This window comes from Sinohyriopsis cumingii, chromosome 5 (assembly GCF_028554795.1).
Source record: "Sinohyriopsis cumingii isolate HCF-2022 chromosome 5, ASM2855479v2, whole genome shotgun sequence".
In the NCBI taxonomy this organism is placed as follows: domain Eukaryota; kingdom Metazoa; phylum Mollusca; class Bivalvia; order Unionida; family Unionidae; genus Sinohyriopsis; species Sinohyriopsis cumingii.
The window spans coordinates 127,552,179-127,624,267 of NC_142965.1; the positions used below are offsets into that span (position 1 = coordinate 127,552,179).

At 36.1% G+C, this 72,089-nt stretch overlaps 1 protein-coding gene across 3 annotated transcripts; it reads right to left on the reverse strand.

The window, feature by feature from the left end:
• Window positions 1-237: 237 nt before the first annotated feature.
• LOC149800163 (uncharacterized) lies at window positions 238-43,289 on the reverse strand. 3 transcript variants are annotated; one of them, XM_089959767.1, is made up of 7 exons: window positions 43,091-43,289; window positions 24,677-24,809; window positions 20,887-21,038; window positions 13,503-13,626; window positions 6,884-7,011; window positions 3,901-3,972; window positions 238-3,670 (listed from the first exon to the last, which is right to left on the reverse strand). In XM_089959767.1, the coding sequence occupies exons 1-7, from the start codon at window positions 43,134-43,136 to the stop codon at window positions 3,585-3,587; spliced, it is 741 nt and encodes a 246-aa protein (XP_089815893.1). In that variant the 5' UTR covers window positions 43,137-43,289; the 3' UTR covers window positions 238-3,584. The 3 variants fall into 3 exon arrangements, with proteins under 3 accessions (XP_089815893.1, XP_089815892.1, XP_089815894.1); XM_089959766.1 differs by lacking the exon at window positions 43,091-43,289 and adding an exon at window positions 27,705-27,825; XM_089959768.1 differs by lacking the exons at window positions 3,901-3,972; window positions 43,091-43,289 and adding an exon at window positions 27,705-27,825.
• Between the last annotated feature and the right edge of the window lie 28,800 nt (window positions 43,290-72,089).

Below are 72,089 nucleotides of genomic sequence, written 5' to 3' on the forward strand. Positions count from 1 at the left end.
GAACATGACCAACATGGGTTTTTCTACGGAAAACCTCTTAAATGAACAGAACCCATAAACATGTTCACATTTATAAAATTATATATCATTATGTTAGAAACTATTAAGTTGTTTTGTGTCACGAGCCCCCAAGGATCTGTTACTAATCCGGCAGAAGGTCGGACAATTAAAAGTTCCGAGCCCCCAGTCAGCAAAGCCAACCGTCAACGTGTATAAAATATATAAAAAAATAAGATGAAAGGTATAACAATTTAATGAAGTATATCTCGATAATCAACAATTACAGGACAATTTTTTCAATGCAATTTCTTCCAAACAATACAAGACCTATTCAAATTTCCAATTATTTCATCACGCGAAATTAAAGGTGAGAGTGTTTTGTTCTCATGTCCCTTCTGTGTTACTCATCTGTGACTTCCGCCTTGTATTCTTTTGTCGTTACTTCCGGTACCCTCGTTTCCGTCTTCCAATCCAGCGCCTTCGCACAACAGCCTAATTCCAGTTGCTCTCCTCGTCTCTCTAATCTTCGGGTGGCGTCCTATCCCACCCGGAATGCTTCCGGTGGATTAGAAGGGACGTACACCTTTGCCTCTTTGTTCAAACACTGGATAATTAACACACTCTCACAGACCTTTCAGTAGATGGACTGCACCTAAACGTGTCCTAACGCTGGCATAAGACCACTACTGCATCATACAAGAACAACACATTATGATGGAGAAGTACATGAAGGAACTCTTGGCCAGATAATAATACCATTAGGCGAATGCCTTCCAGCACAATGTGTGGGTCTTAGTGAGCAAAGTCTACGTAGAAGACGTGTCGCCCATGGTGAACATTTGTACGTATTTGTCGAAATGATAAATATTTAAATATGGATATGAGATCATACTCCATAAGAATATAGCTCTGAAGACCCTTGCTAGATACTTTACCCTTGTATTTATTATGTTTTATGCACTGCAACTTTAATACTGTTACTGCAACAATCACTCAGAGCCAGTTTATGCTCCACTTTTTACACCAGGACAAAAATTGCTGAAACGTATCCAAAACATATCCAGAAAAATTGTTGTTATCTGATAATATAATTGAGCATGACCTTAATTTGGTTTTGAAGCTACCTCAAATGACATTGTTGCACTGCGCATCGTCAACAGCTACAAAAAGACTTATTTTAAAGAAAAAAAAATCCGTCCGTACTAATTTTCAAAAGGTTTCAATTTGACTTTCTTACGATCCAACAGTTGTGATTAATATTTGTTGTAAGGAATTTCATTCTTTAATTGTTACCGTGAAGAAAACCATCATTTGCATCTAATTTTGTGTAGTGTAGCAGGCAGGTATATTCATGTTGGTTTCTACTGGTTCTTTTGGTTCGATCAAATTGAGGTAGATCGTGTTTGAGTTTCTTCTTTAGACTTTTGTAGACAAACATCACTCTTTTTTCCCAGTATATACTGGTTTTATGCAACTTATTCAATACTGAATTCATACATCCTGAGGATAATTATAAATATTCAAAAAAACTGACTGTTCCAAAATATCCTCCAAAAGCTGGGAATGGAGGACCCATATCGAACAAGACAATTCAAAATACGTTATTCTAAGCCCTTGAAAGACAATTCTTTCGCTTCATGTGGATATGATGATTAGGTATGTCTTAATATGCATTACGGTCAATTTGCCTGGCAGTATAAATCTTGATTGTTATAGTTCCATTTCAGATCTCTAGTAATTGTGGCCCCTAAATATTCAGTTTGACTTAATAAGCTTTTCTAAATAAGGAACCATATTATTGTAATGACATTTCTTTCTTGTAATTTGCATTATATTCCTTTTTGGGGTTGAAACCAATGCAACATTTCGTGCCCACCGTTCTTGTTTATTTGCGCCTTTTATTAACGTCTTTGTATACTGATGGGATTTGGCGGATCTGTAACATGCAGTCGTTTGGAAAGAGTCGAAAATCTGAATTAATTTCAACCATGATATCATTGGTGTGACAAGAGCTCTTAACGTTCTCCAGAAACCACTATGGACCAACCCGATTTTAAACCATGTACCACTAAAACTTTTCGAAAACCCAAAAGTATGTCTATCCAGCGTTTGTTGTTACCTGCAATTCCTTGATGAAATAATGTATTCTTGAATAATTCATGGGGTACAGGGTCAAACGTCAAATACAAAAAATTTACTTAGTCACCGTAATCATTAATAATATAGCACTTGTGTGTCACACCTGTGTAATGTCCGTAAGGCAATTTGTATGTTAGATATGACAGAAAAATTATATATGTGTTTCGAGATGCAAGAACAAACAGTATGATCAAACTTGTAGAAGACTGATGAGTGAGAATGTGCAGTAAGATGATGTCTGCATATGAATGGTTAGTTGTTTCAAACGTAATGCGGTGTACTAATCATAACTTATGGGCCACTTCAACTGATACCACAACAGCTGTGACATTAATATTTATTACATACTAATACTGAAATATATCAGTGGGAGAAACTACTTTCTGTTTCATATAGGAAAACTATACGCTCTTATGTATGTTATTTGGACCGGTATTCCCATATTTAGGCCAATATGTTTCATTCTTTGACTTTTCTTTTCTCTCAGGATGAATAGATTTTATACTGTTTCAACATTGTCGACCCTCTAGTATACGTTTATATAAGAATGCATAAAAATGAACACTGAACAAAAAAAAACAAAAAATATCAGCTTTAAGTGCTACCTATTTATAATTAGTTTTTTTTTTTAACATGCAAACTGTCTTTGAGTGAACATTCATGACCTGTTGCTGCCATTTGATATTCTTCGTCACCCATAGGAATCGATTACTTGTTGCATGACTAATAGGTACACATTTTCGAGAAAAGATCTTTTGATTATTCATAGTAATAAGATTACTTAAGTAGCAATTTTAACTGTCATCCCAATCATAATCATGTTTGAAAAAGATGGTGAAATCAGGTGTTATGTCATGTTGATACTGTAGTTCCACTCCAGCAACGTTCACTCTATCAATCCGCAAAAAATGTGTCAGCATAAAAAAATCAAAAAACATTTTCTCATGAAAACAATTAATAATTTGAAAAATACAAAATTTGAAGCAAGCTATGTCTAAATTAAAGTGTAAAAAGTCCTAAAATTATTGCCAAACTGCGAAACTACTTTGTATCGATGTAGTACTGCAGCCGTTAATAGTATTGACACAAAATGTGGAGACAAACCCATGCAAATCGAAGGTTTTGCGTTTAAAATATATAACAAAAGAAAACATGCCTTTTTTGAGAAGATATAAAGAAATATTTTGCTTGTGAGGTTGACATAGATTGTATTGCCATGAGTGGTAAATATTTCCGCTACACTTTTGAAATATTTCCTGTAGTGCCATGTTTCTCAATTCTCGTTGTATTAATCATCACAAAATAGACACATACAAATGACCTCTATACCGCTCAGGCATTGCACAACATTGTCATCTTCTTCGTAATAGTAGTGGAAGTAACAGCAACTATGGTAGTAGTATTACTGCGGAACTTTGTAGTAAAACGACTTTCCGCGGTAGCTCTCATTTGCACAAAAGAAATACCAACAATGCAATTAGGAGACAGTGAAGCGCCATATATGAGGCTGTACCACCTGACACATTATGACCTGCAAAGAAATAGGACAAAACATTAGATAATTATTAATTTATGACAAAGATTTCTCTGATCCTACCATTCATTCAAACAATAATCCGATCATTCAGTTTGCAGTGATTAACTAGAAAAGTGCGTTTAGTTCATTAGTTTTTCCAAAGAATTCAAAGGAACTAAAATTATATCATACTAGAAAGCAGATATGGACTATATTATCAGCACTAGCATTACATCATCATATACCTGTCCCATTTGTCACGGTCGTTTGTATCCCCAGGCTTACGGTCGTATGCAGTAGATCATGGGCATCGTGTCCTATTTTAAAATCATAAATCATATATATATATATATATATATATATATATATATATATATATATATATATATATATATATATATATATATATATATATATATATATATATATATTGTAATTCCTGGTAGGTGATGTTATGTAATTTTTATAATTCTTATTTATGGCTGTAATGTGCTAATAATATGTTTAGTTTAGTCTGGCTTACGTGACTTGAATATAGTACTGAATAGAATTTATAAATATATGTGTATGTATGTGTTGACAATAAGTAGCAATAAACTTAATAATACGACTTAAAACGGTGCTTTTGGCGTATTTTTCTCCGTGACGTATGGGACACCGATGTTTCCAGAATAATTATGTGGCTTCCCATTGGTTGTGCTAGGTTACGTGAATATGATTAATTCGACGTAAAATCAATAAATAGTACATGCTGTCAAGTGGGGTCTACTGCCTAAGTACTGTCGCAATAAACAGTGTACATAAGGGGAAAGTTAAGCAATCAGATTCGTTCCGATTTTTGGAGTCATTCACACTTATTATGTTCCTGATGTAAGTCCGAAGATGTGTTTTATATTGTACTTAGATGTTTTTCGAGAGGAAAATCATTTGTTAAGGACTGTCCAGTGGAAATAGAAAGTGTTCATTATTGGGATTACAATATTAGTCTGGAACTGTTATAAATTATTGGAAGGAATTCTGGACAACGGCAGCTTGAGAACGTCACGGTTCTTGGAGGACCAGTACATTTAAGGTATTGAAATTTATAAGGAACTTTTCATTTATTTAGGACTTTCATATACCTTTGCTGGGACACCTTTGAATTCACTTCATAATACTTTAAGTTCCCCTCATATCTTTCATTTATAACTTTAATAATTAAATTGTTATGTTTTACAAAAATTTTTGGTTTCGCTTCTTTTCTGTTACATAAAAATCGCCGGCCATACTCCAACATTTTTCATTTTACATCAGATTTGCATTACATGATTAAAAGTAGTTATACTCGCACAAAAATAATAGAAAAAAATCATCAAGTGTAAAGAATAAATAATAATTTAATTACTGGAAACAGAAGTATGCAACGCTGTTACTTCCCCTTAGCTACGATTTCCCACCTATAGAGGACGCAAACCGGAAATAAAGTACATTTATTCCCACAAGACGAAGTGCATGCTTCTTGCTGTCGAAAAATAACACACTTTAAGCTATGAGTAGGAAATATTTAGATAAACTATTGAAAACTTATTTAGTGTTCAGTCAATGTATTTTAAAATAATGATTTTTATTTGCCAGATACCGTCGTACAGTTAACCTGGATACAAAACAATCTAAACAATGACAAAAATGCTCAACATTACTCTCTCTCTCTCTCACATGTGTAATTGAGTGTGTATAATATGCAGCAGTGTTACTATCTGAAGCCTAAATAAATATATATATATATATATATATGTGTGTGTGTGTGTGTGTGTGTGTGTGTGTGTGTGTGTGTGTTATATTTCATGTACATTACCCTTAGAAAAATATATCCATATTCTGCATAAAATTATCTGTTAAGTATTATTCTTTAATAAATCAATATTGATAATTTGATCGGAATACTTAAATTGAAAAGTCGTTGTGCAGATGGATAAATTTTTTTACCATATAAAGTAAACGTATTTAAATATTTTAATTGGAAAGAACAAGATGTTAGTCTGTATTTTCTCTCATATATATGTACGTTACGAAATATGATTATTTTTTTTTAAAGAATATCAAGATAGTTTAATGTGTTTAAATGATTTTTTTTTCGAAAACCTATTCTATTTTACAACCTATACAATTTGTCATAAACACTATGTCATATATATATATATATATATATATATATATATATATATATATATATATATATATATATATATATATATATTACATAGTATCTACTTATTGACTGAAGAAAAAGAATTGTTTAAAATATTGACAAGTTGGCCCGAAGTGCCTTTCATGTTAGGACGAATTGTCTTCATTTAGGCCCAATTTGGGCCGCAAGGTCTTGGGCTAAATTGTCCTTGGGCCAAATTGACTATTATCCGTTATAAATGGTACGATCTTCCCATCCCTCGCCCTGTTCGATCGCACGGCTTTGATTCACTTTTGTTTCTGGTAAACAGGGTTATTGGGAAAAAGAAAGAACACATTTGTCCCATCATCGCTCTTTTGGTTACATCCATATGCAACACAGTGCACCGTATTTGCTGTGCAAAAGCAAGATCGTAAGGTATATCACATACACAATTATGTGGGGAAATTAAACATTTGAATGGCTAGGTTAAATGGAAGGGATAAATGTATGTCATATCCGTTTTTGTCACGTGGAAACTACTGATTGTTTACGGAGATTGCAGAATAATATTTTCATTTAAAAACATTTTTTTTTAAAAAGTCTAATTGATCATTTTTAAAGTGTGCATACAAAACAAATGCGTTTTGTTTATGACTGTAAAAATATCACACATATTTAAAATATAGTTGGCCAGAGACCTTTAAGTTTGTGACCATAGAGTCGTAACGATAGATAGATAGATAGATGGATAGATAGATAGATAGATTAGATAGATAGATAGATAAATATATATATATATATATATATATATATATATATATATATATATATATATATATATATATATATATATATATATATATATATATATATATATATAGACATACACACATATATATATATATATATATATATATATATATATATATATATATATATATAATTAGATAGATAGATAGATAGATAGATAGATAGATAGATAGATAGATAGATAGATGGATAGATAGATAGAAAGATAGATAGATTACTAGGCTGGAGGAAGAACAAAGTACAGTAATTGCATCACTGTATTATCAAACCATGTTTGTGCTCCACACACGAGCTAAATGTCAGTGATGCATTCATGACCGCAAGAAAACTCTTCTCATACTGGGGCAACTGTTGGCGAATCGTCTTTAAAGCACATTGGTCGTTGAGATTCATGTATCTGAAAAAGGATTAAATAAATTCAGTCAACTACGAAAAAGCCTTAACACAACCAATGCATTATCATACGGCAAATATTAAATTGCATCCAGGAGTGTTCTAGACCAACTTCATCAACTGTCAATTTCATCCATGTATGCAGATGAATGTTTTGAGTGCTCAGGGATCAACCTTTCAGCTGCTGAGAATTCATTCACATTACTATTCATTGGAAGCATACATCGTGTGCAAGACAATTCATGCACATTGGTGTATGCTCATGAGATCAACCAGTCGTGGTGAGAGTGGTGGTTCAGTTAAGAGATGCCCAGTTTTAATAATGTTGTCGCGGGTTTATACCCACTCAAACCAACCTGGGCTGATCTCCAAAATTGTCCTTGCAAAAAGTACTAAAATCCCTTCGGTCTGCATAATACTGTTGCATAAAGTGCTGAAAATGATTTACAGAATGAAATAACCAACCCGCAATCTGCCAGCAACTTTTGGTTTGAATTCATGACTGCTAAAACATGGTGGACCTCTTTTCATCCTTCAGGCAAACATGCCTTTGTGCACTCAAGAAAAAGTTACAATACTCAATGAAAACCAACATTATGAACCTTTAGCATATAAATGTATGTATACATTGTTAAGTGAGAGTACGTGGTTGGGTGGGACCACCGTGAAAAATGCCTTTGGTAAATCACTCATACATATCGGATACAAACGATTTAATGACAGATTTTCAAAGAATATTAAACATGCATTTAAGAATAAAAACAGAACACAACTATTACTGAGTTATACGAGCAGAGGAAACTTTACACCCGATGTTGCAAAGTACAATGTTTAATTAATGCACAGTTACAGCATTACGTTTTGTTATACTGGCTGGTGAGAACCAATTATAGTGTGATTACATGGCAGTAAACACCCGATGTTTGCACAAACTATGCTGAGAGACCTATGTAGGAATATCAATTAGTATGCATAGTGACAAAAAGCTTAGCCAGAGAAAGACGTATATAAAACAAGTACACATTTGTATATGCATGTGCTTCGTCTTGTCTACATGCAATCGATAAACAAATAAATGCATCCGACGTTAATTCTAAATGTCAAAGTGACAATATGCATATCATTAAAATGACTAAGCTAAGAATTCAGACCATGAAGGCAAGTGGTGAACATATTCTATTTTCGTATGTTAAATAATGGCATATAACAACAATGCGTTTACTTTCACAGCTTTACAGAGGTGACGTTAATAAATAATTCACTATACTTTACAAAGTTTGAATGGCATAAAAGTGAAACGTCGCCCTCTTATTAAGAGGGAAGGTTAACTGGATTTGGATGGCGTTCTCTAAGGATGACCTCCCTCGATGTTATAGCCCGGTGTGAGTGAAAAAGGAATAGAAGTTCAATAAAGAACCGAGCAGTGCATTACAAGCCCTCTTAGACAAGAAAAATAACACACTTAATCAAAGCAAATTAAATTTGTCAATTCCGATTCAATCTAAATTATATCAACATAATTTAATAACAGTGTCCGATTTGGATTTATTCCATCATAATAACGAGTGGTGAAAAGAGCTCAATGTCCACGACCGATTCGCATCACCTCCTCCCTTGACCGTGCCGGTATCAACGTCTTCCTATTTACTCTACTTCCTATGTTCTACGCTTGGTTCCTTTCTGTACTTCCTAGTCCTTTATTCTGACCTCGTCCTTCTCATGTTTCTCCGACTTACGTCTTCGTACTGTCTTCGTACTGTCCTGTCTCTCTCCCAAAAAGCTGTTCCTTAAAGGACAAAATTAGCCCCAAATCTCTGTATGTACCACTTTCTACATGGACATAAAATTTCCTAACTTCGTTACTCAGAAGCATACTAGCTATTCACACACTGCATACATTCTGACTTTGTACGGTAGAACATTACCCTCGCTTCACAGCGACAGGTCGTAAATTACCACGTGAGCGTCTATCGAACATTTACGTATTATTTCACCTATGCTACAACATGTTCGATTACTACAGCATGAAATTCACAGATTCTAACTCACAGCCATCTCTAACTTACAAGATTATTTAAAAATTACAAAATGAAATATAAATAGGTAATTATCGTTAACTCACGATAATCAGTATCGTCCTAACAGACAAAGGAAAATATTTCATATAACCCTATGAAGTCCTACACATATGAAATTTTGGATCGCATGCAATCAATTCTACCAATGAACTAATAACTTTAAAATTAAAAGGTAAATTGCATAACAACTCTAGCATCAACACATTTCCATGACTTTTCCATGAAATTGAATAAACGATATATAATATGGAACCTAGTCAAAGCAAACACATTTGCATAAAACAAACAATCAAAAATAAAAAAAGAAAATAGAAAATTACGAGGGAAATTAAAATTGCGTACCTTAATGCTGTTATCTTTCAGAACTTGTGATTCCTAGCACTAAATCCTGTCTTTTCTCACAAGACAGCCAACTGGTCCCATCTTGTTTAACGAGGAAAGCACTATTCTCTTCAGGCTTCCACCGGAGCAAAAACTACTCCTCTCTCACGAAATTAAGACTACAGTATTCCGACTAAAGTCTTCACTTTAAATTCAAATGGCTTCGAAAGTGTAGGTCTTAATTTATTCTGTCCAATCGTTAGCAGCTGTCCCTAAATTTTTCCCAAGATAATAATTTATTCCGTCAGATTTAGACAGCATAAAATCACTGAATTACGAGGTATATCAATTTCCCTTTGAAAATGTTAATTTGACATCGGTTCCTTTCAAGCGGTTATGGTTGTTAGTTCAAATGTTTACATTCTCTGGACAGCGTAGCAATGCCCTTTGTCAAATATCACTCAGTCATAAATGCTAGCCTTTTAAGTTTTAACACTGACAATGGGAGAGAAAAGAAGAAAGGTCGAAGTGACCATTCACAAAGACGTTTTTGGTTTAAATGCGATAACATTTTAATGCTCAATCCCTTCAACCTTAAGGTTCAATATAATGTAAAATTCGACACTTCACAAAAAGTATGATGAAGGATAGTTGTGTTGAAGAATAAGATGAAAGGAAATAAAATTGTTCATTTGCTAAATCATAATTAAATATTAATATTTGTTCTGAAATTATATCTAATCCAATCATGTGGCTAATCAAGCTACCATATAAACTAGACTGACAGAGATAAATACTGTAAATACTGCCGCACAATTTTACATCAAGAAACCGTTACATACCATACCTGTAATGAATACAACTTAAAATTTGGGAACTAATAATCACTGTGAATAGATACCAAGCATAGAGTGCCGTAATAATTTGGTAGAATTATCTAACTGTGCAGTGCAGAAGGCAACAGTTGGAGCTGGAATTTTAAATTGAATTTAAGATAGCGAAGTTTATTAGGATTTTTGTTGTTTTGTACTGTTACACGAATGTAAACCTAAGTCAAATAGCAACTGAATATCCCTGCAATAGCTTAATTTGATCTGCATCAGTGTGTATGAAATATGCATCTTAGGTACAAGAGATGGAAAGGGAAGAAAAACTGTACATTCTATTTCAGAGGTATCAGATACTAACAATAAAACACTGGCGCTGTTAATTTTAGGTTCAGTAAGGTTGCAACTCAAATGAAAACATCACAAACGATTCCAGGACTAAGGACAAATAACTAACAAAACCCATTTAACTGAAACGAATGGATATAGAACCCGCTATATTTGACTTTTGATATAGTTTATGAATGACTTACTGTGACAAGCTTCAGAAAAGTTATATCATGCTATGCAAGTTTATTTGATTTTGTTTATCTGTACCATTTATAAAACATGCAAAAATCAAACATGCTTATGCCAAAATAAGTTATGTAGTGTGTGCAACAAGAATGAATGAACGTATTCTGCTCATTTTCCAAGTCAGCTTATTATGCTTTGAGTAATTCATCAAAATACGTCTGCTGCTTTATGATATCTCAAACAAATAACTTCTAACACACGATAAAGACTACATCATATCGGAAGTGCCACTCAGTTACTTCAATAGGGAAGCCTTATTTAACACACCTTAGCACAAGGCCCTCAAAGCATCCTGCAGATGAAACAAAATCTTAAAATTAGCAGCTGTAGCGGAGATCTTGTCAATTTGAACTTCAGATCGGCATCTTGTTTTTCATTTTGGACCAACTAGACATCATAAGAGGTCGCCCCTGCTGATATGACCATTCATTCAGCAGGAGTTTCGAGAGCAGTGTAAAACAATGAAAAACAGACACATACTGGATGTGCAAGCAGCACTATTTCCATCTAAGACCATCTAGACCATGAGGTAAATGTGTCTGTAAAGTTTCATGGCAATTCTTCAAGTAGCTTAGTAGGAGTAGCGATAACAAAATTGTGATAACTGACGGAGGAAGGACGGACAATGGACCATCCCATAAGCCCTAGTCGAGATAATAATATCCGCGTGGTACAATGTACTATTGACAACATGAAGAAAAAAGAAGTGAATGAAAATAAATTTAAATAATTTGGAACAAATGTGAACATTAGAAACAGATGCAGCGAAAGATGAAGTAAATTTATATATAAAAAAAGCTACTGGGTAATTTGTTGATCTGCATGATACATGATTTGCTTGACCCTGATATCACGAAAACCCTGAAAGCAGAATAGACATTAATAAATGACATCCATCACGTTGCCTATCAACACGTAAATTATTACCTTGCGAAAATACATTATTGGTAGATATGTGAATATATCATGCTTTTTATAGACAACATAACACTGCCACGTTTCTTTAAAAGTCTTCGTTATTGAAGGCAAATAATTAACATATCAATTTCAATGGACGGTAAATGCATCATTCCTCAAAACCGAGAAAAGATGCTGTAAGAGGTTTTATATCTCAATTGAATCACATCATATATAATCAACCTCAAGGAACACCAAACCTGAACAAACTTTACAAACAGCAATTTTAAAGCCTAGCCTAGATATTTTGATTGCATGAAATTGTCCTTCTGTTTGTTTTGTTTCTGTGCCACTTTTTTAGCATACTCTCGGTTAGATTGCGAGGATACTGAAGCCAATTGTCTTTCCAAAGGACACACTGCGGTAGGCGACCGTGGGCCTTGGAGTAGGAGTCTCACAGCCTACCAACTGAGCCGAATCATTTTCTTGTATCATTTGTCATGAAGGTTAAGAAAATGGCTAGAAATACAGCAGGTAACTGACGGTATCTTTATATCAAGTAGAGATGATAATTTCAAGTTCAATGGCAAAACACATGTTCATAATTTCTAAAGATTTATGGTTACTTGATTCGCTAGAAAAATAATATTACACAAGGCAACATGAATGATAAATTAAGAAAGTAACTATCAGGTGCAGATATTGCGCTAAACAAAGGAAATGAAGCGATACTGTTTGTGGTATGACTCCGCAAGTATACTATCAGGATTTCAGATTTAAACTAAGTATAGTCCATTATATCTTTAGGGTCTTTCAAACTATTTTAGATTTAAACAAATTATTGTCCATTGCATCTTTAGGGTGTTTCAAACGATTTAAGATTCAAACTAATTATTGTCCATTGTATCGTTTTGGTCTTTCAAACGATTTCAGATTTAGCATACGAGACAATACCGAATAGTAACAAATGGTCGAACTTTGGACAATGCACGTGAAAACGACTTTTTCACATAAAGGTTTATGTCCTTAGAATCAATTGCATAATCATTTAATGAAAATACAGAAATTGCATTGCTTCCTTTTAGGACAATTCACCAGCAGAAGAGTTATCCACACGGAAAAATAAGTGAGTCCCAGTGACTTGAGAACATGTGACAAATATGATTTATTATCGTGGTTCCCATTAAAGCATTAGTTTACAAAGTTTAAGTGTTTCGTATGAACAACAAAGCACACAATTAAGTTACTGAACGACGTATTAAAAAGTTTTATACTGATATTCGTTGTATTTAACTTGATTTATAGAGAAAACATAATATTTTGTATCAGAAATAACAAGTTATCAAAGTGCAACAAAGTGTCCACCTAAGTATAAACAGTAAACAAAACTGTGATAAACACACACACACACACACACACACACACACATATATATATATATATATATATATATATATATATATATATATATATATATATATATATATATTATGTCTGATGCTCGTGTAAACATTCAAAACAATCAATCATATGTTATAACGAATCATGATTTATCATGATAAAAAATATTGGTTCTACACACGGGCACATGAAGAAAGATTATGTTTCCATCAAATCTCTTCTAGTCTGAATCCAAACTAGTATCGATTCAATCACCAACCTTGTCACATCTTACAATTATTTTCTGGGAAAGGATTTTTATTTTCCAGGTTGCCATTTATTTCGAAAATGAAGGGAAATGCAAGATGCATCGAAGGAAGTGTGGCGAAATAAGAATGAAGCGAATTAATTCTTACCCACAGACGTCACGCGATCCATCCGGTTCCTTGGTAATTTGATTCGACGTCATCATTACACATACTTCCGTCCATTTGGCGGTGTACGCTCTGGTCAGTTTATCTTTAACATCATCAGGTATACCTGGATAGAAAAACAAAGTTTCTGCTAATTTTGTGCAAGAGCGGAACATGATAATGCCGAATCATACTCAATTATGCAAGACGGGAATCAAAGCGTACCGGACTATGATATATAGGCGTATGGCAGTAAAGGAACCAAAGATTTAGTTGAAAGAACAACAGTAATATATTGATGCATCCAAACTTAATTTGGGATCCAAGATAAATACTTTTACCTCTGTTTGGTGTATGTGTGTGAACTGATAATTATAATTTAATTCATATACCTCGAACTTCTCAACAGAAAGCAAGCGGTTTTGAGCATATAGATCAGTGATAATTTCCAATGAGAGAGAGAGAGAGAGAGAGAGAGAGTTCTCGTCACACCTGGTGCTTAACTTCAATATTTTCCATCCTCTTTGGATGATATGTGTATGGCTTGTGCATGAAAATGAGGGAAATACGCCATTACTCGTAGTGTTACGTACTTAGCCTCTTACAAAAGTAACAAGAAAAATGTGAAGACATTATAATTTGTAAAATTTAACAAATAATTTATTTCCCTAGAAAAACAATGCAAAAATGAGAAAAAGAAATTACGGTGTTACGAATCAAATCCAAAAATAATCCAAGAATTAAAAAATAGAAGTCCTGGTAACAAAAGGTTATAAGTAAACTGAGTTCAAATACCGACGAAATCCAAAATGGACTTCTGTGCTCAGCGTCGTACAGATGTGTCAACAGTTCTTTGCTATATCACAGACAATAATATTCCAGTTTTTCAATTCTGTGTAAATTTCGATAAATGTCTTTGTCCAAGCATTAATTTAGAACACTAGTAATTCCAGAAAAAACAATCTTGAAATCCAAATAATTTGAAGAAAATCAAATAATTAGCACAAAACTGGTCAAAACATAAAACACTTTAACTTCTCAAGTGTTGACGCAAGTATGACAATTGTTTCTCAAAACATTAATAAACAAATCTAACAACAACGCATAACAGATTCCCGCATGGAGGTCAAGAGTGCCTCCTTCTGGGAAAACCCAAAGTTTGTAACAATAAGCACATTTCATTTGTCACGCTCTGCAAGTATGGTATCGATTCCACTTTGTGAATCTTACTCTGAGAAAGAATTAAAAAAAGTTGTTTACTACAACTCTTACTGGTTCTGAAACAAGGTCAGCATTAAATACAAAGTTTCTTTTAGTAGTTGTTTACTTCTTTTTAAAACATCAGTCAAAACTGAACTCTAGTCCATTAAATAAAGTTACATTACAATAGCATATAATGGAATATAAAAAAGTAAAACTAACAAACAAACAAGTAAATTAAATAAAATATACATAACACTTCCCCGTAAAATAAAAAAAGATGTATAACATAAAGCTTTATTGTTACCATATATTAAATATATATGAGATTTTTAAAAAATAACATAGGAAGATCTCTTATGAATTATACAAGGTGTACATGAAATAATATTTCTATGCACGGGAAAGTGCGTCTGCCATTAGATTGTCTTTTCCCTCGATGTGCCTGATGTCAGTATCATATTCCTGTAACAACAAACTCTACCTTAGTAATGGGGTTGTGGTTACTAAATACAATACTCGAAGAAGGAGCTGAACTAATGTAAACTTTAAAATGTTGTAATGCCAATATGAAAAGCCAGGCATTCCGTCTCGATTGTCGAATAATTTCTTTGGTACTTATTTAATTTCTTAGCAAAAAGCACACTGAATGATCACCACCATTTTAATCTTCTTGAATCAATACTGATTCGACCCCAAAATCATTTGCATGAACAGGCAGTTTCAATGACTGACTGAAATTTGGAGCTGTAAGAACTCTTAAGTATGGATTTTAACATATCGAAAGCCTCCTGACATTTTTCAGTCCAATGAAACTTAGTTTTCTTTCCGTATAAATGTTCTTTCCATCTGTCGTTGTAAATGATGGCATCATCGATGTAAGCATCACAATTATCAAGACCAGAGGTAATCATATTCATTAGACGTTGAAAAGTGCATTGCGAACCCTTTATCCCAAACGGCATCGCTTTATATTGATAAAGTTCATCTGGAATCACGAATGCCGAAATTTTCTTTGCTCTTTCCGTTAGTGGAATTTGACAAAATCATTTCAGAAGGTCACATTTGGTGACACACTTGGTATTTCCGATTTTATCAATGCAGTCATAGATTCTTGTTAATGGAAATGAATCTGTTTTTTTTTTTCTCACACTGTTCACCTTTCTATAATCAGTGCAAAAACGGAAAGTTTTATCTGGTTTCGGAACAAGTATACATGCTGAACTCCAGTAACTGTTACTGGGCTCTATGGAATCATTTTCCAGCAAATATTGAAATTCTTTTTTCAAGTATTCCTTTCCCTAGGAATATCTGGAAATAAGTGCTCATATTCAAATAATAACTGTTTAAGTTCTGTCTTTTCTTGTTGTAGCAAATGTGAAAGTTTCTGGTCTAGATTATAAATAATTTCTGAATTTCGAAGATTTGTCGCTCCAAAATCAGTAGAGTACGATGATATTCCTTAAATTAGATCTTCACTGAGTGGGACAGGTACCGCTAAATGAATTGCATGATTAACCTAGCTATCTCTCTCAATATACTCTATTAACATTTTTATGTGGCAAAGTTGTTTTTGTTTTCACCTTCCAGGAGTATTTATGATGTAATATAAATCATTTACTTTCTTTTCTACTGAAGAGGACCATAATAATGGGCCTGCAGAGGATTTTGTGGTATGGGCAAGAGAGACATTATCTCTTTCACCAGGCTGAAAACTCATTTCCTTCGAGTTTTTATCATACCTTAATTTTATGTTTGACTGCGTAGAGTGCAGATTCACTCTTGCAACCTTACAAGCCTTTGACAACGTATTCTTAAAATTGGAAACATAATTGAGAAGATTATTTTCAGTATCTTCATTAGAAAGAAGTTTCTCTTTCGACAACTCCAATGGTCCACGCACAGTCCAAAAAAACCAGTTCAAAGGGACTAAATCCTAAAGATCCTTGAAATGATTCCCTAACAGCAAACAATGCCTTCATCTCAATCTTTACCCATATCAAAACAATATGATCGAATCATATTATTCAAATGTTGATGACATCTTACTAAAGCACCTTGGGTCTCAGGGTCATAGGCAGAAAATTTGAATTGTTGGATGCCCAATTCGTACATAGCTTGCTGGAAACTTCCAGAGACGAAAATTGACCCATGATCAGATAAGACAGATTTGGAAAGGCCAAACTGAGAAGAAAAAATCTTTATCAAAGCTTTTTTACTGATGTTTTAGATTTAATATTCCTTAAAGACATTTCCTCTGGGAACCGTGTTGACGCACACATTATGGTCAACAAATATTGGTTACCTGACTAGGTCTTAGGTGAGGGACCAACACAATCTACTATTATTCTGCTAAATGGTTCGTCAATTGCAGGAATAGGTTGCAGATGAGCCTTAGGTATCTTCTGATTGGGCTTTCCTACCATTTAACAAGTATGACAAGATCTGCAGTATTTACAAACATCACCTTTGATTCTTGGCCACTAGAAGTGAGTGAGTCAAGATCTTGTGATAAGTCTTAAAACTCCCTAAATGACCAACCAAATGAGTTTCATGGGGAAGACTAAGAATTTCCTGTCAGTACGATTTTGGAACTACAGTTTGACAGTTCACTGACCACTCGTCACCAGCAGGTATCTCGAGAGGTCTCCCATTTCTCAAAAGAATTCCATTTTTAATGAAATAAAAAACAGGCATTCCAGTGGCTTCAGTTTCACTAATGTCCTTTTGAAAAAACTGGAGATCTCAGGATTATTTTCCTGTTCGACAACAAGTGATTGTCGTTTGTCACCCGGATTAGAATAAAGAGAATGAGTCGTTAAAAGAGGAACACTGTGATCAATACCCTTTGATTGATCCAAATGAGGAGTGAAAGTGACCTCCCTCAAAGCCTGACCGATACATGTATTAGCTAAGGAATACTTTCCTGATCAACATTATTCTCAAGAGCTTTCTTTGCCATATCTCTGCTAACTGCACAAGCTGAGTATAAATCAAAGAATTCTTTTTCAATAGGATCGACTTTCTGATCCAAATAAGGCTTGTCAGTTACAGGTGAATTAGCCACAACCGTATCTAAATCTAGGTCGTTGTCTAGTAATAAATAAATGCCCTCAATGGATAAAGCTTACACTATTCCGACTGTCACAGGTCCTGAGACTAAGTCTGATGGCAAATTTACACAATGGAGAGGAACATTAAAAAATCCACACTCTACTCCCTGAACAGGAACACACTCATTAGAAACAGACTTATCAGAAAAAGGCAAAGTACCTGATATTTAAAGACTCTGAGAAGCTACTGTGTCCCTTACAATTTTAATAGGGATGGGATTGGCCGAGTCACCCAAGTGTGATATAGAACCCTTTGACATGAATGGTTCATAATTATCCATAATAAAATCAGACTGGGGTTTATTAGACCCAACAAATGTATTGCTTTCAATACATGACCGTGACCATGACCTCTTTGAAATAAGAATATTTTAAATAGCTCTGTCTTTATTTTGATGCTTATTTTCAATTTATAGCAATCAGAAATAGTGTGTCCTTTCTTCTTGCAGTAGGTACACGTTAGGAAGAGAGACTGCTGAGTGAAAGTGTTTTCTTTACAAAAGAAACTTTATGAGCTAGGAAATACTCACTAGCAGCACGAGCAGCATTTTCCAAGGTTTCAACCCTATGCTCATCAAGATAAGTCTTAATGTCACCATGGACATAGTTCTTGAACTCTTTAAGTAATACAAGTTGTAAGAGATTTTCGTAATCTTGATCAACTATACAGGCTAAGCACCATCGATCAAATAACTGCACTTTTACTCTTGCAAATTCGACATGACGTTGTCCAGCTTCCTTTTTAACGTTCCTGAATGTTTGCCGATAAGCCTCAGGGACCAACTCATAACCCTTTAAGATGCATTCTATAACCCGATCATAGTGAGCGCCTTGCTGTGGTAAATAAATATTACTAGCTTTACCAGTAAGTAGACATTGCAATAACAGAGACCAGTGCTCCCTTGGCCATTTCACGTTCTCAGCAATGTTTTCAAACTGAGGAAAATATTTGTCTACTTCTTTCTCTCTAAAAGGGGGCACTAACCTAACACTCCTAGTGACATAAAAACTTGAATTTGTATGTGAAGTGGGAACGTGCATTTCACTTGCCAGCTCTATTTCTTGTTTACTACAACTCTTACTGTTTCTGACTGAAGATCCGGAACTAGGTCATCATTAGATAAAAAGTTTCTATTATTAGTTGTTTACTTTGAAAAATAGAAAAAATCAGTCAGAACTGAACTCTATTCCAATAAATAAAGTTACATTATAATAGCATGTAATGGAATAAAAGAACAACTAACAAACAAACAATTAAATTAAATCAAATATACATAATAGTAGCACGGTTTCTAGTTCTACTTAATTGTAATGTCAAAGCTTCATTCATTATGTTATTATTTATGCTAAACAAAACCCGTAAGAGACGTTTAAATGACATAGGATGAACAAATACGAGATAAATAATGTGGAAAAAGAAACAACTGAATAAGTGTAAAACAAAGCAAACTACCCATCTATTTCAGATAATCGGTCCTTTATAAAACACAAGCTAATGCTGGCGTGACAAATGAAATCGTAGGGAGAACATCATTATTGTAACCTACTTCCATTTAACGGTGCGTGGAAAAAGTCCACTTACTCCAGACATTACAATATGATAAGATTGACGTGGGAAGGTTAGATCTTTTCATTTAGGTCAAATATAATTCATTTCATGATACATAAAAGGTCAACTCGTGACTTCGCCACTCGTGTTTGTATAACACGATGAGATATACCCGGTAATAACGAATGTAAATTTTTAAACTATTCTGTCCATATGTGTCTGAGTCTCTTTTCTATTAACAAATTCAATACAAATTCTCACCTTTGTCAGAACCCTCCTCCTAGCAACTAAAACAACGTTTCCCGTATATCTAACTCTGTGGTCAAGAAATCAATAGAAACCATCCAAATATAGATTTATGGAGAGCTAAAGGCATCGCCTGTATAATTACAAATAAATATGTAATTCCTGCACAAAGAATAGATTTTTCTTCAAACAAAGATGTGTTTGTGTGTGTGACTTGGAATTTTAACGAAGCTTTAACAACTTTTCAGCCATATCCCAACGATATATGCAGTGTGGAAGTTTATACTGATGTCTAGCACTTGGGCATTATCCTGACACCAGGCCGACCATTCCTAACACTAACCTCTTGATGATGAGCGTCAAGTGTGGCAGCTACAAGTACCATTTGTATGAGTCTTTGGGTTGACTCGGTGTGGGTTCGAACCCAAGAGCTTGAGCATTCGAGGCGGATGCTCTAACCACTTGAGCCACCGGGACGCTTCACAAACAAAGTTAATCGTCAGATTAATATTTATTAACGAAGTTATTGATTTAGTCATTGAAGTAAAGTTAATTTTCATTGCGGAGAGTATTGTGGACATTATTTGTTTAGTTACTGACGTAAAGTTAATCTTGAAGGTGATGATTGTAGTTGAAATTATGGGTTCTGTCATCAAGATCAATGGACACCATTTATCTCTTACAGGCATTCATCTGAATAAAGGTCATTAACTTGAAAGTCATTTGTATCATGTATGGTTAGCAGCTAATTCAAAAAAATCTGAATGATTCATGGGCACATTCAGGACACGAAATCAAGGATCAAATTAGCATCAAAACAGATAGATAAACTGTGGAACGATCACTCAAGGAAAGATCCATTATTCTTATCTCTTCGACTTTCATATATAGATATTCAAGGATTATACACTCTCAATCAAAGAAGAAAAAGATATAAGAAAGAGCACAAACAAAAGAAGATAATGCATGCGTCTAATTTGTCTAACGCAAAGGAAGAGAGGGAACCAATTTAAAAATTCCATACGGCCTATGAATCAGTTTTCGTCTTAGAGAGAGGTCAATGAGCTCCGGGACTATGTGGTGCAATACTTTTACCATGACCAGCGGAACATTTATCAATTTGGTATAAGGAAAAGTAGAAGAGGAGAAGGAGAAAATACCAAGAAAGATGGGAACGAGCAGGAGAAGGAGGATTATTATGGTGTCCTATTCCATGCGGTATATGTATCAGTTTGGTCTAAGGCAAACAAGAAGAACGGAGGAAGAGCGAAAATGTTACCATTCCATACAGAGCATGCATCAGTTTGGTCTTGGACCGTAATCTCTTCTAAAAAGTGAAGCTGCATATCATGACCGGTTTGTTTAGTCAGATAGTCTGGACAGTTTACCAGCTCACGTATGGCACATCTAGTTGCTTGTTGTCCGCTGTCACTAAAATGAATAAAAAAGGAAGAGAAGATGAATATTCTTCTAGGGCATGGGGAAGTAGCGAGATTTGCTGCTCAGCCATATGGAAATTTGTAGGCGCTTCTTCCTTTTCAATTCCCATGTTTCCAATTAATATTTGCAGACTATAGAGTCTCAAAGTTTTCAATTGTTTATTGCGTACAATAGAGTTCACAAGTATTCAATTAGTAACTGCGTTCTACAGAGTCCACAAGCATTCAATTAGTAATTGCGGTCTATATAGTCACAACCATTCAATTAGTAATTGGGGTCTGTAGAGTCCACAAGCATTAAAGTAGTATTTGCGGTCTACATAGTACACACGCATTCAATTAGTAATGCGGTCTATAGAGTACTCAAATATTCAATTAGTAATTGCAGTATGTGGATTACACAAGCATTCAGTTAGTAATCGCGGTCTATAGAGTCCACAAACATTCAATTAGTAATTGCGATGTATAGAGTCCACACGCATTTAATAAGTAATAGCGGTCTATAGATTCCACAAATATTTAATTAGTAATTGCGGTCTATCTATCTATCTATCTATCTATCTATCTATCTATCTATCCTCTCTCTCTAGTGAATAAAGGGAAACGCGGAGTCTGTGGAGAGAGAGAGAGAGAGAGAGAGAGAGAGAGAGAGAGAACAAAGCTGAACCTGCATTTAGTAACGTACAATAACCTGGGATTTAGTAATGCTTAGGTGCACACATTCCATATGATTTTAATAGTGTTCACAATACCAGTTATACAAAACTGAAATAGCCTGTCAAGATTGTACGGTGTATTTATTTATTGGTTAAGAGGAAGAAACATATTGTAATCGATTTCATACTTTGTTTGTCTTTCTTTTTCTTTTCTTCCTATTTTATAAAACCCAGGGTCTAAAAATAGAATATATAATATTAAAATGTTCTCTCCCAACCCCCAACCCCACCTCCAAGCCTTACTGTTTCATTGTTGTTGGTTGCAAAGCTGCGATTTGATCATTAAACAAACATGGATAGGCAATGAATAAATATCTTTATCGTAAATCTCCTCAATCACACCCCAGCAGTCTCTCTCTCTCTCTCTCTCTCTCTCTCTCTCTCTCTCTCTCTCTCTCTCCTGGACCATGGTAGAAAGATACCAGCAAAATTCCGCGCAAAAACAAGCGTGTCAAATTTTCTCTCCGTAGCTATGTTAAGTTAATTATAATAATGACTTAGATCTAACTGTAAATATATAACAAAAAATAAAAGAAGCAACTTATTAATTTGAAAGATTGCGATTACATGCAAAAGGTAAAGCGGACACACTGGAATGGGAGTTGCACGCTGTTTATTGAATTCGTCAATACCCAATTGTTTGTAGTCAATGTTAAGTTCGTTGGAAATTCAAGTATGTGTATTTTTATGTGATATAAATACAATACAGGTGTAGCATGTACGCTGTATCTTTGATATACCACTTCTGTATAATGTTTTTATAAAAGAAAACTAGGCAAGCCTCGTTTCTTTTTAATGATAACTATGTACAGCTCGTGTGTATATCAACATATTAATGATACAGCGCACAATATATATATATATATATATATATATATATATATATATATATATATATATATATATATATATATATATATATATATATATATATATATATGTGTGTGTGTGTGTGTGTGTAGAGAGAGAGAGAGAGAGAGAGAGTAAATGATTATATGACATTCAGCAAAATTGTTTTAATAGTAATATAGACAAAGGAATTAAAGTCACTTTTCTTTGGAACGGGCCTTACATACCTTTCAAAAGTTCAATAGTTTCACATAAAGTAAGAAATTAAAAGAAACGATGATGTAGTGTCCAAATGGTGTCAAGTGTTGTACATATACATTTTTCGGAAGAAAAATGTTTGTCAAAAGTAAAAAAGTGCTTTTAATATATGCCAAAGGTATAGGAGTGTCTACCACGTGTAAAGACTAATGTAATGTAAACTTAAAGGATCGATTTTGTTTGTTTTGGGAAGTTCTATCAAAAGTTTCATTTACTCTCAGGCAATTATTACCCAGCATCAGGCCACCTCAATAAATGTAACGTGAATCTTAAGGTATTTCGTGTCACGTGAGCAAAAGAGTCGAACTAACGCACCACATGTCCGTATGATATCGTTTGTTCCCATAAGAATATTAGTAATGTGAACCTGTGTTTTCTCAAATCATTTTCAAGTGTTACGTATATCTGATTTAATATATATATATATATATATATATATATATATATATATATATATATATATATATATATATATATATATATATATATATATATATTAATTGAATTGTTTGTTAGTAAGTTTTAAATTTTTATTTTTCTTACGTGCTATTGTAATGTAAATTTATTCACTAGAGATGACACTTTTTCAGAAAATTGTTTGACCTTGACTGTTAGTTTATAAACAACAGGTGTTGATCTAAATTCTGACCTGGATTCACAATTAGTAAACAAAGTTCTATTTTATTTTAAGATGATTAGTTGTTGTCGAAGTCATGATGGGACTACGTGGGTAAAGAAGTAAACACTTTTTAAAATATTTTTATTCTGGGAATAAAATCATTGGTCTAATCAAGGCCATATTCTGTGTATGTGAGATAAACATGATCATGTGACCCCCTCCCCCGCTCTAATTTCCGAATTTTGGGGAATTTCAAAACTGCGTCTTATGATCCAATATAATCTTTGTTTTGAGAGAGATTTCTCAGTTTTGGGCATTTCATACTGATGTCAAGTTAATTTGTTGTAGCCAGATTTGAGCTATAATAATTCTTCAGATCAGTTGGATTTCAAAAGGATTAATTCTTTATTCTCTGGAAATATTTTGAAGAGTGCTCACACAGAGATTTTGGAAAGACACTGCTTACAAATTTAATCTGGATTTCCGATACCGGAGTGCCATTATTTGTATTTCTACAAGGAACTGTATATAAGCACAGTAGTGACTACAGCATACGTCATCGTCATCCATCTTGGGTCTTACATCAGGATTGGAATTTGAAATTATTAGAACATTTATTACTAAGATTTTTGCAATTTAATTCGTGGATTATTCTTAGATTATATTTTTGGATTTGATTCTTGAAACCGGAAGTTCTTCTCCCTTTTTAATTTTTACAGAATTTTCCAGGAAAATAAATTATTTGTTAACTTTAGAAAGCTTAGTATTTTCACTCTTTCTGTGTTACTGTTTATTCAAGCCTAAACACCTAACACAAGCAAAACCCAAACGTATGTTTAACTGTAATAAAACAGGCGTTAAACTTTGATTTCCAAAATTCAAACTGTAAATGCAAGGAAAGGAGCTTATGCAGGTGATAAATACATGATAAATACCTGATCACGAAGTCAGAAAATGTTTTGAGTGAAAAAACTGTCGGCTAAAACTCTGTACTTGTAAATCATAATTCCGCTTGAGAGAAATCTTTCATAAATGAGCAAGAATCTATTATTTTGAAATCAAATGACAGACCTGAAAATTTAATGTAATCATGGTAGTATCGAATTCCATGTTATCTGTTGGAAATTGAATTGCATAGTCTTCTGTTCCCTTCATCTTTCGGAAAGACGGAAGTAACTTTTTACATACCTGCACATATCCTTGATCCGGTAAATCATATTATCGTTGTCCTCAATAAGGGATGAAATTGTCTGCAAGCAACCATCGAGAGTTCTTTTGTCGCATACTGTCAATGTTGCCTTTGAAGTAGTCGGGTACCATCCTAAAACAGTATTTATTAATTGACACGACACCAGTTCTGTCCAAATCTTCAACATGATAAAAATTACAACTTTTTACAGTTCGATAAGGTGGTTGATTGCCTTTTGTTTAGATGCTAGTTACGGCTTTGCCTCCTTTCCAAACTGTTCATACGTCATCATGCATTTTTTAACCTAAACCAATAAAAGTCATATTTTGTACACTTCTTGATAGATGGGCTGCAATGCATGGATCACACACTGATTTGGATATTAGTACACAACAGAGCTTCGTGTCCTTGTCTTGCTATACAGGTCTAATTCTAAAACTTTACAAGTATTCATTTCAATCTACATCCCAAACTTTGGAAATGTCACGGAGATAGCTATTATTGTTCCAAAATGCAAGCAATGCTGGCACAATTTATAACTACTGATTCTCAGAAAGAGTGTAACTCGGATGATACATAGAAAGGTAAATTGCATACTGTCCACAAGTTTCTCGACCCATATGACATAGAAGTAACTAGAATCAAGTCGAAACGAAAGAAAGCAATGAAGATGGCTTTAAATTTTTCTAACATATTCAAACTTCTTCCCTGACTGAAAACCAACAAGAAATCATTGTTCTTGATTTCGCTTTAAGTGTTGTCATAATGACTTTGAGTCGTTTGTTTACTTAAAGGTGAGAGTTGTCTCACTCGAGTTAGTACGGTATCGACTGGGAGCTTTTCGGGAGTGCTCGATATTGGGGTAGTACACTAAAGGGTATAATTTATTGTACAAATCAAACGTATCAATACCCCTACGCTCGTGATAGGTATGGAAATCTGTGAAACGACCGTTTGTGAGAGTGTTGAATTTCAGCCATATATGACTTCCAATAACATTCCCCGCCTGAATATATATCGATCACTCACTAAATAACATTTTGCAGCTGCAACATTTCAAAGCTGAAGATATTCAAATACTTAGTCCAGGGATCTGATGTTTACCAGCCGTCTCACGACCTCCAAATAATGGCTAGCAAGCAAGTCTGGTTTCTTTCATGTGCACATCGATTGATGTCCACGCAACTCATTTTCTGTCAAATAGAGTTATGCGGAATAGGACGAATATTAGTGACTGTGAAGCCTCTGACTTTCCTGTCAGAAAAAAAACTGAACTGATGTGGATGGAAAAATCATATTTGGTTAAAGTCCTGTTGCAGATGAACCGTACAGAGAACCGTACAGAGTACTAATAAAGCATTTCATCTGATTAAAGTGACATGGAACTTGACATATCATATGCTAAGTTTACTAAGATGTTCGCTACGTGCTCTCAAAAATTTTTACTCAATCACCGGGTTGCTGGTTCGAATCCTACCCAGATCAGACAGAATCGGCTTCCATAATACCAACATTACCCCTATACGAAATGGTTTTGCATATGCTGATGTCCATCAACCAATCGACCAACAAGTTTATCATTCAACATGATCAATTAGTCAATCCAGATCTTCCATAGAATATTCAAATCATTGCCGAAAATATCCACATCGCCTCTACAGTAAGTCGTTTGGCATGTGCTGATGTGAATCAACAAATCAACCGACAAGATTATCAATAAAAAAATATTCCACAAGGAATATGGCGCTTGTACTTTTCACCTCTGTAAAACGTCACACGCAGCGATATAATTTTCTAAAAACAGTCATTCGGACAAGGCGAACCGGTGTAATGGCGTTCAGTGTTCTTTTCCGTGATATTGTTCGTATTATTGTTCTTAGTGAAAACCATACACCAGACGTTAAATTTGTTCATCTGAATATAGATGTGCATTGCAATATTTTGTTACAGTGATGCTTAAGCCTGCAGACTTAAACACACAAAATTACACTCTGCTTAGTTGATGCGATATTATGCATATACAATCTAGAAATGTTTCATATGTACTCGATAAGCTTAAAAACAATGTATCGATGTTTTCTTTTCTTTTTTTGGGGGGGTCGTTTTTTTTTTGTATTGTGCATTGGTGATTTTATTAACCTTTTCTGATTCTGATGTGTTAATCGGTAACAAAGCTAAGAAAAGAGGAGAGAAAATGTATATGTTTATTTCAATGTCCTTTAGCAGCAGGGAGGGTGAACCATACAAAATTTAGAAGGTTCCAAATGCCGAAATAAGATCACAAGGAGGGGTTTTTCAACTAGAAATAACGTCGACTACGTTTCAAGAGGAACTCTCATAGAGGAGTCTCTTTGGGAGGTCCTCCTGAGTTAGTCCAAATGTGGTTTCTGGTTGAAAACCTATTAATGGCGCTTTGATTACAAAAAATGAACCAATTCGTTGTCGTCGACCTCCCTGCTGCTAATCATCCAAAAATGTTATCAAGACCAACTCGATACCTTGTTCTGGGATCATGAAAATTTATTGTTATAAATCCGTGTGGAGTAGCTTGCGCTCTTGAAAAGAAGTTTCTAAACTGATTTATGTCCATATCACCGCTGCACCAAGTCTGATGAATATTTCTCAGCGTATATGTATTGACTCCGTTAAACACAGCAAGAATATTGCAGTTATCTCTGATCACTTTTGGTATTTGTGTATACCGCTGAGTTACATAAATCACATCAGTGTTTTTATGTCTGCCTCTTGAAAATATCCGAGCAGGGTTTGATTTTTTTTCCAACATTACGTCATCATATACGACCAAATTGTTAATAGATTTATCTAAATCATCAACATTCGGCGCATCATTGATATCGGTGATAAATTCAATAACATCATCGCCGTTTTCATTTAACAATTTTGCGCTTTCATTAAAATCTTTTATTACATCATAGCATCGTTGATCATCAACTGATGGTTTTACCAAATACAACTTATCCCACTTCATCCACTTCATTATCAAGTTAAGTAATAACTGTGTCTTACCGCTTTCAGATGGCCCTACGATAATCATATGAACATCATTTGGTAGCGCAGCATGATGCTTAACTGGTTCTCGTTTCCTTGTAGCAGAAAAGTCAGTGATTTCCATTAGAATAATATAAAATAAATATGGATTTATATTGTGTGAAATGCAGGGCGCGCACGCCAACAAGTGATCTAACAACCATTACAACAAAAAATAACAGATCTGCGGTTACGGGCAAGTGTGAACGATGCGGTACAAAGAAATTTAAATTTATTTCCAAATCGGGTGAAAAACCAAAACCAAAACCAAAATCAAAACCAAAGCAAAAGCCAAAACCAAAATCAAAGCAAAAGCCAAAGCCAAAGTCAGGTAAAAAAAAAGAAGCAACACGGGGGTGATATTGAAGCAAAATTAACAAAACTACCTGGAACTCCGTGGGCTAAATACCCAGGAGAAAAACACCTCCCCGGATATAATTACTGCGGTCCTGGAACCCGACTTGATATCAGACTTGATGACCAAGATCAACCAAAACCAGGTGAGTATCCGATAAACGCTATTGATAAGGCCTGTCATGCACATGATGTAGCTTATAAAAGTAAAAATCTACAAGATAGGCATCTCGCAGATGTGAAACTAATTCACGCGTTAAATTCCATCACTGATAAATCTTTCAAGGAGAGGTTAGCTAGTTGGTTAATAAAATCCGCAATGAAAGGTAAATTAGCGCTATGTGCTGGTAGTTAATTATACATGGAGTCGATTTATTATTCCCCAAGAGGATACTGGAGGGGTAGCTCAGCAATTAGTAAACTCGCTGAAGCAGCAAAAGTTACACACGTTACTGCTAAAAAGTGGTTATCCAAACAAGCAATATGGCAAATTTACCAACCACCGCCTAAACAAATTCAATTTGCACATTTTGATGTTAGTGTTCCTAATGAAGTTCATCGGGCTGATATATTATTTCTGCCACATGATACTATTAAAATCCGAAGACGTCAAATTACATATAAATACGCGTTAACTGTAGTTGATGTTGCAAGTAGATACAAAGATGAAGAACCGTTAACGACTAAAACAGCATCTGAGGTTGCTTCTGCGTTTGAACGAATTTATCAACGAGGTGGTCTACGATGGCCACAGATGTTACAAGTTGATCCTGGCAAAGAATTTCAGGGTGCAGTATCATCGCTGATGAAGCAACATAATGTCACCATCAAACGAGGACATACTGAAATTCAGCGTGATCAGGCAATTGTTGAGCGATTTAATTGAACACTTGCTGAGCGGTTATTTGGATATCAATACGCGAAGGAATTCATTCATGACAAGAGATCACGTGAATGGGTTGCAAGATTACCAAGCGTGATAACTGCATTAAATAATGAAATAACTTGAACAACCAACATGAAACCTATTAACGCAATTACCAAAAAAAAAAAATATAGCCGTACAGCGACGTGATTTTTCAGCACAACCAATACTGGGCGATGTCACTGAGATATTTATATGAACCAGGTGAACTTGAAAGTGGTAAAAAAAGAGCGACTGATCCTATTTGGAGTATTACCACACACAAGATATCTAACATAACTAGATCTACTGGTGAATCCGCAATCTACAGACTGGATTCAACTGCTCCTCAACGTGGATTCACACGTGAACAATTACAAGTAATTCCCGAGGACACACAATTACCGCCCAGATCACTTAACTAGCGCCAAGAATGCCAGCACCCCTACGCCGATTACATTCAAGACAAGTCAGCATCACATTTTCTCGTGTATAACCAAGACGATTATTTTTTCTATCTACGGTGAATTGTCTTGGATTATTACTCAAATACTGCCACAACATTATACAATTACAGCTTGCACAATGATTATTCTGCTGTTGCTTCAGTGTCATGATAAATTCAACATCAAAGTCAAATTCTCGATTATTTTTTTTGACATTTTGTTTATAACCAGTTAATTTTTTTCTTATTATATCATTGTTGTTTTCAATATTAATTTCATCAGCCATTGACTCATCCAAGACAATCCTTCGCAGTTGAGATATTCTTCTGAATCTGGACACAGCCAAGTAAACTAAGTTTAACCACTCGATACGATCATCAATGATCCAAACAACTGTATCAGAAATAGTCAGTCCTTGAGATGAATGTATCGTCATTGCGTATCCTAGCGTCCACGGGGATTTATCAGCGCGCAGTGCATCTTCAACTACATTGATATCAACTGCAACAACATCATTTAATACGAGATTTTGTTTTTCGGTCTGTCCTGGTATATCAACGTCAATATTTTGCCGTTGCGTATCAGCTGGTCGATAACACAACGGCACTGGCAACGTTGGAAACTTCTCTTTGTGTAACTGAAACAACCGTTGTTGAAATGTATCTCTGACTATCTTTCTACTTGCCACTATCAAGTCGTTTGGTCTGCACGTTTGCAGAAATTCACTCATTGAAGTCTCTGAAATTATTTCACGCAATATTTCATTGAATTTTACTTGGTTGTAGTCCGCTTAATTTCTTAAACTCGTTTAATTCTGCATCAAGCGCTCTATAATCATCAATTATCTCTTCGTAATAATCAACAAAATCTTTTAACCACAAACGTGGAGATGGACCAAAAAAAGGTGGTGGTTGACCGTGATCGCCACACATTATCACAGCTGTATATTTTGTTAATAACCAATCGAGAAATGTTTTTAATGTTTCTAACGGTACCGTACATATTTCATCCCAAATTATAATCCTTGGAATATATTTCTCTCCCATCCGATCAGGAGTCCATGCGTCACCCTTGTATCTGAAAAAGCTGTGATAAGTGCACGAGTTAACCCCACGTTGTTTCATCTCTCGCGCAAGTCTGTGTGTAGGTGATAACACGATCATATCTAAATTCCGAAATAATTCAATCGCTCGCATCGTCTTACCAGACCCTCACGGCCCATTGAGATAAACAGTCTTTTGTGTCTGGATACTGAATTGTACACAGATGGTGCACTCGACATTTCTGATAATTCTGATTTATAATAACCGTCTTTGATCTCAACATCTGCGGACTCACAATAATCATATACCGTTTCTTCTTTTATTCTCCACGAACCCCATGATGCATCATCAGTTGTAAAACGAGTTACCGAATTCAGGTATTTCTTGTTGATGTAAAACGAATCCGTTGCAACTCTAACTGCAGTGTCAGGGAATCTATTTATCATCGATAACAAATTAATGGAAACATAAGCTAGCATCGAAGATCTTAAATGAGTATACTGAGGTGACTCGCCATCAGTATAACTTACAATTGTACCCAGCCGAGTTCCGTCAGATAAATAAGCGTTTTCTCGACTTACAAATATATCTCTCGTAGTTGCATCACCGCCTTGAGTAAATTTACCAATTATTCTTCTACCAAGATCCTTCGCGTTTCTTTTCTATTCGAGGTTGGCGATTAATGTACTGTAATCATCACTTTCCCAATCAACCAGTTCAGGTGTTGGTAACCAAACTTCAGTCTGTGCCCGATATAATGTAATTGCCTCACTGACCGTCAACGATATCAGTATTTTACAGTCAAGCATATATCGTAACAACACTATTGGTGCCCAGCGCTTTTCACTAAAATGCCGACCAAACCAAACATAACAAATAACATGAAGACCCTTGGCGAATTCAAATGACGCTACATGAGCGAATCCTGCCAGGTCAAAATCGGGTAATGGTCCGTTAATAGCCACTCGCGTCATCGAGTTTGTGGGGTGTCCAAATCTTTTAAAGTATCCAGAGCATTCTCCCATCCCGAGAAAGCTTCCTGGATAGCACGCAACCATATCAACTGATATCATTTCCTTGTAATTATACTTGGTATTCCACAATCCGCCGTGTCCGTACTCACAACAACTTAATTGTACATCTTCGAGAAACTCATTTCGGGTTGGCTTCCACGAATTTGTTTTCTCTGGCAGCATGGGCTGCAACGGATGGGACAGTGAAACAATTAGTAATCGGTCAGTATCTTTTGAATATCTCTGAGTAAGTTTTCTCATTGTTTCATGAAGAGATTCTTTACGGTATATTTCACCGTTAACGCGTACAAATTGATCATATTTTTCATTATCTGAACTCGAAAATAACCACACTGACACAGGATCGTTTTAACCTATCTGTTTAATAAAATCAAACATGTTTCTCTCAGAGTTTCCCCCCTCGGAATTCTCCGAAGATGGGTAAAATGTACGGTTCGAACTCGTGGAAATATTGTAACTGCACTGGTCCAAGCGTGAGCGTTATGATCAATGATATTTATTGGAGCTTCTTGCGATTTATATTTCGATTCGTATAATACTTCCCCTGTTATCGTTGCTACGGTTATGGGGAATCTTAGTGTTTTTTCTAACTCGGCAATATCGTTTATTGTAACTCCTGTATCCTTGACCCGTTCAGCCCATTTGTTTATTATTTCACGTCGTAGATCAGTTATACCGTTTCCGCGCATCGCATTTGTAAAATGTTCTGTTACTCGTTCAGCTACACAATTCAGTGATGAAAATCTCATTGGGGCAAGATCATTAATGTTGTTTTTTTTTTTTTTATTAGATTCCATAAATGACCGCGGTCACAGGATACGATCGAGCATAATATGGTTTATCAATCCCAGCTAACATTCCTGGTTTGGAATCTTTACTTAACAGAGCGGTTTTCCCATTAGCAAGGACAGAGTCACGTTTGTCACGGATAATCCACCTGTTATCATCCGAACGCACAATAAACTTTATTCTGAAATTATATTTCTGATTGAGGTAATCGATGATCGTTTTCGCTCATGCATCGCTCACTGTAGCGTCCTTGACATCGTCGTCGTGTATAATTTTAAATGTAGACCACACGTGAGATGCTCCATCATTACGAAATCCTTCTTTGGCATCTCTGATAATATCAATCAAATCAGTGAGGGCTCGCCTCCGCGAGTCAGGGGTTAGTTTGTCAAGATCGAATCTAGAAGCTTTCCAGGGCTTGATTTTAGATAATCTTTCAAACCCCTCCATATTATATTTAAGACAAACATTTAAATAAGAAATATATATATATATATATATATATATATATATATATATATATATATATATATATATATATATATATATATATATATATATATATATATATATAATATTTCTTATAATGCCTCAAACCGATCTGTGCAAGTAGCTTAAAGTGGGATCTGTAACTTTTTGTAATAAATCCTACAGAAAAGAATTCTGCGGGGAACATTCACAAAGCATTCGAAAAGGAAGTTTAGGACCAATACCGTGTCTGCGACGTGGTATTGGAGTCAGGAGCAAAACACAATTATGTGCAAGTTGCTGCAGAAAAAGATATCGTTAACTTAAAAGATATTATGATAAAAAAATAATAATGATGCGCTGAAATGTGAGCGCGATTATATAACTACGTTCTCAGGCAAATATAAATTAGACAAATTATAAATTAGACAAATTATAAATTAGATTTGCCCCACATCCTATCACCAAGAATTATGAAGCGAATCGTAATGATGAAGTCAGGCATTGCAGGTTGAAAAAACCAGTTAGTTTTGTTATTAATACTGGTTATCTCCAATTTACCGTTGGGAAGAAAAAATATCTCTGTCATCGTTTTGTGTTCGAGGTTTTTCGTGTGGTGATCAAGGATGGTTTTGTGATCGATCATATCAGCAACAACAAACTCGACAATTCTTTATCCAATCTGAGAATTGTCACGCAGAGCGAGAATTGTAAATCCGGTAATACTGGCTGTAATGATAATAGCGCCAAAGCAATTTTATCCATAAATCTAATGACAAACGAAAAAAAATATTTCATTCGATGTATGCAGCTAGCAAATATTTTGATATTTGTGTGCCTTCAATACGAAGAGTCGCAGAAAATATATGCAAATCCGCTCTGTCTAAAAATATAAACAAAAGATTGCTTTTCATTATTGTTAGATGTAGGTTGCTGTGTTTTATTGAACTTTTTTGTTTGTACTTCGCTAAAAACCCGAGGATTTTTAAATAAATTTCAGCGATATTTAAGGGAAATAACTCCGTTAAGCATATGTAATGCAATTAGTTCCCTCCCCCTTGATTTCATCTAGGTGGTTTCATCAAGGAGATTGCGTAACACAATGTCATTACTTTACAGATAATATTATCCAGCGCGGCAGAACTGTATGCAGTTATTTATTTTTTTGCAGCCAATACAGTTCGTGGCGTCTGTATACACACTGCATCACAGTCTATTTCAATAACACTTCCGCGTTTGATAAAATCAAAAATTGTCAGTAAAGGTAGGTGTTATTTTCACGGCAATGTTTATAATTAAAATCCAGTTCAGAATTTAAATTCAGCTGCAAATTGTTAACTGTCTGTCAATAGTTACCTATATGATAATTTTTAGCAACTTTTAGCAATCCGGTGATGCAACTAACGCGGATACTGAGTATACAATAGCATCCAGGATGACTGCTCGTCGCCTATATTTCTCTACTTTTATCGAGTATCTGTCGATGAGGGTTTTTAACTCTGATTGCCATTCGCGTACTTGATCGTATCTATAATGTTGCGTATCTAATGTTGTCGTTGATGCTGTCAATGCCATTTATTATCTTACGCAGTAACCAACTGAGTTGTTTCAGCTACAAATTCCAAACACCACCAATAAGATGTTGCGGTTAGTTTCTTATCGGCTGCTTCCAGTATAAACTCTTCTTCGGTTCCCTTGTTTAATACAACAGACACAACCCCGGAAAACATGTCAGTGGAATGTTGCCAATGATATGTTGTGAAAATCTCAAATTTTGCAGCACTGAACACAGAAAACCTGTACACTATAGCGGCTGTTGCGGTGTATTTGATAGTATTATTTTGTTTAGACCATGTTGCGAACCCAGATGATACCGTGTATACTATGTTGGTAAAATGCCCGGGAGTAACTCCAGGTGGGATTTTAATCAAACTGGTTTTGTTAACGATCTCAGGAATCCCACTTACGATATCTTGCTGTGTTTGTTTGATAGTGTCAATATTGATTTTGATATCAGAAAGTTTCATGTCGACGGTGAGTGGATCACCAAAGAATTCTTCTGCGGTTTCATTAATTTGTCTAAAGTTTCTACGAAGATATACAAACGCGTTTACGTGAACGTCGTATTCGGCCCGCAGCGTGGATAGTTTACTGTCTACGTTGTCGACATATAGTTTGTTTGCAGCATCTTTGTCGGATGTTGGAGTTGTTACAGCTACTATCTTGTTCCCGTTCATGTTGAGTTCACCTGTCATTGTGTCACCGGTATTTTTTAGGCGATTAATCACACTTGCTGCGATTTGATCTCTGATGGTTGTAAACGATATTCTTGAGTCTCTGATTTTTCCGCTGTCAGTAAACACGGGAATGTTATCCGGGGTAACTCCAAGAACCCTGCGAACTATGTCATTCCATTTGATATTGCTGGTTTTTAGTTTTCCGTATCGGTCCTGAAAAATAACAACCTCATCTGGGTCTATCGCACATAGCGTTAAAAGATTGTCAATTTCATCTTTGGTCGCATATTTTGATAAATCTATATCACCGCGCTTTTTTTATTTTTGCTTCGAAGAGAAATCTTCCGTAAATATCAACCATTATTCTTTAAGGATTGTTTAAAATGTTAAATCGGCCCGCGGTATGCTCGTGCATGACTTTGTGAGGCGGTTTGGTTGATTTTGATAACGCGTCAAGCACATTAATTACTTCACGGCCGCATATTGGTGGATCGGTTTGTATTTGTGTTGGTAGCGTTGAATACCAAACTGGAATGGGAGATGGAGTGTTTCGTGCGTATTTTAGAAATTCAACTAGCGGTGCTAACCCATACGAATCGAAATAGATAATTCCACGTGGATGTATCGCGTAAGCAACCCAATGAGTTCCTCGATCAGCGCTGTTATCGAGATTATTAATTCCAGTTTCTGGATTATTCGGTTGTTGTGGTAATTGATCTCGCATAAAAACACCTCTGAAATACTTTATTTTAAGTTGTTTAGCAGCATCGAGCAAATCAAAATTTGATATCGGTGAAATACTTCGTATTTTTAGCGGCGTTTTGGGTACCATGAGGGTGGAGTTCCTGGAAGTCTTAGACCCGCTCCGTACTGTTCCACTGGTAATTTTAGACGACCCGGCTGAGGCATATTGGATTTTTTTGACGCTTTGTTTGTTTTTGTGTCCGTGATGATCTTTTTTTAAGTTCTCCTTGTATAAAATTCCCTTTCCAGTTGCTTTCTTTAATGCCATTCCAGTGTCTGTTCCAACAGCTCCTAACGCGGCTGCTTTTGCGACAGATGGGGCAGCAGCAGCAATTAATGCTGGTATTGCTGCGAGAAGTGGAAATATACCACCAGTTTTAACCATATCGCTGATGGCATTTGGAGCGAAATCAAGTTGAGTTCCAGTTTTTGCTTGCTTTGCTTTATTGAAATGTTTTAGTTGGGTTTTAGTCAGCGATAACTTGCTTGGGCCACCGTTAGCAATTTGATCATTTTTTAGTGTCATCGTTGTCCCACATGCCTTTGCGCGCTTCGATTGTAATATTTTTGCCTGACCAGGAGTCAGAGTAACATTAACGTGACTATATGACATTGTTATAATAAACGCGATTGATCTAATTGTCTTCATGTTTTCTACTGGTGCATCAATAACTCTCATTCGCCCACCAACACCTTCAAGTATCATTGATTTGTCACTGAGTACAACAGCAATTGCTCTGTGAATTTACGATAGCTCTGAAGTGTATATCAACGACAGATTGATTAACTAAATCAAGATGTTTCAACGAAAAGTAATAAATCGGGTACAGCGTTGTAAAATCCAGTTGTGATATTTGTAAACCAGTATCTATGTTTTGATCACGTCCCATAAATGTCATCAAGCGATGATATGCACGTGCTACCCGATTATTTTCAAAATTCAACGTTATATCCTCGGATGGTTCTTGATGCCCGTTTATTCTTAAAGATACTTCAGAGAGGTTAAGATTGTCAAATACCATTGGATTTGCTTCTTGATTGTTTAATCGTCCAGCCAGTTGAAAAGCAATAAAGATATGTCTTGGCGCAGAAACACCTTGCTGTGATGATATATGCCAAGTGAATAAACTGTTAACAGGATTTTGATTACTGTCGGTGGTTGTTGTTAACCACGACAATATTGATTTACCGCCTTAATCCATAAAAGAAAGTAGACGCTGTTTCTCAGCGATTGATGGAGTCATTACCGGCATCCATAACGCGAGTTTAGGTAATACTACTTTACCAACAGCAGAGCCGGTTTCTCGCCAGATAGCATCATTATCGTCTTTTCGATGAAGAACAACTGTGTGTTTGGCTCCAAAAATGACCTTTCTGACATTTCTGCAAAATCCAAAAATGTGGGATAGTGAAATTGCGCACGAAAATCTTTTATGAACATCTTTTAACATTAATTGACGTGTTCTAAATCCTAAATTGTAATCTGGATTAGTATTAATAATCATGTCTTCCACGTCAATATCAAGAGGAGGAGCAGCACGGTTTTTTGGTCGTCTTACAATATACGGTTCTCCATCGGGGTGGTTAGAATTATCCTTAGCAAACATCATAGTTGGACCAGCTGATTTAGTATAATCATCTGAATATCTTGCTAGGCCTATAATCGTTATAGCAACGTCAACATTATCTTGGATTGTCTCAATTTCTTTTTCATCAATCATATAGACGGCACCTTTAAATAACGCCATGATCCCATTATTAACAAAACCAACTTTGACATCCTCTCCGTATGGTACACCAAAGGGGGTGTTTCTTACATGTTCACCTATGACTTCAATAACGCTTCAGCGGGCAAGAAATATCTACTTGTATCCTGAACTCGTAATTCAATTCGTCCATGTTGATTTGGCGATATTGCTTCATAAGAATAATACTGATAATCACGCACGGATTCGTCCTTGAGTACTGGTGCATCCATGTCAAATGCTGGGTCAGATACACGTTTAAACATTTTATTATAATTTGTTATCTTCTAAAACGAAGACCACTTCCCGATATAAAACTTGTATTTATTTGTTCAGCCTCTTGATTTATCAGCGCTGCTAGTTTTTGATTTGCAGCTTGATATATTACTTTGCTGACATCTGCGGGCATCACTTCGGCGCTTGGTAATTTCACCGGTTGTGGCTGGACCGCTTTTGGTCTGCGTATTAATCGTGCTAGTTTGTCCTTGATTGCCAAGAACGCTTTACTGGCAATGTTACCAATAGCGCCAGGAGCTTTATCACGAACAACGTCAATAGCTTTCATTGATAATTGTTTTGCGATTGGTATTGCTTTGGGGGCTATCCTTCTGTATAAACCCTGAACAGCATCACCGAGTCCGTCTCCGTAAGTTGTTTTATAGTTTGGTAATCGCGAGTTTACCACATAGACTGGTACGGATCCACGATGAGAATTGTGTACGATCATTTTATTAAATTATTTATTTATCTAACAACTAGTCACTGTGGTAGTCATCAACGAGCTCATTAATAAACTCTCGGTAAATATCGACATCCATGATACCGCCTTGAAATAATCGCCGACAGATATCAGCTGCTTCATCAATTATTTCTGGTGAGTTATTTCCAGCTCGTTTACCTCCTATGAGAACTTCTAATCGTTGCACGTCATTGATGATATTGTTAGGACAGTCAATAAAACCACTTCCCAGACCACTACCAGTAGCGCCGGTGTCAGGATCATCTTCTTCTTCTGGATAATACAACACATTTTTTGTTGCGATGGCGCAGAAGGTTGTGGTTGTTGTTTTTTTCTGTTGCTGGGAAGAAGGTTGTGGTTGTTGTTTTTTCTGTTGCTGGGAGGAAGGTTGTAGTTGTGGTGGTCGTGTAAGAAAATTATTTATTGCGTCAGAAAATGTAGTAAATCTATCATCATTACTTTTAACCTGATCAGCAATATAGTATATACGAAATATCCACTTGTACCAGACTTCACGACCTATAACATCATCGGCATACTCCGGTTTTAAAACTTTATCTCGTCGATTAAAACTTCGCACGGCAAACTCAGCTAAGCCATCTACGGTTGGAACCTTCCTTATGGATTTAATAGCCAGTTCGGTAAATTTATCGTTTATATCAACCCTACCCCTGGCTTGTTCTGTTTCTGTTTCTGGTGTGCGATCTTTTATATCACCGACTTCAGTACGAACTTTGCCGACCCCTTCAAGTATTTCTTCACCGGGTCGAGGTTGAGTTGCCGCTACACCAGCCGCTTCTAGTCGCTCTCGAGCTAATCTAGTGGTATATGCTTCTCCGATGTTGGCAATTATCAATAACATAAATTTTTAATTCATAGCAGCAGGGAGGGCGACGACAACGAATTAGTTCATTTTTTGTAATCGAAGCGCCATTAATAGGTTTTCAACCAGAAACCACATTTGGACTAACTCAGGAGGACCTCCCAAAGAGGCTCATCTCTATGAGAGTTCCTCTTGAAACGTAGTCGACGTTAATTCTAGTTGAAAAACCCCTCCTTGTGGAGATCTTATTTCGGCATTTGGAACCTTCTAAATTTTGTATGGTTCACCCTCCCTGCTACTCCGTTTTACAAGCAAATCCTAATTTTGAATTATAGTTTAGAACATACAAGAATGCATTATGTCCATTAGAGTTATGTTGTTGAAAGGAACAGTACTGGTTGATTATATTTATACTATGTGAATAATACAGTTCCTTAATTATAAGCTCTATACAATTACATTTTCCAAGGGAACTGCCAGCTCCCCCCCCCCCGCCTGAAATATTTTTTTTTTTTTTTTTTTTTTTTGTTTAATTTTTTTTTTTTTATTAACCCCGTAATAGGTTGACCAATGGGTCGGGGAACCATCCCAGGGTCACCTTACAATCAAACATTTCTGGTTATCAGATAATCTAGGGATAATAAATATAATCTACAGAGAAAGTAAAAAAGAAAACACACACACACACAAACACACACGCATATACACATGCATATGGCATACAATCTAGGTGACATGGCCTTTGTGATATTACAATATTTTGTTTCTGTTTACCATCAAGTCAGAGACAAGTTAAATGTTCATTGTTGAGGTCCATTTTTGAAGAAATTGGTCCTCTTTTTAATTTACCTTAGCATTGTATTTTTCAATGTTCTTATGCATTGCAACTATTTGCTTAAAGGCAAAAATAGAAGGATTTTTCATATTGAATCTGCAAGTATAAATATAATATTTTGCTAAAATAAGCAGAAAATTACCCAAACTGTCCAGTTGTTCACTTCCTAAAAATGTTTCTTTTTTGGACAGATGTACAATATTTGGGCAAAAAGGTGCAAAATCTTCAATAAAATGGTACCAAAACTGTGAAGTAATACTGCAGTCATAAAAGAGATGCTCAATACTTTCAGTTTCACTCTTACAGAAAGTACATTTGTTGTCATTAAATATGTTAATTCTTTTAAGAAAATCATTAGTAGCGGTTATTCTACGGATTAATTTAAAGTTAAAAGAGATCAACTTGGTATCCTTGGTACAGCATTTTGCCCGGCTATATATATCAGACCACTCCTCACTACTTATATTTTTATTAAATACTTGCATCCAAGCTTCTTGCTTCGCAGTGTGTTGCCTTTTAGTTTCCTGTAAAAGATCTTTGTAAACAAACTTGAGTGAATCTTGTTTTCGCAAGTTCGTTATTTTATCCTCCTGCTTATCAAAATTATTATGTACTAGGTGGTTTTTTATGGCATCTTTCCATGCTTTAGGAATTCTGGATATTAAGGAGAAGTATTTTAAGAAATCATTGCTTCCAGTTTTTTGTTTTATTATCTCAAAAGGTATTAAATTACCGTGATCATCTACTAGATCGTTCAGAATTTCAAAACCAGCTTCTGTCCAGGATTTGTATTGATAAATCATTTTTGGGGGGACAAAATTTAAAATACTCATGGATAGATACTCGTTAGGACTTTGCGGTTCTTCTTTCCATTTAGATACTGCCAAAATTACATCTCTCCAAAAACTGTTTTTAATGAACTTACTAAATTCTTCTAATTTCCTTCTCCCTAAATTCCAAATATCCTTTTTATTTCTGAGTATAGTTGTATTGACTAAGTTCTGCCACGTTCCATTTTCCTTTTCCAGCAATCTTTTAACCCATCTTATCTTAATATACCTAATGAATGAAAATATGTGTATCATATTTAGTCCTCCCTCGTTTTCTGGGGAAACTAGTATATCACGTTTTATTCTCTCTACTTCTCCACCCCATACAAATTTAAATAACGTGCGATTTAGTTCTGCTTCAACTTTTGCTGATGGGTTAGGAAGTGCTGAAAAAAGATGTATGAATATGGGCAGAACAAGAGTCTTTACAACAATTACTTTACCAACTATTGACAGATGTCTTTGACTCCAGCTTGCCAGTATTCGTTTTGCCTTTGTTAGTTTCTTCATATAATTAATTTCCACCATCTGTTGTAAATCTGGAGAAAATTCTATGCCAAGGAGTATAAAGTTCGAAGAGGACCAAATTAGGCCCATTTCGGGACATATTCTTTCATTAGAAAACTTCCTGTTTCCAATCCAAATAGCTTTTGTTTTTGTTATGTTACATTTAAGTCCCCCCCCCTTAAATAATATCGATGAAGTATTCTTATATGTGATTCGTGTTTTTAATAGAGAGGGGTGTATATAGTAAAGAGACCATTTCTTACATTTTGTTTAGCGCATAAAATTACACTCTGCTTATTTGATGTGATATGCTTGTATAATCTAGAAATGTTGCATAGATATTCTATATATTTAAAAACAATGCATCAATGTGTGTTTTGGGGTTTTATTTGTTTATTTGTTTGTTTTGTAGGTATTATGCGTTAGTGATTTTATTAACCTTTTCTGATCCTGATGTGTTAATCTGTAACAAAGTTAAGAAAAAAAGAAAGTAAATTTATATGTTTATTTCAATAACTGTTTTACAAACAAATCTTAATTTTGAATGACAATTTATAACATATAAGAATGCATTATATTCGTCAGAGTTATGGTGTTGAAGAGAGCAGGACTGGTTGATTATATTCATACTACGTGGGTAATACATTTCCTAAACATAAAGATATATACAATTAAATTTTGTCGGGAGGTATAATTTTCTGCATGTATTGATGGAAACAACAACACAAAAACTGCTGTCGATAATGACAACAGCCAACCTTAAAATAATACACATTTTACACACAAACACTAACCGAAAAGAAAACAAAGTAGATATAAATAAATATTATTGTTTTTAACACATTCATTTGGGACACACACACACACACACACACACACACACACACACGTACGTACGTACGTTCGTACGTCCGTCAGTGCGTACGTACGTACGTACATACATACATACATACATACATACATACAGAGAGACAGACATACATACCACTCAGGTGGCCTAGTGGTTAGAGCGTCCGCCTCGGATGCAAGAGGTTGTTGGTTCTATCCCCGGACGAGTCATACAAAAGCCCTATAAAAATGGTACTAACAGCTGCCTCGCTTGACGCCCAACATTAAGTAATTAGTGTTAGGACTGGTCTTCCCCGGTGTCAGGATAATGTGACAGGGTGGGACATCATGCTACATGGCTGCGGCATGATGCCCCAGTGCTAGACATTACTATAAACTGTCACACTGCAGACATCGTAGTGATATGACTGAACAATTGTTAACGCTACGTTAAAAAATCTAAATCACACACACACACACGCACAAACACACATGCATATATACATTGATACATACATATATACATTCATACATACATACAAATACATATATACACATGGGAGAGTTTTACTAAACGAAGATTAGAAAAAAATACAAACGGATGACAAAGAAATAAAATGTACAAAATTATTACTGTACACGCTCATATATTATAGTTGAATATATGAAAACATTACATAGTGAGGGAAGTGCAAAATAATTATAAAAAATTTTTGGCATATATGTCGCGATTTACTACGTGTTACTAAGCGTTTCAGTGCATTTTGTCCAAAAACAGTATGGCGGCAGCCGGGCACGATGATGTTATAATTTTTAGCACAAGGTCGATTTAAGTACAAGCGCCATTCAAGTCAAATGCTGCCATTTTCGCCGAGTGCCGGAAATGTACTATGTGTGTCTCACACTTTGTTAAAATGGCTACAAATAAACAGAAAAAGGACTGTGCGATGACGATGTGAACAACAATACCAGGACGAATATGAAGAGTCGCTATAACGGAGACTCTCATCGACAATATTACGACTCGATTTGAACTTACCTACTGACAGGAGTATCCACGAAATGTAGCAATTTATCATCGCCATCTTACTAACTGAATCAAGTAGTGCAGATTTCTACATGGGAAATTTCTCTTGGTTCTAATTAGGTAATAAGTAATCACATCTATTTTAAAAATTGTGTTAAACTGCGGAAGCCTACATTGGACTTAGCACAAACATAGTTATAAGAGAGGGCAAAGTACATGTACGTATCTTACTATTATAGCAACATACATATATCTCAGTTCAGGGTCAACGTATACCGCTTCAGCATTTATCAGGCAGCTTGCTTCAGTTCGCGTGTATCAGACAGGCGTCCAAGTACACGTGCACTGAAAATGTGTATAATTAAAAAAAAAAATCTTGTAATGAAAGTAGAACACAGACAAGTAGCCCAAGCTTCGTATTCACACGAGTTATTCTTCTAGTAGAATCTGGAGTATTTTATTTGTGATTATGAAATATACAACTTTGATAGTTAAAACATTCCATTCCAGTAGATTTGTGTGTTTTGTAAATTTGAAAACTGACATATATCACATGGATCAAAATCGATTAAAGACCAAAGATTTTAACAGGGCTGGAGTATCCGAATATCTACAACGAGTAAAGCGTGCGTGCGTGTGTGTGTGTGTGTGTGTGCACGCACAAAGATTAAATAATTATAAGTGGCAACCTTCATCATTCAATTACCTAACACATGAGAAATGCGTCCCTTGTCTCGGTCAGTATCATATGTCCATTTTTGTGGTCAGTCTCAAATATCACTTCCTCGTGGTCAGTGTCCAATGTCCTTTGTCGTGGTCAGTGTCCAGTGTCCACTTTGAAAAATATCGATGAACCAAAAACGGTAGAAATAATACAATATTTGCAGCTGTCATTTCATTCTGAGTATATAACGTTCAATTTTATCCTTTGAATGCTGGAAAACAGATTGGAATTTTGTATTTTTAACTGCCAGTGCTGTAGACTGCAATTAACTGAGACAGAAAACTGTATCGTAATAATTTTGTCGTTTTTTATCGTTCCGGTATCATGGCACTGTAACGTCATTTGATGTCAAGCACAGCGGCACTCTAACGTCAGTTGCTTTCAACCACAGTGGCGCTATATCGTCAGTTGCTGTCAAGCACGGCAGCACTGTATCGTCAGTTACTGTCAAGCACGGCAACACTGTATCGTCAGTTGCTGTCAAGCACGGCAGCACTGTATCATCAGTTGCTGTCAAGCACGGCAGCACTGTGTCGTCAGTTGCTGTTGAGCACGGCAGCACTGTATCATCAGTTGCTGTCAAGCACGACAGCACTGTATCGTCAGTTGCTGTTGAGCACGATTACTCGATATAAGAGAAAGTATCTAACTATTCGATAAAATGGCAAGCAATTGGTAACAATATTTTCTGAAAAAAAATCGATCTTTCACATTTGACACATTTCAAATATACATTGAACGTAGATAAAGAACCATAAATGAAAGCTTATGAAATCAATGTTCCATACTATACAATACACTAATACAATATAATAATTTGTTTACTTCAGTATAGTTAGATTTGTAAGAAGATAAACCATTATTTTACTCCTTCCATTCACACTTTACAATGTATTGGCTTTTTCCCTCCATTTCCACTTGCACTTTGTAATGTACCGGCTTTTACTCTTTCCATTTACACTTTATAATGTATTCTATTTTACTCTTTCCATTTATACTTTATAATACATTGACTTTTACTCTTTCCATTTACACTTTATAATGTACTGGCTTTTACTCTTTCCGTTTGCACTTTAAAATGTACTGGCTTTTACTCTTTCCTTTTACACTTTAAAATGTACTGGCCTTTACTCTTTTCATTTACACTTTACAATGTACTGGCTTTTAATCTTTCCATTTACACTTTATAATGTACTGGCTTTTATTTTACTCTTTCCATTTGCACTTTAAAATGTGCTGGATTTTACTCTTTACGTTTGCGCTTTATAATGTATTGGCTTTTACTCTTTCCATTTACACTTTATAATGCATTGGCTTTTCCTCTTTCCGATTACACTTTATAATGCACTAGTTTTTACTTTTTCTGTTTACACTTTATAATGCACTGACGTTTACTCTTTCCGTTTACACTTTAAAATGTACTGGCCTTTACTCTTTTCATTTACACTTTACAATGTACTGGCTTTTACTCTTTCCATTTACACTTTACAATGTACTGGCTTTTACTCTTTCCATTTCCACTTTATAATGTATTGACATTTAATCCTTTCATTTGCACTTTAAAATGTTCTGGCTTTAACTCTTTCCGTTCACACTTTATAATGCACTGGCTTCCACTCTTTCCACCTGCACTTTAAAATGCACCGGCTTCCACTCTTTCCACCTGCACTTTAAAATGCACCGGCTTCCACTCTTTCCACCTGCACTTTAAAATGTACCGGCTTCCACTCTTTCCACCTGCACTTTAAAATGTACCGGCTTCCACTCTTTCCACCTGCACTTTAAAATGTACCGGCTTCCACTCTTTCCACCTGCACTTTAAAATGTACCGGCTTCCACTCTTTCCACCTGCACTTTAAAATGTACCGGCTTCCACTCTTTCCACCTGCACTTTAAAATGTACCGGCTTCCACTCTTTCCACCTGCACTTTAAAATGTACCGGCTTCCACTCTTTCCACCTGCACTTTAAAATGTACCGGCTTCCACTCTTTCCACCTGCACTTTAAAATGTACCGGCTTCCACTCTTTCCACCTGCACTTTAAAATGTACCGGCTTCCACTCTTTCCACCTGCACTTTAAAATGTACCGGCTTCCACTCTTTCCACCTGCACTTTAAAATGTACCGGCTTCCACTCTTTCCACCTGCACTTTAAAATGTACCGGCTTCCACTCTTTCCACCTGCACTTTAAAATGTACCGGCTTCCACTCTTTCCACCTGCACTTTAAAATGTACCGGCTTCCACTCTTTCCACCTGCACTTTAAAATGTACCGGCTTCCACTCTTTCCACCTGCACTTTAAAATGTACCGGCTTCCACTCTTTCCACCTGCACTTTAAAATGTACCGGCTTCCACTCTTTCCACCTGCACTTTAAAATGTACCGGCTTCCACTCTTTCCACCTGCACTTTAAAATGTACCGGCTTCCACTCTTTCCACCTGCACTTTAAAATGTACCGGCTTCCACTCTTTCCACCTGCACTTTAAAATGTACCGGCTTCCACTCTTTCCACCTGCACTTTAAAATGTACCGGCTTCCACTCTTTCCACCTGCACTTTAAAATGTACCGGCTTCCACTCTTTCCACCTGCACTTTAAAATGTACCGGCTTCCACTCTTTCCACCTGCACTTTAAAATGTACCGGCTTCCACTCTTTCCACCTGCACTTTAAAATGTACCGGCTTCCACTCTTTCCACCTGCACTTTAAAATGTACCGGCTTCCACTCTTTCCACCTGCACTTTAAAATGTACCGGCTTCCACTCTTTCCACCTGCACTTTAAAATGTACCGGCTTCCACTCTTTCCACCTGCACTTTAAAATGTACCGGCTTCCACTCTTTCCACCTGCACTTTAAAATGTACCGGCTTCCACTCTTTCCACCTGCACTTTAAAATGTACCGGCTTCCACTCTTTCCACCTGCACTTTAAAATGTACCGGCTTCCACTCTTTCCACCTGCACTTTAAAATGTACCGGCTTCCACTCTTTCCACCTGCACTTTAAAATGTACCGGCTTCCACTCTTTCCACCTGCACTTTAAAATGTACCGGCTTCCACTCTTTCCACCTGCACTTTAAAATGTACCGGCTTCCACTCTTTCCACCTGCACTTTAAAATGTACCGGCTTCCACTCTTTCCACCTGCACTTTAAAATGTACCGGCTTCCACTCTTTCCACCTGCACTTTAAAATGTACCGGCTTCCACTCTTTCCACCTGCACTTTAAAATGTACCGGCTTCCACTCTTTCCACCTGCACTTTAAAATGTACCGGCTTCCACTCTTTCCACCTGCACTTTAAAATGTACCGGCTTCCACTCTTTCCACCTGCACTTTAAAATGTACCGGCTTCCACTCTTTCCACCTGCACTTTAAAATGTACCGGCTTCCACTCTTTCCACCTGCACTTTAAAATGTACCGGCTTCCACTCTTTCCACCTGCACTTTAAAATGTACCGGCTTCCACTCTTTCCACCTGCACTTTAAAATGTACCGGCTTCCACTCTTTCCACCTGCACTTTAAAATGTACCGGCTTCCACTCTTTCCACCTGCACTTTAAAATGTACCGGCTTCCACTCTTTCCACCTGCACTTTAAAATGTACCGGCTTCCACTCTTTCCACCTGCACTTTAAAATGTACCGGCTTCCACTCTTTCCACCTGCACTTTAAAATGTACCGGCTTCCACTCTTTCCACCTGCACTTTAAAATGTACCGGCTTCCACTCTTTCCACCTGCACTTTAAAATGTACCGGCTTCCACTCTTTCCACCTGCACTTTAAAATGTACCGGCTTCCACTCTTTCCACCTGCACTTTAAAATGTACCGGCTTCCACTCTTTCCACCTGCACTTTAAAATGTACCGGCTTCCACTCTTTCCACCTGCACTTTAAAATGTACCGGCTTCCACTCTTTCCACCTGCACTTTAAAATGTACCGGCTTCCACTCTTTCCACCTGCACTTTAAAATGTACCGGCTTCCACTCTTTCCACCTGCACTTTAAAATGTACCGGCTTCCACTCTTTCCACCTGCACTTTAAAATGTACCGGCTTCCACTCTTTCCACCTGCACTTTAAAATGTACCGGCTTCCACTCTTTCCACCTGCACTTTAAAATGTACCGGCTTCCACTCTTTCCACCTGCACTTTAAAATGTACCGGCTTCCACTCTTTCCACCTGCACTTTAAAATGTACCGGCTTCCACTCTTTCCACCTGCACTTTAAAATGTACCGGCTTCCACTCTTTCCACCTGCACTTTAAAATGTACCGGCTTCCACTCTTTCCACCTGCACTTTAAAATGTACCGGCTTCCACTCTTTCCACCTGCACTTTAAAATGTACCGGCTTCCACTCTTTCCACCTGCACTTTAAAATGTACCGGCTTCCACTCTTTCCACCTGCACTTTAAAATGTACCGGCTTCCACTCTTTCCACCTGCACTTTAAAATGTACCGGCTTCCACTCTTTCCACCTGCACTTTAAAATGTACCGGCTTCCACTCTTTCCACCTGCACTTTAAAATGTACCGGCTTCCACTCTTTCCACCTGCACTTTAAAATGTACCGGCTTCCACTCTTTCCACCTGCACTTTAAAATGTACCGGCTTCCACTCTTTCCACCTGCACTTTAAAATGTACCGGCTTCCACTCTTTCCACCTGCACTTTAAAATGTACCGGCTTCCACTCTTTCCACCTGCACTTTAAAATGTACCGGCTTCCACTCTTTCCACCTGCACTTTAAAATGTACCGGCTTCCACTCTTTCCACCTGCACTTTAAAATGTACCGGCTTCCACTCTTTCCACCTGCACTTTAAAATGTACCGGCTTCCACTCTTTCCACCTGCACTTTAAAATGTACCGGCTTCCACTCTTTCCACCTGCACTTTAAAATGTACCGGCTTCCACTCTTTCCACCTGCACTTTAAAATGTACCGGCTTCCACTCTTTCCACCTGCACTTTAAAATGTACCGGCTTCCACTCTTTCCACCTGCACTTTAAAATGTACCGGCTTCCACTCTTTCCACCTGCACTTTAAAATGTACCGGCTTCCACTCTTTCCACCTGCACTTTAAAATGTACCGGCTTCCACTCTTTCCACCTGCACTTTAAAATGTACCGGCTTCCACTCTTTCCACCTGCACTTTAAAATGTACCGGCTTCCACTCTTTCCACCTGCACTTTAAAATGTACCGGCTTCCACTCTTTCCACCTGCACTTTAAAATGTACCGGCTTCCACTCTTTCCACCTGCACTTTAAAATGTACCGGCTTCCACTCTTTCCACCTGCACTTTAAAATGTACCGGCTTCCACTCTTTCCACCTGCACTTTAAAATGTACCGGCTTCCACTCTTTCCACCTGCACTTTAAAATGTACCGGCTTCCACTCTTTCCACCTGCACTTTAAAATGTACCGGCTTCCACTCTTTCCACCTGCACTTTAAAATGTACCGGCTTCCACTCTTTCCACCTGCACTTTAAAATGTACCGGCTTCCACTCTTTCCACCTGCACTTTAAAATGTACCGGCTTCCACTCTTTCCACTTGCACTTTAAAATGTACCGGCTTCCACTCTTTCCACTTGCACTTTAAAATGTACCGGCTTCCACTCTTTCCACTTGCACTTTAAAATGTACCGGCTTCCACTCTTTCCACTTGCACTTTAAAATGTACCGGCTTCCACTCTTTCCACTTGCACTTTAAAATGTATTGGCTTTTACTCTTTCCACTTGCACTTTATAATGTATTGGCTTTTACTCTTTCCATTTGCACTTTATAATGTACTGGCTTTTACTCTTTACACTTAATAATCTATTGGCTTTTACTCTTTCCATTTGCACTTTAAAATGTATTGGCTTCTACTCTTTCCAATTACACTTTATAATGTACTGGCTTTTACTCTTTCCAATTACACTTTGTAATGTACTGGCTTTTACTCTTTCCAATTACATTTTATAATGTTCTGGCTTTTACTCTTTCAACTGGCACTTTATAATGTGCTGATTTTACTCTTTCCATTTGCACTTAAATGTACTGGCTTTTGCTCTTTCCATTTGCACTTTATAATGCATTGGCTTTTACTCTTTCCATTTACACTTTATACTGTATTGGCTTTTACTCTTTCCATTTACGCTTTATAATGTACTGGCTTTTACTCCTTCCATTTACGGCTTATAATGTACTGGCTTTTACGCTTTCCATTTGCACTTTAAAATGTACTGGCTTTTACTCTTTCCATTTGCAGTTTATGATGTACTCGCTTTTGCTCTTTCCATTTGCACTTTATAATGTTCTGGCTTTTACTCTTTCCATTTACACTTTATAATGTATTGGCTGTTACTCTTTCCATTTACACTTTATAATGTACTGGCTCTTTACGCTTTCCATTTACACTTTAATGTATTGGCTTTTACTCTTTCCATTTGCACTTTAAAATGTACTGGCTTTTACTCTTTCCATTTGCACTTTATAATGTTCTGGCTTTTACTCTTTCCATTTACACTTTATAATGTATTGGCTGTTACTCTTTCCATTTACACTTTATAATGTACTGGCTCTTTACGCTTTCCATTTACACTTTAATGTATTGGCTTTTACTCTTTCCATTTGCACTTTAAAATGTACTGGCTTTTACTCTTTCCATTTGCACTTTAAAATGTATTGGCTTTTTCTCTTTCCATTTACAGTTTTGTAACAAGATAACCGGGTGGGATATTTCGGATTAACACCAGAACACGTTTTGACGACACAGATATATGGTTTAATGTGGCGATTTATATGAGTAGTGGATTATGAAGATGTGTGCGTATTTATAATCCAAATATTGGATCTATTTAACATAAAAACGCACAGTTCCAAAGATGGAAAAAATATACAAATAAATTTAGTTCAGTAACCCTAAAACACAGGATAAATGATTTCACAAATGATTCAATAATGGAAAGATGAATATAGTTCACTCAAATAGTAAACGATGCCAGTCTTTACACATAGTAAAAAATGTATTCGCTCAGGTAGCGAAATTATGTCACTAAACATGAACGGATATACAATCTATCCTTCCAGTCCTGAATAATACACTGGGTCTTACTAACCCAAAATTAGCATACAGCTAAAAATACATGTGTGGAAATGCACTCCGTCACCCGTGCACCATATCCGCTCCACAGCTCCTCCGAATCAATTTCACAACCAATATAGACTCCGGACCCTCGGAATACTATGATCACTTGAAATATTAGACCCTCCGGACACTTGAAATATTAGACCCTCCGGACCCCCTGTCCTTTGACGGCTCTACAGCTGGGTCACCTTAGTCAATATTGACATTCCGGACGCTAGACATTAGACGCTCCGGCACCTTAAACGCTCCGGACACACGGACGTTTCTACACTCTGACAACACCGGACACCCCGGATATTCCTACCATCAAAAACTCAGCTGAAAATATACCCGATACAGTGTACTAAACTTGATACAGACATAACGTAAGGACGTTATACATGGTAAGTTATAAAGATTATATTATTATGGCAATTACAAAACAGGTTCAATAGTAAACCTAACCCTGCTCGATAAGACAATAGTAAACAATTCTTTTTTTAAAAAAATGTAACTTTACATTACCAATACAAATCCTGCACTACGTCGCAACAAGAATAAAAAATGCACGCATTATGGTATGTAACGAAAACTATAACAAACATGCAAAGGTAAATATGGTAATACACTAGTTATCACTTAAAACCCAAAAATTACCTACCCCTACAGCTGGAGTTGTGCGAATCCTTTTAGCAGGCCGCTTGCTGACAAAACCATTAGTATTGTAAAGGTCCTTTACATGTAGTAACGTATTTATACCTTTAGAATTTTCGTTATTCCTTATCGAAGGCACCTTGCACGTGTGGCATAGGACGAATCGTACTCACGATTTCGAAATACACAGACCATATTATAATCACCCTCGGGCATCGTTGTACAGGGAAAAGAAACGAAACCCGAGTACATGCATTTAATTAACAACATTTACACCATTCCGTGACAAGTTTATAATGTATTGGCTTTTACTCTTTCCATTTGCACTTTAAAATGTACTGGCTTTTACTCTTTCCAATTACACTTTATAATGTACTAGCTTTTACCCTTTCCGTTTATGCTTTAAAGTGTACTGCCTTTTTTCTTTCCATCTACACTTTAAAATGTATTGGCTTTTACTCTTCTTTCCATTTGCACTTTATTATATATTGGCTTTTACTCTTTCCATCTGCACTTTATAATGTACTGGCTTTTACTCTTTCCATTTGCACTTTAAAATGTACTGGATTTAACTCTTTCCATTTGCACTTTATAATGTACTGACTTTTACTCTTTCCATTTGCACTTTATAATGTACTGGCTTTTACTCTTTCCATTTGCACTTTATAATGTACTGGCTTTTACTCTTTCCGTTTACACTTTATGATGCATTGGCTTTTACTCTTTCCGTTTACACTTTATAATGTCTAGGCTTTTACTCTTTCCATTTGCACTTTAAAATGTACTGACTTTAACTCTTTCCATTTGCACTTTATGATGTACTGGCTTTTACTCTTTCCTTTTACACTTTAAAATGTACTGGCTTTAACTCTTTCTATTTGCACTTTATAATGTACTGGCTTTTACTCTTTCCATTTGCACTTTATAATGTGCTGTTTTTGCTAGTTCCTTTTACACTTTATAATGCATTGGCTTTTGCTCTTACCATTTGCCTTTATAAAGTATCGGCTGTTTTATTGTATGTATCATGGCTTGGACAGTGATTAAAAGGAAGCACTGTATCTCTGTGTCCATATAGAATACAATCAGAGAAATCGCCAAACACTCCACAAGAATGTTTAAGAATTATGAATATGCTGCAAAAAAGGTTTCCAGTGATGAAGGAAAGAAAACACTAAGACGACAGTTAAGAACACTTTCAAAGAGAATTCGACTAGGATTTAATTTATTTTCTGCTAGATGGTGCAAATGTACTGTTGAGCTCTATAATCTGGTTTCTGTTTTAGAAGGTTCTTCTAACCAGGCAAGCTTTTAAAACTGAGACCCAGATGACATGCTGCACGGCGAGGCCAGTTGCAGGATTAACGTCTACACCTGTGCGTTCTTTCAAGTGTGTGCATTTCATTGAGAGCAGAATTTCAGCGTTAAAACATAGGAACAGAGCGGAATCCTGACCAAATGGAAAAAAACAAATTCAATAACCACTCATAAATAACATTATCACATAATCTTAGACGGCCCTCCCTAGTCTCTATGCATAAACGTCCGGAAACCGTTCACACTATTATCATATAAAACCTCTGCAATCTATAAGGATAAACGTTTTCATTAACCTATAAGAGCAGGTAAAATGTTACATAAATTTAACATTACGTATTTAATGTGCTTTTAGGTGTGATCATGGTTAAAAGTACAAAGTATGATCAATGAATGAATGTGGTATGTAACATATAATGTATAATACAATATATAACATCATCTAAAACTGAGAACCGGATGACCAATATTTATAGGTTAATGCATTTATATGGGAAAATATGAACGAGCTTTTCGAATGGAAATGCTGCACGACCTTGGGAGTGCAGTATATCCATCCGACAAAACGAGTTCATATTTTCCCATACAAATGCAGTAACCTTTTTATTATATGCTAATTTTTTTAAAAATTCTACCTAATGCTTAATTATATTAACAAAATACACTACACGAAACAAAGTAACTGAATGTATGCCGCATTCCAAACTAAATACACAAGCGCATATTCATCATTACACAACAACAAAATTATTACTGCTCACGTAACTCCGCCCAGATAAATGTGAACTTACTCGTGCCTCGACATAGCTTTCGAAAGAAAATGGTGTGTCTAGTTAAAATTGAAATTTGGAGTTATACTGTGAATGGATGCTCATTGCAACAACTTTTCCATTTGATGTGGAATGAATAGATTTTGTTGTTGTTTTTTTTTCGATACTAAGAAATTTCGTGATTATCGACTATGACAATTCCACATCAAATACATCGGATTTAAGAGCGATTGAGAAGCATGTTGACATCTGCAAACTTGTTTCTGTTTCTGTCATTGAATGTTTGAAATCATAATGTGGGGAAAATATGAAGTCTTTCAATTGCAATTGTCAAAAAGACGCTATGGAATTTAATGCTTATTTTATTTTGAGCGCAGTAAGGAGGATGTAACTGCACCTATATTCGAAATTACAGTACAATTTCGAAACGTGTAATCAAGATTGAGAACCTATGACTTAGCTCATGTAATTCGGATTTGGAGAACTAAGAAAGTATATTTTGAAGAAATTCAGGATGTAAAACTGTAAGCATATATTTTTGCCATTCTTATCACCAGCTAAAGAAGACAGTATATGAATTATCACTTGTATGTTGTAAAGACCCTTTCTTGCGTCTGTTTTATAATGTAGGTAGCCTAAATCCGAAACATTGTATCAACGCGGAATATGCCAAAACAGCTGGTATGTGGCAGTTCACGAAACATCTGTTTTAGTTCATTCACAAACAAATTCAAACAACCACAACGTAAAGCGCATCTTACGCGAGTGTACATTATTTGTTTACAAATCAAAAGTGCTGGCGTCTGCGTCCATTTTATTTTGACAATAGAAAGTAGTTTCTTTATGCACGTGAATGCTATATGTGTATTGGCGCGCTATTTCAGTATCGGGTAATATTGAACGATTCTGACAATGTAAAGTTAACGGAGAAATAAATGAGCATATAATAATATGATCTTCCCATCTGCAATGAGTAATGCTTTTGTACATATATAGAATGTACTCTGTATCAGTGATATGCCACGACATTTATGAATTTCTCATTAAAAGAAAACGAGGCTTGCAGAGTTTCCTTTAACTAAACAAATGTATACAATAAGTGGTATACCATTGATTCAGGTTACATACTATACACACATTCTATCTATATCACATAGTAATACACATATCTGCCCTTTCAACTGAGATAGTATCTTAATATATCTACAGTTGATATAAGACATTATTCTGCATTCATTAACATTGCTACCCACCATAAAAAATTCTCTCTGTCTGTCTGTCTGTCTGTCTCTCTCTGTTTTCCGTCGGTCGGTTTGATTTATCTTTATCGGTCATTCATAGGTCCAGAGCCATCGTCGTAAGACACAAGTGAAAATCCTCTACGCTCGTTTTTCCATTGCTTTTCAAATGTATCTTGCAATGAAGCGAGAGAGAGAGAGATCTTTGGATTTTTTCATATTTAATTAATACTACTTGATCTGTTAGAATATTTTAATAGTTTCAGAAAGCGCAGCAACAACAACAAATTATTAAAGTATGTGTGCCTCATAACAACAGTTAATTAGATTTATGGGGACAGGTGCTTGTTAAATCGCTATACTGCAATGATTTATAATGTCTGTGTTGGGAGAGGAAGTGATTCTTAATTAAGCATTCGTTTACTTAGCCGTTATACGACTAGAAAGAGGACGGCTAACTTCGATTTTATATTGGAACTGTCAGATTTGAAGTTTTCAGATCTGCTATTTGGAATTCTATAAGTCATGCTGACCGTAATTTTGAGGCCTGTTATAAAAGGCGGTAAATATATTTAATCCTGATTGGTTATGCTAAATAAGGGGCGTGGTTCCCACACAAAATTATTTGGGGTTAAATGGCCCTCATCAAGGGGACCGGATGTCTGGAAAGTCAACGACACAATTGTAGCGGTAGAAGCGAACAAAGCTTGAAACCCCAAGGGGAAATATCTCCACGGACGTATCCACGGGCGTATCCACTGAAGTATCTACTTACTTATCCACCTATCCACACAAAGTTTGAGGGCCGAAAAGAGGCAAGACAGTAGGGAGGTCGAAAAAGAGACAATAAGATAGGACCTGGAGCAACCAACTTAGCGAAGTCGGAGTGGATCGGAATAAGCAGGTTATGAAGTTATACAAGGCAATGACTTCGATCGTTCACTCGATTATATGATGAACAAATTCTATAATTTAAACAGATCGGCTATTTCGATAAATATATTTTGTGTTTGAAATTCGGTGAAAGAATTTATTCCAAAAGAACTCTATCTTCCTAATGCAATGTATTATCCCAGTTGTTTATGTAATTAATTAAATTTCTGTTTTTCCATGTACGGGGGCTGGTGTCGTTCTGTTCTGTAAGTCTACTCAGATCTCTGTTTATTCCATCTTTATTTTGATATTTACTCGATCCGGGCAACAACAATACCGAGGGCGATCACCCTCTAGATAACGATAGCCAAATAAAACGGACGCCTTGTAAGAAGGTACAATCTCATAATACCACACCACCAGTAGCAACCGCTGCAACGTTGGGGCTCGTCCGGGATAAGAACACTTGTATTCGAGTAAAGACTCTGAGCAAATATAGAATAGAATAAGTATCGAAACTGTGATAATGTCAACAGTACTTGTCAAGAAATAGCGATCAGAGTGAATCGAATCATTGTCTGCTTATTTTACTTATATTCTTTGCATGCAATTTTCTTGCCATTTCTTTTCATATTGTGATGAAAATTTGGAAAAGACTGAGACAAATTCATTTCGGTCTCGGGTCGTATTTACTTGATGCTGCTAAACATCTAAAGATAAAAAACTTCAGAGGTGTTTTTATGTGAGATCAATTACCGAAACAACCAAACGGTGTTGAAACAGGTATTATTAATCTCGACTCGAATTCAGGACTCGGTACTCATTGGGTATCATACGCGGTTGATCCACGTGGAATCATTTATTTTGATTCATACGGATTAGCTCCACCGCGTGAGTTTATCAAGTATGTCGCGCCACTTCACACGCTAGTTTGGTATTCAACGCTACCTACACAAACAATGACAGATCCGCCAATATGCGGTCGAGAAGCAACTAATGCACTCGATGCTATATCAAAATCATATAAACCGCCACATAAAGTCGTGCATGATTATACAAGTAACCGCTTCGTTTTAAACAGATCTTAGGTCTTATATACTGGTTAATATCTACCGGCATTAAAAAAAAGAAAGATGTCATTGATCTGTCGAAGTTCGCGACTAAAGATGAACTCGCTGATATTATGAATCTTGCTGGAGTTGACCTAGATAAGGTTGTTATTTTTCAGGATCGATATGGTAAACTAAAAACTAGCAATATCAGGTGGAATGATATAGTTCGACGAGTGCTCGGTGCGGTCACGGATAACATCCCTGTGTTTACTGACAGCGGAAAAATCAGGGATTCAAGTATATCGTTTACAACTATCAGAGATGAAATTACAAGAAGCGTTGCTAATCGCGTGAAAAATACCGGTGACACAATGACGGGAGAACTCAGCATGAACGGGAATAAGATAGTAGTTTTAAGAGATCCAACATCCGACGAAAGACGCAGCAAAGAAAAAATATGTTGACGTTAACTACAGCACCGTTGACGGTAAACTATCCACGTTGCGGGCCGAGTATGACGTTCATGAGTTTACAAATCTCCGTAGAAATTTTAGAAACCTTAACGAAACCACAGATGAAGTTTTTGGTAATCCGTTGACCGTTGACGCAAAACTATCCGATATAAAAAAAAACATTAGATACGATCAAACAAACACAGCAAGATATCTTAGCGCTGATTCCGGAAATCGTTAATAAAACTAGTTTGATTAAAATTCCACCCGAAATAACTCCCGGGCATATTACCAACATTGTGTGCACGGTATCATCGATATTTGCAACATGGTCACAGCAAAATAAAACTATCAAGCATGCCGCAACAGTCACTGGCGTGTACAGGCTGTCTGTGTTCAGTGCTGCAAAATTTGAGATATTTATAACATATCTATGGCGACATTCCACCGATAGGTTTTCCGGGGTTGTGTCTGTTGTGTTAAATAAAGGAACCGAAGAAGAATTTATGCTGGAACCGCTGATAAGACATTAAACGCAACATCTTACTGGTGGTGTTTGGAATTTGTAACTGAAACACCTCAATTATACACTGCGTAAAATATAATGAGTACCCCAATCGACGTTCAAAAATCCAGGTACAATCAAGCACCTGAATGGCAAGTAAAATTAAAAAATATCCTCGAAAAATATACAGTAAAAATAAAAAAAATATCGACGACGACTAGTTATCATTGACGTAATTGTTTATTCAGTATCCGCTCTTGTTGCTGGAACCGGTGTGTTATTATCAACAATGACAATGATCTCACCAGTAGCCGTGACAATCTGTATTTCAGCGACAACAACAATTGCAGGTGTTCTTAATATCATCGCAAAAAAAATATGTACTTGCACGAATGAAAAATTATACGATTACATGTTAAAATTACACACAGCGACGGTCGCATACTCGAAGTTATCTTCGTTGTTATCAGCGAGTCTCAGTGATGGAATTATATCTGATTTCGAGTTTTCAGAGATGATTAAAATATACAACTGCGCTGGTGTTAAAGGTACAAATATATTAAATAATGACATCAATAGAGCTACTTCAACAGATCGTGACAAACACAACCCCGCACAAGACCACGATGATCTCAGCAAGCTCGACTAATCCTGAATTCAGTATTAATTTTCCAACTGCAATTCCAGTAAAAGAAATTGCACTATCACAATTACGAGTATATCATAGTTGGCCAAATATCAGATCGAAATCATTTAATGGTACACCAGCAAATAATTCGCTTGTATTTGCTAATAAAAACAAACTCGATGGAATTCCCGATTGGCAGGTTGTTGGAATACCCACTGGTAGTTATCAGATTGAACAGATCAACAATGAATTTCGGCGCAGAATAAAACATATCACCGGGAAAGAATTAAAAATAACAGTAACAGTCCATGAACCAGCACTGTCTTCTGCAATCGAAATAAACTCTTCTGATTATGTCGTAGATATTTATTAGAGTTCGATCAGAACGGTGTTAGGATAGCCTGAAATCCCATCACCGATACCACCGATACCACCAGAACCGAAAAAGTCTGACTATATCACGGACAAGCAATCATACCAATAAATTAATCCATCGTGCAAACTACAGTTACTTAATATAAAAAAAGGGAACGCTACGCAGTGATTTTACTTTCTAGATAAGGAACATATTTGGTGGTCTTTTATTAGTGAGATAGTTCCCGGAGAAAGAGGAAGAAGTGAAAAAGGTGTAGATATTGAACTATGTCAAATTATTGAATAATTTAAAGAAATTAATAAAGAACATAAAATACATCTACAGCTACTACGGCAAAGTTTCCAAGAACATATTTTTGAATTGTCATCACCACGCAGCGAAATCATCAAAAATATTGAAATATTAAATCGGCTTGTATCCGACATGGAATACATTAACCAGCGAGTAATCCAGGCAATAATTGATACTAAAAAGTTAGATCAAAAACAACAGTTTTTAAACGCGTATTTGTTGACAGAAGCTACACTGGTAAATTATACATTTCCCGAATATAACACACCCGAATTAAGAAAATCCGTCAATGATATCATTGATAAATATTTTTCTGAAATACTCACTCAGTGGAGAAAAATAGCCCCACCTCCGATTGTTCTCAGACATAATAATGTTCCATTTGGAAGCGGACGCCATGTATCCCCGGGAATGGTTAATATAACATCAACAATCGCGGTTAATCTCGTTTCTGATGTGATCGATGGCAGCTACCAAATAGATCTTGGAGAATCAAATCAGGCTCAGCAAGGATATATCTTATGCACGTTCACTCCACAAGTCCCCCTGGAAGTTTAATCGTGCAAGAACCAACTAATCCTGTTTATCTGCGGTGTTATAATAATATGTTAAAACGAATAAATTTAAAACTCACAGACCGCCTTGGACGCTTAATTGACCTGCGTGGGGAAGAACTAGATGTGAATCTGTATGTAAAATCGTAGATTTTTATCACAATGATTTTTATCGTAATGATTTTTGATCAGAAATAGAAATGATTTATTTTATCAGAAATATTTAATTATGATTCGGAAATATGTTTTATTTTATAAGAAATATGTTATTTTATCAAAAATATTTTATTTTATCAGAAATTGATGGGTAGTTAGATACTCAAATTACACTGGACAACAAATTTTTACAAAAGTCATGTTACTGAAATAAAATTAGTCAATTCTTATCAATTTTTATGTGCTGAACACGAATATGACAGTCAAATTGCAAAATTGGCTCTAGTTTTTTTGTAATCTGCAAGAAATTAATGTTTACATAACGAAATGCATTCCAATAGTAAAAGGTCAACTGTAATAGCCTACCTATAAAAAATCAAGTCATTGACTACATCTTAGATTTCTTCGCCTGTCTCTTGTACAGCTGTTCGGGAGCATCTCTGAGGAGTGTCCAGCAGTAGTCAGCCAGCATTGTAGTGGACCATTTTCCCTGGTATCTTTGTTCCATTGTTGCGATATCTTGATGAAAACGTTCGCCGTGTTCATCACTAACAATACCACAGTTGCTAGGAAAGAAATCCAAATGGGAATGAAGGAAGTGAATCTTTAGAGACATATTGCAGCCAAGTTTCTTATACTTCATCAACATGTCTTCTACTAGTTCCTTATAGTTTTCTGCCCTAACATTTCCAAGGAAGTTTGTAGAAACTAGGCGAAAAGCATTCCATGCTTGTTTCGCGTCACCTTCCAGCAAGTTGTTGAACCGGTCATCTTTGAAAAGCTCTCGAATCTGAGGACCCACAAAAACTCCCTCTTTAATCTTTGCTTCGCTGAGTCGAGGGAATTTTTCATGCAGGTATCGGAATGCTGGCAAAGTCCGGTCAATGGCTTTCACGAAGTTCTTCATCAAACCTAGTTTGATGTGAAGGGGTGGTAGCAAGATTTTCTGAGCCTCAACCAGAGCTGGGTGTTGGATATTCTTCTCTCCAATGGCTACATTCTGCCTGTGAGTCCATTCCTTCCTCATGTAGTGCATTTCCCTTGCTCGGCTATCCCACTCGCATAAGAAACACATGTATTTTGTATATCCTTGCTGCAGTCCCATTAAAAGGGCAACTACCTTCAAATCACCACAGAGGTGCCAGCTGTACTTGTTATACTCAATGGAATTCAGTAGCTGCCTTAAGTTATCGTATGTCTCTTTCATGTGGACAGCATACGCTACTGGAATAGATGGAAGAATGTTTCCATTGTGCAAAAGCACAGCCTTGAGACTCAGTTTCGAAGAGTCCACAAATAGTCTCCATTCTTGTGGGTCATGAGTGATTTTTAAAGCATTCATGAGGCCCTCAATATCGGAACAGAATATCAGATTACTTTCCTTTCTGAAGAAAGGCTCCAATTGCTGGTGGCGCTTTCGATATGCAGTAATTGTGACATCTTCTTCTAGAAGATTCCATTGTTGGAGTCTTGATCCTAGCAATTCTGCCTTGTTCTTTGATAAGTCCAAATCACGAATCAGGTCATTTAGTTCTTCCTGTGTTATTCTGTGTGGGGTTGATGATGCACCACAGTGAAAATCTGGATCACTGCATGCTGATGGACCAGGAGAAGAACAGGTCGACTCACCTTTGTCTTCGTCAGATGAATCAAGAGAATATTCTGCTGGAGGTTCTGGAATAGGAAGTCCCTCACCATGTGGAACTGGTCTCAATGCAGACGGAATGTTTGGGTAGACTATTCTCGACTTCTTTCGCTTCGTTATTCCGCCGGAAAGAGGAGGAACCAAGCAGAAGTAACAGTCATTTAGGTGGTTGCTTGGCTCTCTCCACACCATTGGGACTGCAAACGGCATTGATGACCTTTTGCAATTCAACCACTGTGAAAGCTGTGTTGTACATGTAGCACAGCATATATGCGGAGCCCAAGGCTTGTCTTGGTCACCAACCTTGCATCCGAAGTAAAGATGATATGCCTTCTTCACTTGAGAATTGATACTTTTCTTCTGGTTGGCAAATGTCACTTCCCCACAAATATAGCAAAAATTGTCCGCGGTATTAACACACTTTCGAGGCATTACTGTTCTTTATTGTACGTAATGGATAAAATAATAAGTTTTATGTAACAGTAGCTTGAACTGTCTCGCACAACGTCTAAAATATTTTAAATGCTGAACCTATCTGATTGGGCTTTATATAGTACACTGCTTACGTCAGCTTCAGCAGCCGCCTGGCATTAGTATAATAGGCCTACACATGTATAGTACACTGCTGACGTCAACTTACTTCAGCAGCCGCATGGCATTAGTATTGCATTGCATCAGAAAATGATGCAATCAACTGTGGATGATGTGAGCATGATGGTATTATGCAATGTTACATCATTATTCCGGATGTTGCTGCAGTCCTACTGGAGAAATTTACACAGTGAAACATAGAAAATGAGGTATATGAATATCTTCAAAACGAGAGCCAATACAAATTTTTCACGGTTATATTCGTGTTCGGCACACCAAAATACTACAGATTAGGGCCTTTTCAAGTCAGTAATGATTTCACTGTTGACCAGTGTTATACAAATCAATCAGTTTGACAATTCTGATATGTAGTTGGGTACTCAAAATTATACAAATCGATCAGATTGATAATTCTGATATGTAGTTAGGTAGTCACCATTATACAAAATCGATCAGTTTTGCAAAAAATACTACAAAAAATATCTTATTATTCTGAATCGTTTTATTATTCTGAAATATCTTATTATTATTCTGAAATTGATGGGTAGTTAGGTAGTCAAAATTATACAAATCAGTCAGTTTGTCAATTCTCATGGGTATTTAGGTACTCAAAATTATGCAAATCCATCAAATTTTATGATAAAAAATATTTCAGAATAACAAAATATTTCAGAATAAACAAAATATTTCAGAATAATAAAATGTTTCAAAATAAACAAAATATTTCAGAATAATAAAATATTTCAGAATAAAAAATATTTCAGAATAAACAAAATATATCAGAATAAACAAAATATTTCAGAATAAAAAAATATTTCAGAATAAACAAAATATTTCAGAATAATAACAAAATATTACACGTGCTCATGCTCGGTCTTTTCATCAGTAACGAAGTTACTTTGGATCGTTTCATGATCTGACATAATTTTTCTTAATTGTCTTACACGAGCATTAACTGTTTTCTTTGCCTCGTATTCACGAGATACTCCAATCTAATTTTTTTTCTATTGTGGCAGAGAGAGAGAGAGAGAGAGAGAGAGAGAGAGAGAGAGAGAGAGAGAGAGAGAGAGAGAGAGATAGAGATGAATTCCTTGACCTGATCATCTTTTACTGCAGCTAGTGACTGGAACATCGCCGCCTGAATTCGTTTTATAAACTTGTATTCAGACGACAGTGTATAACCGCCATCATTTTTACGTTCTTCTAAAACTTCAAAATCAGACATAATCTTTTCAGGATTCAGTTCTTCACATATATTAATACCGTCTTTTTCTAATTTTTTAATAGCAACGATTACATCATTGATATTTTCATGGTTCATTATTTAGCATATATATATATATATATATATATATATATATATATATATATATATATATAAAACAAAAATAAACAGTAGCATGATGAGCGGTTATCTTTCATAGGGGCCCCTGTGTGTCTCCATGGGGTCCTTTCTTTGAGATCTTTCTTATTGGTCTTCTCGGGACCCTATGAACGTTTCTTTTTGGCCACATTCTTTCTGAATGTTTTTGTGGGGTACCCTCAGTGGGATTTAGAGCTTACACATCCACGCTACCGTTTATTTTGGGGCGTCACAATTTCTTTCATAAACATCTCCAGCGAATTTTCTAACTGAAACGAAATGTTAGAATATTCAGAAGATTGTCTATGCACTTCATTCATGCACACCACCCCCAGGACAAACGCCGGGGCAAATGCAAAACACATTCGCCACGCGGCTTGCGTGGCAAGAGGTGTACATGAATGCTTTCGGGTTGGCGCCGCCACTTCTATAGGAAAAATCCTTTAGATCGGTGCCGTCATCATTATATCCGTCGACAATATGCCTGTTACGAGATTCGAACCGCTGACCCCCAGAACAAGAATCAGCTGCGCTACAATTGCGCTATGGCTCTAATCTGCTTGTATATGTTTCAGAAATTATTATTTTGTTTAACCATCACTAAAGAAATTGTTTCTTAAAAATATATTGTTTGTGCTTAATAAAAAGATCACATGTACCATAATGATAGCTATTGATACAAAATAACGGAAAATATAAGGCAGATAACTGATACTCTTCCTGTAAGCCAACAGAAAATATAAGGAAGATAACTGATACTCTTCCCGTCAGCCAACGGAAAATAAAAGGAAGATAACTGATACTCTCCCGTAAGCCACTCTAGACAAATCGAAATTAAATAAGTACGGTTTGTCTAATTAACGGTTTCTCGACTGACTTTAGAAATACGTAACAGACCACACAAAAAATATTATTTACAAGTTTATATTGATGTACAACAATTTTCCGCTTATACATAATATTTATGTGCGAGTGTCTTGGTCAAGGGGAAGTAACTTCATTACATGAATATACTCAACGGAGTTATCTGCCTTAAATACACTGAAATTTATATTTTTAACGTAGATTGCAAGAAAAAGAACAAATTATCGAATTTATGATAGAATATTGCGGGTTTTCACCGGACATAACAAGGATAATTAACGAAATTTTTTAAAATTTATTTACAAGTCTGATATTTTATCGTAAATACGTATGCGGTTCAGTGACAGAGTCAAAGGGAGGTAACTTAATTACATGAGTATACTCAACGGAGTTATATCCCTTAAATGCACTGAAATTTATACTTTTAACGATATAGAAAAAAATGAAATAAATAGTTAATAAATATAATTAGAGGTAATTACTTGCTAAAGATGATAGTTTATCTCCCTAACAATAATAGAAAATAATTTTTTGCTTATATTTTTTGAGAAAGTAGATTTGTATATAGTTTCTGCGACGTATTTTACCGCACGCTGGTTAACATCAAAATATTTGCCAGATGATTTGATTGATTGAAAAACTCTCTCTTCGCTAGTCTCTCTATTGAAGGATTTAATCGCTCTAGGAATTTTTGTGAACTTACCAGTCCCTCCCCATGTAGTATTCTAACTTTGTTTAATAGCCTGAAGGTTGGATAAATTATTGTCGGTTTTCACAATGTTGATGTGATCGATCACAAGACCGCCTTTGATCAACCACTTGTGACACTCCTATATGAAACGATGACAAAGATAATTTTTCTTCCCAATAGTGAACATTAGATAACCAGTATTAGTAATAAAACCAACTGGTTTTTTCAACCGACTGTGTCTAATCACACCATCAGGATTTGATTCGTAGATCGTTATTATAGGATGCTTTATAAACTCGTGGTTCATATTTTGCTCCATTTATATAATAACATCATTTGTTTAAATCATAATTTGCCTGAAAACTTAGTTAGATAATCCTCCACGGATTTTATAACGTTGTTACTGTCATTATTTTTATCATAGTATCTTTTAAGATCGCGATATTTTTTCCACTACAATTTGCGCATAAATGTGTTTTTCGTCGGACTCCAACACCACATCGCAGACACGGTATTGGTCCTAAGCTTCCACTACGAACGCTCTGCAAGTGTTGTCCGCAGAATTCCTTTTTACAGGATTTATTACAAGGAGTTAATGAACCCACCATGAGCCATTTGCATCGAGACATTTTATACATACTATTTTAATTTAAATATTTGTTTGAAATATAATATGAACGAATTCGATAGATTATCCAGAATCAAGCTTTGGAAATTTAATCTCGACAGAATATCTCCTGACCTACTGATGCGAGATCTGGTTGATCCGAAAAATAAAAGTTTGATTAATAAAATTCACAACGCCAAGAAAGAATTTCACGCAGATGGTGCATCTTATGTCTGGCCAACGTTCAAGATTATACGCAACAAAGATATCATCGACGCTACGATGAACGAAAAGCGAGCGGCAACTACCATTAAATACCTTAATAATCGCAAATATCTTTTCAGAATAAAATTTGTCGTGCTAACAGAAACAGATGATTGGATTATCCGTGACAAATATGATCCTGTCCATGCTAATAAAAAAACTGTCGTAATAAGTAAAGATTCCAAACGAGGTCTATTGACTGGCATTAACAAACCGTTTTATGAGCGAGCGTGTCCTGTAACAGCAGTTATTTGTGGAATCTATCTGATAAATGAAAAACCTAGCGTTGATAATCTGAAGCCGATGAAATTTTCAAAAATAAACTGTGCAGCTGAACGAATGACAGAACATTTTACCGTTTCGACTCGTGGAAACGGTCTAACGGATAAAAGACGTAAAATAATAAACGAGTGGGGAGAAATGGTTAAAGATACCTGGGCGTCTATCAAGGATGTCGCCGACTTAGGAAAAAAATTAAAATTCCCAATAACCGTAGCGAAGATAACAGGAGAGATTTTGTAAGAAAATATAAATCAAAAGGAGCTTCGATTAAAAGTATTGATCATAACGCGCACGCGTGGACTAGCGCAGTAACAATATTTCCCCAAGATCGAACTGTTAAATTCTACCGCGGAGACATGTTTGATTTTATTAACGAAATAAGTAAAAACGATCCTGTGTCAGTATGGTTGTTTCAGAGTTCTGAAAACGACGAATCAGATATGGAAGAAAAAGTAAATTTGATCATTTTGTAAGACCAAATGGTGTTATTTATCGAATAGATCTTCTTCACGAGAAAATGAAAACTCTTGCACTGCAATATACTGATGAACTATTGAGCAACTGTTTTACTGTTCCGTCAGTTGCGGCTCATTTTGCTAGAAAGAAAAATTCGTGGAAACCAACTAGATTTGATTTTCTCAATGACATAATATCGTGCTGTGTCGAATACGGACACGGTGGACTATGGAATACTAAATACAATCATAAAGATGTTATTTCATTTGATATGGTTGCATGTTATCCGGGAAGTTTTCTCGGATACGGAGATTGTTCTGTATATTTTAAGAGATTCGGTCATCCGACACACGAAATGACGCGAGAATCGATAAATGGACCAGTACCGGATTTTGTCCTGACTGGATTTGCTTGTATCGAATCATTCGAGTTTGCTAAAGATCTCCATACGATTTGTTATGTTTGGTTCGGTAGTCATTTTTCAGAAAAAATGTGGGCACCAATAGTACTATTACGATATATGCTTGATTGTGCGATGTTAATATCGCTGACGATCGGTGAAGCAATTATATCATACCGGAAACAAACCCAAGTTTGGTTACCACAACAAAAAGAATATTCCGATGATGAAAACCCCAACAAAACTGATTACAAGAATAAAATCGCAAAAGATCTTGGCAGAAAAATAATTGGCAAGTTCACCCAAGGAGGATCATATGATCATAAACGATATTGTACAAGATTGATCATGGACGATGCTGAGTTAGATTTTATAATCGCTGATACAACGAATAGAAATACGTTTATAAGTCGAGAAATAGCTTTCTTGCCAAATGGAAATAAACTAGGTACAATTGTGAGCTATATGGACGGTGAGTCACCGCAATATACTCATTTAAGATCATCACTGTTAGCGTACGTTTCGATAGATCTATTATTGATGATAAATAAAATTTCTGAGTTTGCTGTCAGAGTCGCTACGAATTCGTTATATATCAATAAAAAATATTTAGGATTGTTGGAAAAATTAAATATAGACACTTGTGCATCGTGGGGTTCGTGGAGAATAAAAAAGGAAAATATATTTAATTATTCCGAATCAGCTGATATTGCGGTTAAAGATATTTATTGTAAAAAATATCAAACATTAAAGCTATCGTCTGCACCATCGGTATACGATCCAATAACTAGAAATAAAAAGGTTTATTTAAACGGACCTGAAGGTTCTGGTAAAACTACACGAGCGACCGAACTATTTCAGAACTCAGATATGATCGTGCTAACACCTACACACAGACTCGCGCGAGAAATGAAACTACGAGGAGTACAATCATGTACTTACCACAGCTTTTTTAGGTACAAAGGTGATACATGGACTCCTGATCGAATGGGAGAAAAATATATTCGAGGATTATCGTTTGGGATCAAATATGTACAGTATCATCAGAAACATTAAAAAAAATTATTGATTGGTTATTAACAAGAACTACTGCTGTGATAATGTGCGGCGATCATGGTCAACCACCACCTATAGTTGGACCATGTCCACATGATAGGCTAAAAAACTTCGTTGATTATTACGAAGAAATAACTGATGATCATAGAGCACATGATGCAGAATTAATTGAATTAAAAAAATTAATCAGTCTACAACCGAATAAAATTCAGTGTGAAGGAATGCGTAAAATAATTTCAGAAACTTCAATGAACGACTTTCTGCCAACGTGGAGACCAAACCATTTGATAGTTGTAAGTAGAAAGATAGTTGATGATACACTTCAACGGGAGTGTTTCAGTTACAACCAGAAAAGTTTCCAACGTTGCCAGTTCCGTTATGTTATCGACCAGCAGATACGCGACGGCAAAATATTGACGTTGATATACCAGGACAGGGGAAACAGAATTTAGTATTAAATAATATTGTTGCAATTGATGTCAATGTTGTTGAAGATGCTTTACGTGCTGATAAATCCCCGTGGACGCTTGGATACGCGATGACGATTCATTCATCTCAAGGATTAACTATTAATGATACAGTTGTTTGGATCGTTGATGATCGTATCGAATGGTCGAACTTAGTTTATCTCGCAGTATCTCGAGTTAGAAGAATATCTCAACTGCGGAGAATTGTCATGGACTTGTCAGTGATCAACGATGACCTCGATAATGATATAATAAGAAAAAAAAATGGCTGGTTATAAACAAAGCGACAAAAAAACACGATTTTGATCTCGACATTGAATTTATCAACACACTGAAACACCAACAGAATAATCATTGTTCTAGTTGTAATTGTATAATGTTATGGCGATATCTGAAAAATGATTCAAGACAATTTACCGTAGATAGAAAAAATAACAATCTTGGTCATGCACGAGAAAATACTATGTTGACCTGTCTTGAGTGTAATCGACGTAGAGGTGCTAGTTAGTGATTAGGGCGGTAATTGTGTGTCCTCTGGAATTATTTGTAATTGTTAACGTACAAATCCACGCTGAGGAGCAGTTGAGTCCAGTCTGTAGATTGCGGGTGTACCAGTAGATCTTGTTATGCTAGATATCTTGTGCGTCGTAATACTCCAAATAGGATCAGTCACTCTTTTTTACCACCTTCAAGTTCACCGGGTTCATATAAATACCTGAGAATGGTATTACCTAATACTGGTTGTGTTGAAAAATCACGTCGTTGTGTAGGTATATGCGCTTTTGTAATTGCATGAATGGGTTTCATGTTGGTTGTTCGAGTTATTTCATTATTTAATGCAGCTATCACATTTGGTAATCTTGCAACCCATTCACGAGATCTCTTATCTTGAATAAATTCCTTCGCGTATTGATATCCAAGTAAACGTACAGCAAGTGTTCCATTAAATCGTTCAACAATTGCCTGATCACGATGAATTGCAGTATGTCCTCGTCGTATTTTGACATTACGTTGCTTCACCAACGATGATACTGGACCAAAAAATTCCTTGCCAAGATCAGCCTGTAATAATTGTGGCCATCGTAGACCACCTCGTTGATAAATTCGTTCAAACGCAGAAGCTACCTCAGATGCTGTTTTAGTTGATAGCGGTTCTGCATCTTTATATCTACTTGCAACATGAACAACAGTTAGCGCGTACTTGTATGTTATTTGACGTTTTTGGATTTTAACGGTATCATGTGGCAAAAATAATATATCAGCCTGATGAACTTCATTAGGAACACTAACATCCAAATGTGCAAATCGAATTTGCTTAGGTGGCGGTAAATAAATTTGCCATATTGCCTGTTTGGATAACCACGCTTTAGCAGTAGAATACTTGACTTTTGCTGCATCAGCGAGTTTACTAATCACTGCTTTACTACTCCAGTATCCAATTGGGGAATAATAAATCGATTCCATTGATACATTACCAGCTTCTAGCGCTAATTTACCTTTCACTGCGGATCTTACTAACCAATTAGCTAATGATTCACTTATATTTTTATTTTTTTATAGAATTTAATGAAGGAATCAACTTCACATCTGCAATATGTCTGTCTTGAAGATTTTTGCTTTTATATGCTACATCATGAACATGACATGATTTATCAATATCATTTATTGGTTCCTCGCCTGGTTTTGGTTGATCCTGATTATCAAGCCTGATATCAAGTCGAGTACCAGGACCGCAATAATTATATCCTGGTAGATGTTTCTCTCCAGAGTATTTAGCCCAGGGAGTGCCTGGGAACTTTGACATTAATTTAGCAATATCACCAACATCTATTTTAGGTAAAAAAGAAAACTTTTTTCTGTTACATACTGCACATTTTCCACCATATGCTATTCTCGCATTTTTTGTTGTAACCGTGGATAGATCATTAGTTGGGGTTTTAGCTCTCCAGCGTAAACAATATAGATTCATATGTTTATATAATATGGATATAATTGATTTCTCATCGACTCGAAAACGAGAACCTGTAAAGCATCATGCTGCGTTACCGAATTCTATTAGAATGATAATAATAGGTCCATCTGGGAGTGGTAAGATACAACTATTACTTAATTTAATAATGAGATGGTTGAAATGGGATAAGTTGTATTTGGTAGCTCCGTCTGTAGACGATCAGCGGTGCTATGATGTACTTAAAGATTGTAATGAAAACGCAAGATTATTGGACAAAGATAACGATGTTATCGAGTTTATAACCGATATTGACGAAGCACCGTCAGTTGATTCCATAGATTGATTTATTAATAATTTAGGTGTATACGATGATGTGATGCTGGACAAACAATCAAATCCAGCTAGGATTTTTTCCCGTGGTAGACATAAAAACACTGATGTGATTTATGTTACTCAGCGATACACACAACTACCAAAAGTGATCAAAGACAACTGTAATATTTTAGTTGTGTTTAATGGAGTTGATACACATACGCTGAGAAATATTCATCAAAACTTGGTGTGGCGGTGACATGGATATAAATAAATTTAGAAACTTTTTTCACGAGCGCAAGCTACTCCGCATGGATTTATAACGATAAACTTACATGATCCTCGAACACGATATCGAATCGGACTTGATAAAATATTTGGATAATTAATATCAGCAGGGAAGGCGCGACCTCATATATGTAAACAAAGTACATACGAAGAATAACCCCTAAGATGTTTGTGACCTTATTTTTTTTTCGTATGATGTTTTGTTTAAGCAAATTATATTTCAACCAAGTGGTCTGTTCGCCTTCCCTGCTGCTTTAGACATTATTACAGGGAGACACGAAATAAGTCTACAACAATATGACACCGAGCGAGGTAGACTACTACGACGCTCTGAAAGAAAGGCGCTACTATGGCAGTATGAGCTGTCGGCGGAAACGTTTCGGAAACTCTTCAGAGAATCGTCGAAGAGAACTACCGAAACTCACGCGCAATTCCATGGCCGCGTACGCACAATCTTTGATAAATGGATGAAAATGTCTGGTACCGCGCTAAGGTATGAAGGCGTTCGCGAGGAAATTTTGAAAGAGCACGTCTTAAGTACATACAGAAAGGACTTAACAGTGTTCTTAGCGTAGCGTGAGATTTCAACAGTGGATAGTATAAGTGTAATGGTCAAGAGCTACGAGAGCGCGTACTCGTGTCCAACCAGCTGAAACAGACCAGGCCATGTCGTTAAGGACTGTAGGAAGTATCGTCCAACAACGATTACTTCGGTAAATCCGAATACTGTTAAGAAACAGAAAACAGTGGAGTTGACTAACACAGCTGTAGCTACGGTTAATGGTGAGTTGGCAAACGTGTTATAATGATACCGGCTGTAGTTATCCTGCCTTGGTAGAGTGTAGATACGTCAAGCCTTGAGATTACACAGGCGAGACGGTTAAGCCCAGTTTGCTAACCGGACGAAAGATTCCCTCCAGGTTGTTAACATTGATCTTGATTCGCCGTATCAAAAGGTACGAATTAAAGCAGCGTGTTTGTCGGGACTGTCTGATGACATAATATTAGGGTGTAGTTATGTTTTGCCACAGCCTAACCCTTTGACGTGTACACCTGTAGCAGCAGAAAGGGTGATATA

Coding starts and splice junctions, on each gene's coding strand:
- LOC149800163 (XM_089959766.1), bottom strand. CDS start 27,810: ATGGAAATCACTGACTTTTCTGCTACAAGGAAACGAGAACCAGTTAAG. Junction 13,627..20,886: donor TGCATGCTCTGTATGGAATG/GTAACATTTTCG, acceptor TTTTCTATCCAG/GTATACCTGATGATGTTAAA. Junction 3,973..6,883: donor GTGTGTGGAGCACAAACATG/GTTTGATAATAC, acceptor ATTTTAAAATAG/GACACGATGCCCATGATCTA.